The 72089-nt window shown below is 37.0% G+C and overlaps 5 protein-coding genes across 5 annotated transcripts; 2 read left to right on the plus strand and 3 right to left on the minus strand.

Annotated features, from left to right (window-relative positions):
• The first annotated feature begins 14320 nt into the window (after positions 1–14320).
• On the plus strand, positions 14321–18474 carry LOC104222951 (protein CURVATURE THYLAKOID 1A, chloroplastic). The gene is made up of 5 exons (XM_009774285.2): positions 14321–14721; positions 16768–16865; positions 17158–17265; positions 17437–17508; positions 18200–18474. Exons 1-5 carry the CDS (start codon positions 14559–14561, stop codon positions 18263–18265), a joined length of 507 nt encoding a protein of 168 aa, XP_009772587.1. The 5' UTR covers positions 14321–14558; the 3' UTR covers positions 18266–18474.
• Positions 18475–21094: 2620 nt separating this feature from the next.
• LOC104222950 (uncharacterized) lies at positions 21095–24142 on the plus strand. Its single transcript, XM_009774283.2, has 2 exons — positions 21095–21969; positions 23837–24142. Exon 1 carries the CDS (start codon positions 21229–21231, stop codon positions 21958–21960), a length of 732 nt encoding a protein of 243 aa, XP_009772585.1. The 5' UTR covers positions 21095–21228; the 3' UTR covers positions 21961–21969; positions 23837–24142.
• Positions 24143–24958: 816 nt separating this feature from the next.
• Positions 24959–26717, minus strand: LOC104222948 (eukaryotic translation initiation factor 1A-like). The gene is made up of 2 exons (XM_009774282.2): positions 26273–26717; positions 24959–25343 (listed from the first exon to the last, which is right to left on the minus strand). Exons 1-2 carry the CDS (start codon positions 26525–26527, stop codon positions 25167–25169), a joined length of 432 nt encoding a protein of 143 aa, XP_009772584.1. The 5' UTR covers positions 26528–26717; the 3' UTR covers positions 24959–25166.
• Positions 26718–28354: 1637 nt separating this feature from the next.
• Positions 28355–36617, minus strand: LOC104222947 (BTB/POZ domain-containing protein POB1-like). Its single transcript, XM_009774281.2, has 6 exons — positions 36256–36617; positions 34614–34736; positions 32914–33035; positions 32761–32824; positions 32218–32497; positions 28355–29406 (listed from the first exon to the last, which is right to left on the minus strand). The coding sequence occupies exons 1-6, from the start codon at positions 36488–36490 to the stop codon at positions 28593–28595; spliced, it is 1638 nt and encodes a 545-aa protein (XP_009772583.1). The 5' UTR covers positions 36491–36617; the 3' UTR covers positions 28355–28592.
• A 23823-nt stretch (positions 36618–60440) lies between these two features.
• Positions 60441–64264, minus strand: LOC104240306 (uncharacterized protein At5g41620-like). Its single transcript, XM_009795130.2, has 3 exons — positions 63590–64264; positions 62820–62948; positions 60441–62166 (listed from the first exon to the last, which is right to left on the minus strand). The coding sequence occupies exons 1-3, from the start codon at positions 63947–63949 to the stop codon at positions 60694–60696; spliced, it is 1962 nt and encodes a 653-aa protein (XP_009793432.1). The 5' UTR covers positions 63950–64264; the 3' UTR covers positions 60441–60693.
• Between the last annotated feature and the right edge of the window lie 7825 nt (positions 64265–72089).

Raw genomic sequence — 72089 nt, forward strand, 5'->3', positions numbered from 1 at the left:
CGCAATTTTGTATTTTTATTCGACGAGGCTCATCTCATTCTTACTTTTAAAATGAATTTGCAACGTTGTGGACATGCATCTCGGACCACGTCACAATCAATGTACCCGTGATTAGAGCCACATTTCGCCTCCGTTGAGATTTGGATTTGGGTCACATAAATGTGCACCCGAGTTTAAGAAGGTAAGATTTATTAAAATGCGCGCCTAAAACGATTAGCGTATTATTATTTTGGGTAAGGTCGTGGAGTTCGCTAAGCGGCCTATCCCGAGTTCTAAGTAATTAACACGTACATTTTGTGAGGGCCCCGCAATCTGTGCATTTTATTTGGCGAGACTCATCTCATTTTTATTTTAAAGGATAAACCTACAGTGACTACATTTCTTCTATTAAGTTTGTCTCTAAAATAAAAGAAAATCTCTCAATTAATTACATACTGAAAAACGTAACTTATTAGTTATTAGTTTACGGCTAATGCGAATGGAAAATTGCGATCGAGTTTGTACAAAGAAAGACTGCTTTCATTCTATATTCTATTATTTAATAATACTAGAACATGAGATTGCCATACTATAATATCAAAACAAATTAACTAGTCTTTGATTAATTTAAACTAACATTATTAGATGAAGAAGTTATACATATGCAACCCCATTACTCATTAATCAGTCAACTACATTTTTATACAAAGAAGGGAAAATTCTATTCAAACACAAATCTAAACAGGAGGAATTCAACAGGAACAAAACCTGATTAATATTTCATTTCGCTTCAGGCCGAGAGTGTACAAATGTGTACCTGGAAATGGCAGTACAAGAAGAAAAGAAGGAGGAGTCAGCAACAGTAATAACACAGCAACAGCAGGTTCAACAACACCGCAAAACCAGTAACGACCAGTAGAATAACCCAGTAACAGATTGAAAAATCAGCAATACCAAAGTGCAATCGCAGTCAAAGCAGAAGAGAGACGGATACAAGATGCAGTAGTTTACTGATTTTGAATAACACTCGAGGAAAGGCAAACGGAAATTGTTCAATTGAAAGTTCAAATCGTCTTTCTCTTTTACTCTCAAATTCTGATTTCAAAATTCAGCCAACTCTCTCAACTTTTTTCTTCTTCTAAAAGTCTCTTCCTTTCTCTTTCTCTAAGTCAAAGTCTTTCTCCTCTAAGTCTTTTTAGCTCTCAAGTCTTTTTTAAAAAAAACCCCTTAAGAATGTGTCAAATAACTCTATTTATAACAAGACTCTTGTCTTGAATCCCCAACCCAAAATATTCCCCCAATGGCATGCTATGTCCCCACTAATTAATGTTTTCTTTATTTTAAACCTTGTCCCCCATGCTTAACATAAATAATTACATTATTACCACCCCACTACATTATGTCTTGTCCCCCACTATATTAAACAATTATACCAACCCCACTCCATTACATCTTGTCCCCCATGCTTACCATAAAGAATTATTCAAAATGTTCAATTCCCAAACTACCCCTCTTACCTTATTGCAATTACCATTTTAACCATGAACGTACTGCAATTTACCAAACTACCCCATCAGTTATAACCAATTCACCTAATCAATCTCAACCAAAATATAGCCAATATGACCAATTTCTAAACAAACTCAACAACAAATCATATGAACACAGATGAATCATACGACTTCAAATTAAGGGAAATAAATTAACCATATTGGGAACCAATCCTGGTTAACTTAGACCAAAAATGGATGAGCAAGGAAACAACAATATTAACAACACAATACATGATTCAAACTAAATCAACAAATCAAAAACCAAAACATAAACTCACATTAAATCACTGGATTAAAAACGAACTTCAAACAAAGATGAACATGAATTAAATCTATTTTAAACAACAAAACATGACAGATTCAAACGATTTAACCAACGTTAACAATTTCTGAAAAAAATACATAACACATGAAACAAACTGAAGAAATAATTAATTAAACTTCAATTTGCATCTAACAAACATTAAACTAACAATTTCACATGAACAAACTGAAAAATTAACAAAACAATGAACACGAACAAAACAAATATTTACCGATTTTAGATTTGAGAATATCAAAACAAAATACGGACAAAAGTAAAACTCAAAACCCACTAACCGGATCGAAATGACGAAGAACGTGAATGAAAAACAAATCTGTCCGGAAACGATTATCGCACCAAAATAACTTGACGACGAAAACGACGACGAGCCTGACTGTTGTTGCGTCGTTGAGCCGGAGCTTGACGGACTGAGCTTGAACTTGGATTGTCGCTGATTGCTCGCTCATGGCTGGAGCTCAAAGCAATGGCAGCAAATGCTGCTCAACTGGACGGGCAGTAGCCATGGTTGTCGAGGAGGTGAAGCGGAGTGGTCGTTTGGGTTGTCCGTGGGTTCAAGGGAGATGGTGGTGGAGGGCAGTCTATGGACGAGCCTGAGCTCGCCATGGAGAAGACAAAGCAGCAAGGGGCAGCGGTGGAAGCACTAGTCATGGCAGCCATGGATGGTGGTTGACGAGCGACGGGGAGCAGCCATGGACGACGAACGCAGCAGTGATGGTTGACGCAGCAACGATGGTTGCTCGTCAATGGCGGACGTGAGGAGGAGGTTGGTTTTTTTCGGTGATTGGAGGGGTCATTTGGAGGTGAGGAAGAAGATGAAGACGTGAGGGGTCTGTTTGGAGGGTGGTTGTCGGGCAGCCATGAGAGCTAGTCTTGCAGAGGTGAAGGAGAAGAAGAAGAAGAGAGGGGGGGGGCTTTAGTGTTAGGGTTTTTGAAAAAAAATGAAAATGAAGATTAGGAAGGGTTAGGTCATTTTGGGGTTAATGGGGCGAACCGGGTCGACCCGTGTGGAGATGGACCAGGTCATGGGGAAGGTTGAATATTTTTTGGGCCTGTGGCTTGAATTTGAAGAAGAGCCCAATTCCGATTTTTTTGTATTTTTGCTCTCTTTTCTTCTTTTATTTTTCTAAAACTAAATTCTAAAAATCCTTAAATTATCATAGAGAACTAAATTATATTATGAAAGCGCAAATTAACTCCCAATAACAATTAACACACAATTAAGTAATAATTAAGCATAAAATTGTATATTTGGACATTAAATGCTAAAAATGCAAAAGATGCCTATTTTTGTAATTTTTAATTTTTGTAAAACAAACTTAATTACTAGCAATTGTAGAATTAAATCCTACATGCAAAAATGCGACATATTTTTGTATTTTTATTAATTTAACAAATAAACATGCACAAACAAATACAAATAATTATCCAAAAATGTCGCAAAAACTCTCAAAATTGCACACCAAGGAAAATCATTTTATTTTGAATTGGGAGTAATTCTTTCATATAGGGCAAAAATCACGTGCTTACAGTCTCTCCTAACTGCCTCAAGATGTTCCTCTCCTATTGATGAGATGAACCTCGATGCATGCTCCCAATGGCCCTAAACATTGAGAGGTATCTCTAACGTAAAGTCCCTCCTTGAGACAAAACATCTCGAGGTTAGCTCATCGGACGCCGGCGATGTACCACCGACCGAGCGGGAAGCAGAGGCGGAACTCTCCTCTTCTTGGTGAATGGATTTGGGCGTAGCAACCATAACTATGGTGAAACAAGAGAAGGGAAATGAAAATTTAGGTGAAAGCTTTGAATTAAAATGGTGAAAACGTGAGGGAGGAGAGCTCTATAAAATGATAGTTGCTTAAAAGTAGCGGAATCCTCAAATAAGAAGAAAGAAAATACATATATAGAGCAAGCGGCGACTGTTCGCCTATTCTGAAGACCATTTAATTATGTCCATGCCAATGCCATTTTTTGGAAGTGTACCGGTGAGACCACACCGGTCACTTCGCGGTCATGTCATGTGAATGACACTGTCATACAACGCTCGAGAGCTATCGAGATCCCCACATCGATCTAGATTCGAGATAGATCCTCGAGATGGTGCCCGATCTCGAGGATCTCTATTATTACAAGTATGGACTCTAAAAGAGCTATCAATCTAGCCTCGATATGGTGCCTGATCTCGAGGATCTCGGTTACTCCAAGTATGGGTTCCAAAGAGCCGACATCAAAATTCAAAGATTAACTTTGCATAAGCACTGAAAAATAAAATTTGAAGACTTGAAGCAAAGGAATCTTTTTGCATTCCCAAAAATACATTTACAAAGGTGTCTTTACAAATCCCCCCTCCCCCCCAGGAATCCAATACGAAAAGAAAGAAAGGAGAAGCATAGATGACAATGCGAGTCTATTCTTTACCCTCACTACTGTCTGAATCACTTCCGGAACCCTCATCCGAAGTAGTTGAAGGTGCTAATTCTTCCTCCAAGGCTCTGGCTTTCTCAATATCAGCAGAGAGATCGACATCTTTGGTGTTTGCTTCCTCGAAGGCCTGCCTCCTAGCTTGCAAACGAGCATGAGCAACGGCCCGAGCCAGCTTCTGCTCGTCTTTCTCGGATATCTCTCTAGCTCGATCGTTTACGGTAGTGACATCTCTCTTGTATGAGGACGCATGTTCATCAGCCTCAGACTTGGCCACAGATAATGCAGTGGCCTCCTTCTGAGCATTTCAAAGAAGATCCTGGGTCGAGGCCAACTCTCCCCGCAAAAGGTCATTCTCCGAGGTCACGGCCTCATTCGGCCTCTTCAGCTTGTGAATCTCTGTATCTTTGGCTACAAACTCTTCCTGAAGTTGCCCCACCAGGGCAACCTTTTGCCCAATCTGCAAAGGCGAATCAAAATAGTGAGCATCAAGTTATAAGAATAAAAAGATGAACTCATAGATGTCGTGTTACCTGCTCAGCAAAGCTAGTCCATTCCTGGTGCATTCCCTCTAGACTTGCCCGAAGCTCACTCAACTCCTCTTCCTTTCGGGCAAAGGAAGCCTTCAACTCATTTAGCTCTGAGGTGAGCTTCTCGAACTCCTCCCTACGGCATGAAAGCTCATCTTGAAGCTTACAAAAGGCGTGGTCATACAATTTCTTGACATACAACAAAGTAGAGAAGTTAGAAAGGCAAGGGTAAAAATTTGAAGCGCAAATGGTATGTCAAGAATATCACCTATTTTTGAAGCCTCCTACAGAGCGACGGGGGAGTCGAGATCTGCGTCCTCGTTGACACCAACGAAGTAGTCCTTGAATATATCATCCTCTCCTTGAAAGGTCCCCACATCGACAACGCCCCTATTCTGGTCATCCCTTATTTCCCCCGGAGAAAATGAAGGTCCCGATTCAAAACTGCCCACGGTATTAATTCCTATAGGGATTTCTTCTCGACCCAAAAAATTTCGGATTCAGGCCCTCCGAAATCGCCAACCGAGGATTTGCCGGCACAGACTGTACCATATCCAACTCGAAGCTTGCGGACTACACCCAAACCCTCTTTGAGGGTCTCCTCAGCACGAATTTGGTCCACATCGGCCACCCCCGGCTCAGCGGCCTTCCGCCCAACAGCTTGTGGAGAATCAGCGCTCCGTCTTACCCCTTGTACCAAAGGGTGATCGCCATAATCATCATCTTCATCTTCGGTACGAAGACTTGCTGCAGCAGTCAAGGTCAAGACCGTGGCGTCGGTCTGAGGCATGCGGACCTTGGGTTTCTTTGATTTTGGATACTCGATCGATGTCGCCTTCTTCCTCTTTTTACCCTTTTCGGGTTTCGAGGCTTCTTCTTCAAAAGGAGGAGGCGGTCTCATCGACACGCTTTCCCGAGGCCTGCACATGCATGATGTATTAAACTTACCGCCACAAAGAATACTCATAAGAAACTTGGTAATGACAACAACGAAAGCATACTGTGGTTCTTGGCCTGCCACCGTGTTTTGGCCAAATCACCCCAAGCACGCTCGCTATATGAAAAAGCAGAGTCTAATAGTTTGATCCATCCCGGAAGGTTCTAAACCACGCCGGGGAACTAAACGGTGGATACATAATCAAAAGAAGATCATTTCAGAAGAAGAAGAATGGGTAATAAAATGTGCTCGATCAAGGGACACTTACGCTTCATGTTCCATTCCTCCGGGAATGGCATCCTATCAGCAGGGATGATGTTTGAAGTTCTTACTCTAATAAACCAGCTCATCCATCCCCGGTCTTTGTCCTCGTCGATGCTCGCAAAGAATGTCTTGGCAGATCGTGGTGAAGCTTGATTAAACCCCCTCGGAAGAGGGGGGCTGTACAATCTGATCAAGTGGTCGAGGGTGAAGGTCATTCCCTCGATCCGGTTGGAGAAATATCTGAGCATGTAAACAATCCTACAGAAAGAAGGATAGATCTGACCGAGTGTCACTCGGTATTGATGACAAAAGTCAAGAATCACCGGATCTATCGGTGGGGAAGAAGAATCTACAAGGCCTAGAGTGAAGAGGTATGTGTATACGCTGAGGAAGCTAGCTTTGTGTGCTACTATGCTTAACTCAGATTTGGGGATCTCTACTTGCACTGCCTCCCCCCATCAGCAGTCTATCTTTACTCTTTTTGTGTCGGTCACCACACTGATGTACCGAGACATGGGCTCGCATCGGCCCGGTGTAGAAGGTGGGTTTTCAATGGTAAAATTGGAGACCGTATTGAAGTGGCCAGGGATACATTGCTCAATACTTGGAGGTATTTTTGATTTGCCCTTGGACGGGTGTGATGAAGAAGTGGTGCCCTCTTTCTGGGGTACCGTTTTGGAGGTTTTAGCCATAACTATAACAAAGTTTCTAAGAAAGAAAATGAAGAGGCAAGCACGGAGAGGAGATGAATGCAGAAGATGGTAAACTTAGCTCTGAAAACTTGAAGATATTGCAAAAGTATGAATGAAAAATAATTGAGGTATTTATAGAAGCCGTTTGGGCAACGTTTGAGAAGCGGAAGAGTCGAACCAATAACGATTCGTGGGCTTCTGGATAATCGTGATGACAGCGACCTCTGAGCGGCCTTTGAGTCATGTCATTTAATGCTCTGACGGGCTGACGTCATGATGGAAGTATCGAAGAGGCAAGAATTCAAGACCGTTTCTTATCATTTTTACTCTAAGAAACGCGGGGACTATCTATATACGGCTAAAATCGTAGAGTCTAATTTTATGATCATTATGACACTCCATAGCCCGTTTCCAGAAGGCTCGAAGCACAGCTCGAGCGTTCCCTATGTTCGACCTCGGGGCAGTGCAAATAGGTGGCTATGATGGACAAGCGGAAAATTCCCAAGGCACGCGATTAAAGCTGATCAGATCTACAAGAATAGTACAAGTCCGTACATTGGCATTAAATGATTGTACCAGCCGCATATCTTTGTAATAAATGCCCCATGTACTATATTGAGATTCCACCTTCTATATAAAGGGACCTTTATCATTTTGTAACACACATTATATTTAATACAAGAACAAGAGCATTCAACTAAAACATATTCTACTGTCGCTCCTTTGATCTTATTACTTACATTCATTGTGTTTTATTGATTGTTCTTCATTTATTACTCATCATTGATCATAAAGAACAATCATCACAGTCCTTAGAACTGTTAGTTCTTCAGCAACCATCCCCAGTCTGATACTTCAGCCCGACTTCGAGGCCCAGCATAGGCCAGCTCGAGACCCTGATTCACGGCCATTCGATCTGCATAACATACTGTCCTCAAGCTCTTATCTCATTTTCCTAACTCACACTTAGCATCTATCGCTTAACAACTAGCATTAAAATAAATTACGTATTTTTAGAACCACAAAATTAAATTTAATTATAATTACTATTTTCAAGGTAAACAAATAACGTAAATATAAATTGTTTAGAATTAGAACTCCTAGTCCTAGATTCCTCATCATTGAAATCTCCTAACATGATAACAAGCTTCAAAGAGAACATGAACTTGTCATCTTGTTGTACATAAAAGTACTACAAAATCAAATTTTTGCAATTGAAACTATTATTTTGATCACAACTAAAATGAAAAATAGTACGAATTAGAGGTAGTAGTTCATTTTTTCAAAAAAGGTGTTTTTTTAAAATTAGAAATTCATTAAATTTACACTTATATGTGCCCTAGTGTATATTCCCTCTGTTAAAAAAAATAAACTTATTACTTTTTGGGGGAGCCAAACAAGATTTTCTCTGGCCATATTTTTTTGCAAATAGTTTTGAAATATTATAAATTATTAACTATCGTGGCTTATAATACTTTTTATATAATTTTTAAATATATAAATTTTATTTAAAAAATTTAACAAGAATTTATGTCTAAATTCACAATGAAAATTAGTCAATTTGGCCCTCGTACTCTGAAAAGATTCAAACAAATTGAAATGAAGGGAGTATATTTCTAAACCGGCGGAAAAGATTCTTATAAACAACAAATCTAATATGTCGAAAATGAAGCTAAGATGACAAACTAACCTCTATTTTTGTCTGACTTTGAGCTTGTATAGATAGAAGAAGGTAAGATTCTAGAGAGATGATGTAAAATGGGGGAAACTTCTGTATCGTTTTCCATTAGCTAAGCTGAGGGCTTATACACGTATAAGGAAAAGAAAAATAAGAAAGTGTGACAGATGTATGGCAACTAATTACCGTATTATCCTTGTAACTAATTCAACTCCTTACTCCTAACCACCTAAGCTAACCAACTGACTAACTAACTCAATTACAACACAAACAAATAAATACAATACAATAGTATACTGCAACTCTATAAGCTCAATACTCCCCCCCTCCCCCAAGTTGGAGGTGAGGAACTCACTACCAACTTTCTAAGGAGATTTGAATGTTTGATCCCCATGAGAGCCTTTGTTAAAATGCCAGCTAGCTGATCATAAGTAGAAATATGATGAAGTGTAATCAGACCATCATGCAACTTGTCTCTCACAAAGTGTCAATCTACTTCTGTATGCTTTGTCCTCTCATGGAATACATGATTCCTAGCAATGTGTACAACTGCTTGGCTATCACAAAAAATTGAAATAGGATCAGTACATAGAACTATTAGTTCTTTTAACAATCTCTGAACCCATACAAATTCTCTAACCACCTTTCTCAATGATATGTACTCTGCTTCTACAGAAGACAATGAGACAGTAGTCTGCTTCTTTGATTTCAAGCTAATGGGACTGCCTCCAAGGAGTACAAGATACCTACTTATAGATCTCATTGAATCAGGGTATGCTGCCTAATCTGAGTCATAATAAGCTGTGACTTTGTAAGAAGGATTATTAAACAGAAAGATGCCTAGAGTAGGATCATTCTTCAGGTGCCTAAGTACATGTACAACAAACTTAAGGTGGGGCTCATTCTTCAGGTACCTAAGTACATGTATAACAACCTTAAGGTGGGGCTCTCTTGGTGCTTGCATAATTAGCTTAAGTATTGTACACTGTATGCAATATCCAACCTTGTGTTTGTAAGGAAGTTGAGCTTCCCAACTAGTTTTCTATATTAAGATGGATCAGAAAGCAACGTACCTTCTTTAGCTTTTAGTTTAGTTGATGAATCTAGAGAAGATGAAACAACAGAATACCCCAGACAATCATACTCTTTTAATAGGTCAGTGGTAAACTTCCTTTGGGAGATCAACACTACATCATCCTTATAGAGCATCTCTGGCCCAAAGAAGTAGTGTAACTTGTCTAAGTCTTTTATTCTGAACTGATTATGCAAGTAAGTCTTCAATGCTTTAATTTTCTCAAGGTCAGTTCCAGTGAGTATCACATCATCAACATATAGAGCTACAAAGACTGATGAATCACCCTACTTTTTATAAAATAAGGAGTAATCATTGGTTGATTATCTGAAACCTCTAGAATACAATGACTCTGTCAGCTTATCATACTACTGTCTACTGGCTCGTTTGAGGCCACACAAAGACTTCCTTAATCTTCACACAAGTTGTGTGTTCTCTACCATTATGCCCTGTAGGATTTTCATGTACACTTCTTCATGTAGGTCCCCATAGAGGAATGTATTGTTCACATCTAGCTGATAAAGATCCCATACTCTCTTTAGTGTAGTGATGATCAGGGCCCTAACAGTGGTCATCTTCACCACTGGAGAAATTTTTTTTGTATAGTCAATCCCAGCTTCTTGTGTATATCCTTTTACCACAAGTCTTGCTTTGTACCTTTCCACACTTCTATCTGCTTTGTGCTTTATTTTGTATATCCACTTGCACCCTATGACTTTCTTTCCTACAGGCAACTTAACTATATCCCAAGTATAGTTAGCATATAAAGCTTCAAATTCTTGTGTTATTGCTACTTGCCAGGAAGGATTCAAAGTTGCTTCCTCGTAAGAGTATGTTTCACACTCATGTGAAATGTTCTTAAGTTGCTGGCTGTCATGGCTTAGTGTATTGAAGGGCACAGAATAGTTATTAAAGAAAACATAGTAAGTGAAGTAGAGGCTTATTGTTGTTCAAGGTTTATATTGTTGCTTAAGTGATTGTCTGGTTGTAGATTAGGTAGTGTATAGACATAGTCCTTGAGGTGTGAAAGGGTGCTGAGTGTCCTGCCTGATCTTCTATATTGTGCGATATTTGGTCGATTAACATTAAGTTCTATGTTGTGTGGTACTTGGTTGAAGGATGTTGTGTGGAACTCTGAATGGCATTTAGGTAAAACATTTGGATTTGAATCTGGGTTGATATGTGAAATATGGTTTGGTGTGCTTGTAGGGATTGGCAATGAACTTGTGTCTGGTGAGTGTGTGCCTTCAAATATAGGACTATCAGTGACAGAAGTTGATGCATCTCTATTATGATTACAATGATTATCAGGTGTGATCACTGCAGGATTGTGATATGGAGAATTCTGGCTTATCATATGTAATACAGAAGGAAATGAAAAATGTTCGGGTGAAATGGAAAAAGAGAAAACATCTTCATGAAACACAACATCTCTAGACACATGTAACCTCTTTGTGGCTAAATCAAGGACCTTATATCTTTTTGTCCCAAAAGGGTATCCTACAAATACATGAGGAGTGGCTCTAGGATCAAATTTGTCTTTGTGAGTTTTGAGTGTGGTGGTGTAGCACAAGCAACCATGAATTCTAAGGTGTGAATAAGTTGGTTTTCTGTTGTAAAGGAGCTCAAAGGGGCATTTATTGTTGAGAATTGAATAGGGCAGTCTATTTATCAAGTATGTAGCAGTTCGTATACACTCTCCCCAGTATCTCATTGGCAATTTGGACTGATAAAGTAAGGTTCTAGCTGTTTCTAGTAGGTATGTGTTTTATTTCAACCACACTATTTTGTTGTGGTGTGTATGGACAACTTTTCTGGTGGATTATGCCTTTTTCTTGAAAGAACATCATAGCTTCATTATTTATAAACTCCAACCCATTATCTGGCCTAACAGTCTTGACTGAGGTACTAAAATGATTTTCAATCATAGAAACAAGAGCCTTGATGGCTTGAAAAGTGCTACTTTTGCTACTTAAAAGGTGTGTCCAGGTTGATCTACTAAATTCATCAACCATGGTGAGAAAATATTTGTAATTGTCATGTGTGGCTATGTGATAGGAACCCCATAAATCTAGGTATAAAAGTTCAAATATTTTGGTGGCGGATGAAGTTCTTTGGGCAAAAGGCAACCTTGTCTGCCCTGCCATAGGGCAGACAGGGCAAGTGAATGGCTGTTTGAGGGAAAAGTTAATAGTTATAGTGGAAAGGCTTCTCATTTTCACAAAGGGTACATGGCCTAGCCTGTTATGCAATAGATGCTCAACACTCTCTTTATGAGATGCAGAAAACAACAGAAGAGAATTCACATTAAAGGAAGAGTCAATTTTATTGCTTGCGTGAAGAATATTTACATTGTTATGTGAATGTGATGACCTATTTACATTTAACAAGGATTGTAAAGGTAGATTGTGACTATTTCCTGTATTTACAATATCAGTCAATGTAGGAAAACAAGAATGAGAACAAAGATTAATAGGAACAGAAATTGAACCAGACTCTGAACAACTAGGACATTTATGGCAAAGGAAGCACAAGCCACTCCTTGCCTTACTCTTCAATGAAGGGGCCTGCATCATACAAGGTACTTACTGAAGTTAACTATGCAGTTGAAGTAATCTGTCAAGGAATGAACATATATGAGGGTGTATTTGAAAGTAGGCACATACAACACTTTGACTAAGGTTAACATTGGATAAAGAAATGCATCTCCAATTTCTGTCACTTTCACCCTATATCTGTTAGGTAAAGTAACTAGGAAAGGGTAGGATAGAGTTCTAATATTCTTTAAAAATCATTTTCTATATGTTATATGATTTGAAGCTCTACTATCTAATATTCACAAGTCAACAACTAATTTAGAACATCTATACACATTTGTTTCAGCAATCTCTTTATAAGTAGAACAAGTTAGAATATTTGCCAAGTTTGCAGCTCCATAAGTCATGTTGCTTTCTCCTGTGTTTCTTCCTAGGAATTTCTCCAATAAGCTGAGTAATTGGTTGTACTACTCCTTTGTGAGGCTCTGAAGTCCTTTATTTTGATTTCCATCTTCCATCTCCTCACAATCTGCATGAACATTTGCAGCAGATGCTACATTTCTCCCTTTTGTGAACTTGTAGTATTGTGGAAAACCATGAATTCTATAACAGTTGTCCCTGGTGTGTCCTGGGTTTTTGGAATAGTCACAAAACATTCTAGACTTGTCAGGTGGATAGTTTGACTTATTTGAATTGTATGAGTTAGGTCCAATACAACTTCCCCTCTGATTGTAGTTGGTTCTGAATTTGGTATTGCCATGTCCATTTGCACTCAATGAAGTGGATTCCATGACCAATCTGTTGTTTGGTCAGACTTTTCTCTTTTTTTCTTTTTGGATAAGGATAGAAAAATCCTGTGCTATGCTGGGCAACAGATTCATCATCAATAACTCTCACAACTGTATAAACCTCATTTAAGCCCATTAAGAACTGAATTAGTCTTCGATCCTGCTCAGCTTTATGCATGTTTACCTTTGCACCACAAGTATATTTGCAATTGCACTGTGCATATGCAATCAAGGTGTTCAATTCCTCCCAAAGTCGTTTCATTTTCGTGTAATACCCTGTGATGTCCAAAGCCCCTTTAAGATCACTAATCTCTTTTTGCAGGTGATAAAGCTTCGCTCCATTAGTCTGATCATATCTGTCTTCCAACTCATGCTATAATTTCTTAGCGTCATTGATATATTGTAGACTATCCGCTAGATCCTTTGAGAGTGAATTCAGAATTCACGATGTGACCATATCATCGCAATGAGCCCACTGATCATAAGTTGCTTCATCAGTGTTAGGTTTATTACACTTTCTCGTAATAAAACCGACTTTGTTCTTCACTAAAAAGTTATAAGAACTCCTCTCCTCCGGGATTTGTAGCTGGTTCCGTAAAAAACAACAGGAACTAGCGTCGTTCCGGCACTCTTCGACGGGTGCATGTATACTGGGTTAGTCGAATCCAAATTACTAGTTGTACCTTGAGTTTCCTTATTTACAGCCATCGATTGAAGTAGGTTCTTAGAAGATTAGAGTAATTGATCTCTCAATTTGAATAAAGCAGATGAAAATTTCAGAAATCTTTACGTCAAAGTGTGAACTTGTAATTTTCGATTTTGTGATATGAAAAGAGAAATTGATGAAATTGAAGAAAGTTTATGTTTAGAAATTAGAGCTGGGCTCTGATACCATGTCGAAAATGAAGCTAAGATATTGTTGTCTGACCTTGAGCTCATATAGAGATAAGAAAGGAAGATTCTAGAGAGATGATGTAAAATGGGGGAAATTTATGTATCTCTTTCCATTAGCTAAGCTAAGTACTTATACACGTATAAGGAAAAGAAAAATGAGAAAGTGTGACAACTAATTACCAGACTACCCTTGTAACTAATTCAACTCCTTACTTCTAACCACCTAAGCTAACCAACTGACTACAAGCAAACAATAATAACATATCGAGTACTATCCCACACCGTGGAGTTTGGGGAAGGTAGTGTGTACGCAAACCTTACTCCTACCTTGTGAGGATAGAGAGATTGTTTCCAATAGACCCTCGGCTCAGGAAAGAACCAACTGACTAACTAACTCAATTACAACACAAACAAATAAATACAATACAATAATATACCACGACTCTATAATCTCAATATAATATAAATGTGATAATAACAACTAAATTAATCTTAATTAATTTGTATATTTGTCCCACACTAACATAACATTGAATTTTACCAACAAATGAAAAGTGCAGTCCCAATTTAAAATGAATAGAAAAAACTCTAAGAAAATAAACCTATGGAAGAAATGTTTAAGACTATACAAAAAGTAGATATTGAAGATAGGGAATGGTCCAATGAGAAAGCAGTGAGGTTCCACGTATCACACACTACAATCAAATTCTATTGCCTGAGAAAATATAGTGGATAACCAGAGGTAGGAGAAGCACATAAAATTCCCAGAAGAAAATATACTACTTTTTGGGGATATCAAGAAACCAAAAAGGAGATTTGAGATAGACAAGAAAGAGAGGCCCAAGTTAAGCATACACAGCCAGCCCCAAGAATCTAAGCATCGGCCAAATGGCAGCAGCAGCTTCTACTTCAATGGCAGCTACTGCCGTCTTTGCTTCTCGTTTCCCACTTTCCTCCACCACCAAAGCCGCCCCTGCTCGCTGCTCCGCCTTGCCTTACCTTCCATCCCGCCTTTCTGCTACTGCCTTCTCATCTTCTCTCAAGTTTGTTGGTACCCGCTCTTTCTCCTCTTCTTCTTCTTCTTATTAGCTTTTGTGTTTCCTCGTTATAATGTCTCTTAGTTGTAATTTCACTTCCAAGAATTGATTAGAGCATTAATGAAGACAACCCATTGAGATTGAGGTCACACTTAGAAGGCAATTCCTTAAACTCCATTGTCTGAGAGTAAATTCAAGTTAATGTACAACATGTAATTAGGAAAAAAGGAATCCAATTCAATAAAATTAAACATATGGTGCTTCGTGTTAATATTTTTCTAAAAAGATCCTTTCTTTTCATTGTGTAAATCTTCAAGTTGCTATGCTGATAAAGTTTTGTTGAGTTCAGATTCCTTTGATTTAAAAAGTGCTAAATTGTTAACCAATTTTAGTCTTCTGTATGTTTGTCGAGCAATTTGAAGCGAGCTCACACATGATACTTAAACACTGATTTGAAGGCAATTCTTTAACTCTATTTCCCAGACCCAACCATATTCAATGAAATCAATAAAATTTGTATATGGAGTCCTTTGTTTGTACATAGAGTGCTTTGTTTGGACATGGAGTGCTTTGTTTTATTAGTATCCTAGAAATGTCTGTTTCTTTTCCCTTCTCTCTAACTAGGATTGATCATTTGTACTGTAGTCCTTCCAGTTGCTATACTAAGAAAATTGTGCTGGCGAACGACTCCTATATTTAAAATGGTGCTATCTTGTCACTAAACTTCACTCTTGTGTGTTTAAAAAACAATGTAAAGTGATTGTCTAGACGGTTGTATGACAAAATTGCTTCTATACTGGTGATGAATTGAGTAGAAGCTTACTTCAATTGTTCTTTAGAAGCAATTTCTGCCAAGATGTCTTAACCTTTGCTAGGATGTTAATGTTTTGCTCTTTCCATTTGTGATGAGCTCATCTACCTACACAATCATGACATAGGAGCCTCCTTGTGTACCCCCGTGCTACTTGAGTTAGGTCTTGGCTCCTTTGGTTAACTGAATTATTTTCAACCAGCCCAATTTCAACAAGTTATAGTGTTGATTCTTCTGTCATAAGAAAGCATTTGGCGCCACCTTAAAGGTCCTTACAGTAAGGGAACGCGAAATTATCCCAAAGGAATGACATTTCTTGAGGCAGGCGTAGGAGTAACAAATCGGAGATCTGAGGTCTTAATAACAGCTACATTACTCAGTGTCGGTTCATCTTCTCAAATATTGGTGGGCAAGTTGACCGGATACGTGTGCTTGTGGCCTGTACTAGACTGCATTGTGGATTAGTGATTAGTCTTGGTGCAACAAGCTAGTCCAGACACAACCATCACTTATGTTTTAAAGAAAAGGAAAAATGATATCTTCAATTTGCAATCAACTTGAATTTAGCTAAGTATTTTAGATTTTGTTCCACATTCAGTGGAATCATGAATATTACTTTTTGATAACTTCTGTGGGACCTATATCTACTATCTTTTACCTGTTTTTTTTTTTTTTTTTTTGGTTGGTGTAGTAGACTAATTTAACCTACTTTCGATTAAATTTATGTGTATTGTTACTTTCCATTGGTTTCAGAGGTTCAAATTTTTGTCATCCTTCTTTGCAACAGACGAGGGACTCTGTGATTTATCTACAAGAATTGTCACACTCTGATGTGGAAGTTAACCCTATATGCTCTGTAGAATGACTTCTCAATTGGATGTCTTAAAAAAGAGCGAAATGGAAAAGCATCATCTTTACTTTAACACAATATTTTCACATTTCCTAATGAGTAATGATAAAGTATCTCATGGGCATTATCATGCTATCTCCAAGAACAAGGAAGTCCCTGCCCAAAAGCTGGAACTCTATTCTTCCATGCAGTCACAAGAATTTGGTGCAGAAAAGGTCTAGATCTCAGATGAAAGTGATATGTTTTTTGCTGATTTTGGATATAGTTGCTTAAGTTAAACCTGACATAAAGTAATAAGCAATTAAGCATCGCCTATTAAGTGTGCTGTTTGCTATATACTGAAGTTCAATACTTATTTCTGTTGCTGTGCTCATCATCTTATGTTGATATTCTTACCAGAGCCCAAGAGGGCTTTGCTACTCCAGGTCAAAGCCTCTTCATCAGAGGAATCCGGTGCTGTTGATACCAGTGAATTGTTGACAGATCTAAAAGAAAAGGTAAACTGGAAATTTGCTAGCTGTGATTTTCTCTATTGCTCTCACTTTAGTCATTAGCTATACACACTCTCTCTTGGCTGCAATATTAGCTTTAAGGTTATTCAGAATACATAACATTGTTATGTACATAGTCCAATCTCTGAGACTGTAAGTTGCTTATTCCTGTAAAAATATTGTAGAGCAAAACCTGTCATATTGGTATGTTTGCTTTTATTATATCGTTTTTTTCTGTGTTATAAATGTGATTTATTTAGGTGCTAACACTGAGATTTTTTTGGTAAATGGCTTACAGTGGGATGCTGTTGAAAACAAGTCTACAGTTATAGTTTATGGAGGTGGGGCAATTGTTGCTGTTTGGCTGTCTTCAATTGTTGTTGGTGCTATCAACTCAGTTCCTTTGGTAGGTTGATTAATGTGATAAGATAATCATCTTGCTCTCTGAACTGCTTTAAGCTTTGTTATGGGTCTTCTTCCCACTATGTTTAATTTCTGTCCGACAAAGTGAGATTTACAGATTTTCTGGTTTCAATCAACTATCCAAATCAGTTAATCTTTCTTCCTCTTTCTGCAGCTCCCGAAAATAATGGAGCTGGTGGGCCTTGGATACACTGGGTGGTTTGTCTACCGCTATCTTCTATTCAAGGTAAGATTTTCAGACTGTGTAGCTACTCACATCATCTTTTAAGCGGTGAACGCAGCCACCAAACAAGCAGTAGAGAGCCTACTCTCTCTCTCTCTCTCTCTCTCTCTCTCTACATGCCATTAACCTTCCTCCAAGGGGGTGGGTGTTATTATCCATTCGTCCTGTGACCTTAGAGGTTGTCTGTCAATTAACTTCAACAAATTTATAGCCTGAGTTTTCAAGGTGGTCTGTTGTTTACCTTGTTTTCTTTTGCATACTTAGATTATGCTGAACTGACAAAACAAAGGTTTTGATTTGAGTCAGTTTCTATGTCTTTCCTACATTATATCCCCCACAGTAACACTTCCTTCTACACCATCAAACAGAGATACTTCCTTTAAAGTTGTCATGCGCTGTCTGGCTCAATATTATCCATGTTCAGTTCAATTGTCTGAGAAATCTGCTTTTAGCATCAATTTTCCAACTGTCATTTACGGATTTTACCTTTGGGTCCGTAATGCATCTTTTACCACGACCTGAAGCATCTTCTTGTTGTTGTTGTTGTTGTCCGTAATGCATCTTTTACCACGACCTGAAGCATAGTGTAGCAAGTCCTGTGCGAATAAGTCTACATATAAAATATACTCAACTAATATAGGTGCTCTCTTGAGTATATTTACTAGTGATTTGAATTTGTTTTTCTTGCTGACAGTCAAGTAGAAAAGAATTGGCAGAAGACATTGAGCAATTGAAGAAGAAGATTGCAGGAACTGAATAAATGCACACAAATGGCAATGCCAGTTCAGACTGTTAATTTTCTGTATGAGAGGCATCTGCTTGTGTGAAGTAGAGTAGATTTTGATGTAATTTTCTTCTATGCTGAGCAAATCTTCAAATAAAATTATGTATTTACCTTACAGTTCATTGTGCTTATAAATTATATAGTATCCACTTTGTTTCTATGAATGCATTTTTTGCTGCACCAAATTGTTTTGTTGGTCAAGTTCTATCCCTTTTTGTGCTCTTACTAGTGATCAACGGGGCAATGCAACTAGGACAATATCCCAGTCAAATAAGATAAAAAACCAGCTTTTTATCCTATTTAATTATAATTCGCTATGCTATTATTAGCTAAAGTAAACCAGTGGAAAGAGATGAAGTATAATTAGTTGTATGTATTTGTCTTTGTAGCGTGCAATTAGATCTCTAGCAAGCATTGAAGACAGCAACACAAAAATTCCATTTATCTTATACGGTTAACAACAACAACAACTATCCAGTAAAATCCTACCAAGTAAGGTCTGGGGAGGGTAATGTGTATGCAGACCTTACCCCTACTCCGACAGGGCAGAGAGGCTGTTTCCGATATACTCTCGGCTCAAAAAAACGGAAATAAAAAACAAGAAAAAACAATTCATTAGTAACTCCAGTAGAAAACGTAATAGTAACAGAAGCATAACAACCAAAAGATGAATGACATGCAATAACAGTAACTAGTATCTAAGGCCCAGGGCTAAGATAAACAGCAAGGATACTGTGGATTCAACATAAACTGCAAGCCATCTAAGATCAACCCTAATCCAATCCCGCCTCACCCCGGTATGAAGTAAGGAAAGTTCTACTACCTCTAACCTACAACCCTAATGCTTGACCTCCAGACCTTCCTATCAAGGGCCATGTCCTCGGAAATCTGCAGTCGTACCATGTCCTGCCTGATCACCTCTCCCCAATACTTCTTAGGTCTCCCTCTACCTCTTCTCGTACCCACCACGGCCAACCGCTCACACCTCCTCACCGGCGCATCAAGGCTTCTCCTCTGCACGTGAACTATCTGAGCCTCGCTTCCCGCATCTTGTCATCCACAGGGGCCATGCCCACCTTCTTCCGAATATCTTCATTCCTAATCTTGTCTATCCTAGTGTGCCCGCACATCCACCTCAGCATCCTCATCTCTGCTACCTTCATCCTCTGGATATGGGAGTTCTTATCCGGCCAACACTCTGCCCCATACAACATGGCCGGTCTAACCACAACTCTATAAAACTTACATTTGAGTGTCAGTGGCACTTTCTTGTCACACAAAACTCCAGATGCAAGCCTCCATTTCATCCAACCCGCCCCTATACGGTGAGTGACGTCCTCGTCGATCTATCCGTCCCCCTGAATCATCGACCCAAGGTACTTGAAGCTATCTCTATTCGGGATGACCTGTGATCCAAGCCTCACGTCCCTGCCTACTTCCCTCGATTCAGCGCTAAACTTGCATTCCACGTACTCTGTCTTAGACTTGCTCAATTTGAAACCCTTAGACTCGAGGGTCTGTCTCCAAATCTCCAATCTCTCGTTAAAAAAATAAAAAAACATCAAATTGTTATCTCCAAACAATCCTGTTTTTATCTTAATAATCCACTGAGCCGTTCTTGGAACTTCTATAGTTCTATTGACTTAGCATAGCTAATTTTTTTTTTCTTTAAGTTTCCCATTCGAGGTGTGGTACACGCTTTAGGGCCTGTTTTTGTGCCAAGAAGTCTTACTTTGTAAGTAAAACACTTCACTCATACCTGAGCTCTCTTAGGTACGATGCAGCAGTAACTTACCACCGCCCTTACAACTTTGATGTATAGCTCATAAAGTTAAAAGGTATTTCAAAATGTGATATAACGTGGTGAAATTCAAAAATAGCAAGATTTACAACTGGTCGTTCAAAAATAGCTCAGTTTTAAAAGTAATCAAAATTTAACCATTTTTCATGTAAAGATAAATCTGAGCGAAAATACTGTTCAAAACCCGGAAAATATGCCAGTATATTATGCTGGAGTTCCATCATAAGTATACTTGAACTCTAGCATAAATATGCTGGAGTTCCAACAACATAATATGATGAAGTTCCAGCATAAGTACACTAGAACTCAAGCATAATATACTGGAGTTACAGCAAGTATACCGGTCCAGAATAATATACTGGAGTTTGGAGCACCGGTGCTCCAGTCTCCAGTATATTATATGTAGCCACCAAAGTATACCGGTCCAGCATAATATGCTGGAGTTCATACACAGGTGCACCGAACTCCAGTATATTATGCTGGACCGGTCTCTGTTGCAGCAAAATAATGGCTATTTTTCATTGACTTGGTAAACGCTGAATATTTTTGAATGACTAATCCGAAAACTGGCTATACTGTGCTATTTTTACAACTAATTCCCACCTATTTTTTAGATACTAACCTAATATTTCCAATTCTAGCAAAAGAAGCTAACTATTCATCTATTCTTGTAAAAAGGTTTAGAAAAAATAAATTCGTATGTCCCTTATCATAGAAACTAATAGTATTTGGAGAATGAAACATTTTTTTTCTTCCACTACAATTTCTTAAACAAATTTTAAATAAATTTATTATAGAAACATCTTCGGCTTGTGATAATTTATACTATATAGTTTCATAAATGATGAAGTAATATTTTCACACTAAAAGTTAAATGCTAATCCTCGTACTCCAAATTCAAGACGGGGAAAAAAATACCACTAGCAAATTATGAGCCAAAAAAAAGAAGATAAATTCTGTCGCAAATTAAAAAAAGAAAAGGGGACATTTCTGAGAAAGCCCTTGTAGTTTCTTAATTTCTATATTTGCCCCGACCCAAGAAGGGTTTTTGAGGGGTTTCCAATTACATCGTCACTTTCACTTTTCATTGCAGAGCCAGATTCATCCTAGGTTTTGAGCACTACGCAGTGAAATCAAGATGATGCGAATAACTGAAATCGCAAAATCCAAACCCTTGACCTCATCAATCGAAACCCTAGGTCACAATTTCATACAAAAATGCTTCGTCAGTCGAACAGCAAAAGGAAAAGGCAAACTAAAAGCTGGGCAGCCACTGAAAAGATCAAAAGTCACAACGAAGAAAGGCGCAGAAATCGCAAAGAAAGAACCACCGCGAAGAAAAAACGAATTCGACGAAATGGTTGAAGAATGCTTATCGTCTACTGCTCCAGTGAGATCATTGAAGCCCAAAGAACAAGCCCGAGAAGCTGAAAGAGAGAGAATGGGATTAATTAGCAAAGCTCGAGATGAAGAGCTAAAAAAGATGAACAAGATGAAGAAGGAGTTTGCAAATCCATGGCCGATTGGGCCACCGGGTTTGGATTTGATTTCACTTGGGCTTGTTGATGTAGAGAAGCTTCCCAAGTACGAAATGACAGTTGAAGATGGAAGGAGGCTGGCAAAGGAGTACAGTAGGGTTTTAATGCGTAAGCATAGGCAGAGGCAAGCTGCTGAGACGACATTGTTGACGTTGAAGAAAGAGGCGATTGAGGCGTTACCCGAGAATTTGAAAGCTGCTGCTTTGGTCCCTGATTTGACACCATTCCCTGTGAATCGGTTTATGGCTACTTTAACGCCGCCTATTGAAGGTTATATTGAGAAGGTTAACGAGGCAGCTAAGAAGAGTTCTGCAAAGGAGAAGCTTAGATGATTGTGAAAGGTAAGGTGATATTTTATTGCTACATTCTCGAGAACCCCTAATTTGCGATAAAGACTATTTTTATGAGCATTGGAGTACATTAGGTTCGACGGGAAGAAATAGGACCAATAATAATGGATATAGAAGATTTCATATAGCTGATCCGAACTAGTTTGAGATTGAGTCGTAGTTGTGTTTGATTTTGATCTTATTTTGCCTCTCTTTGAGTTTGTACCCTGGTGTCTGATTTATTTGTGTGATGGTATTATACACTGATACAACGATGCTTTATGAACTAAGAATTACAGGAAAATGCCAACTATGGTAGTAAGAATTATGTACTTTTTAACTTAAAAAAAAAGAAATATGTACTATTTGATGGTTGTTCTTTACCTTAAGAATTTATTATGACATTGTATCTATGATCATCTTGGCTCTAGTTCCTTAAACGCAAAGGTGTTATATCTCCGTAGATATTGTCAATTGAGAGACCTCTTAGTGTCTTACAGAGTATTCGAAGAAATGCATACTATCTGTTCAAGGACACAACACACCTGGGATTATCCGTTCCTCTTTATTTTTCTTTTTATCCTCAAACACTTCTTTTTATTTTGGTGGGATGGGGGGGGTTGGGGAGGGGGGGGGTTGGTGAGATTTAGTAAGCTGAAATGCGAGCTTGTTTAATGTTCCATCATTTCTTAAAAAAGATGACTTCGTTAAGTATTTCAGTGTTTGGTTGAGTATGGAGTTACATCGCATATGACAGTAGTGGAAGATGGATTGGGTTTGGGGAAAGTACTTTGTGTAGCAAAAAGTGACAATGATTTCTACATGTGCTGAGAGCAAGCCATATCTGAGAAGAGCTGAGATACTTGTAACTGAGAATGAGTAACTTAAGCAATGTAAGTTTGTGTTCCCGCCTTTATGGTAACTCGGTTTCATCGAGGCCTATCAGGAAAATGATTCTATGAAGAAAAAATATTTAGTTATTTTTATGGCATCCCAAACACACCTGTAACCAGCATTACTATTGGGTTGGTTACTGTAATAACTATCTTTGTAGCCCCTGAATGTTTCAGATTATGCTCCTACCTATTATCTCGATATACCAAGAAAGATGTACGGTCTAATAAGGCTACTATGAAATATTTATTCATGGGTGGGGCAACCTCTTCTATTCTGATTCATGGTTTAATGACTGATCTGGCAGTGTACTGGACTCGGGAAAAATCTATTTCTTGATTGTTAAGGTGTTTACCATATTAATGTTACCATTTTCAGAAAAGGTGTTTACCGTATTAGTAATAATCCTCAAGTATTGAACTTGGTACTAGTCTTTACCATGGTTTTGTGAAGTTGGAACTCAACCTAAATGGTACAGTTCTTGATAAAATTGAAATTCAGCTCGTAGTAATGACATTGAAGCTACTGCAGAAACTAGTATACAATTAATATCATAGAGACAATGAATTTTCTATTGGTATTTAACCTTTATCTAACTAGATTCCTGTACTGACTGTAATATTCTATGATAAGCATGATAACTACTGTATGAGAGCATTGATGCAAGGATTAAAATCCTCCTTTCTTTGAACAACCTTTTTGTGGGGAACTAATTATCTCTTTCTTATTTTCTTGTCATGGAATAGATTGCGCTTCATGCTATTTCCATTAAGTAAACCCTCAAAGTAATAGATGTTAGGCTTTCTTATCATTGAGGTTATGCGTTGATGAGCTTAACAGCTTCTTCCCCTCCTTTTGACTTTCTTTCATCTTACTGTGATTATTTTTCTTGTCCTGATATGAAACTAGTGACTGCTATATGAGTCGAGCAAAATAACTAGAGATTGATATATGCATTGACTTGGTAATTTGATTCCAAATGCAGTTGGAAGCATTTTTTTATGGAGATTGCAATGTTTTCTGGTGGCCTTGTAGCAGTATGCATCCATTATTTAGCAGCAAGAGGGCGCTGGAAAACAAGAAGTTGAATAAGCCTTGTAAACGCATAGACAAAAGCCTGGCAAGGATTCACTTTGTTTTGGTTAAACTGGCGTCTTTTGCTTTTTTGATATGCCATATCTTGCTACGCCACAATATATACTTGGTCCATTGCACTAGGTTTGTATTAGTTATAAATCTCTTAATCAGGTTGCTTTACTTATTGGTTGTTAATACCACTTTCTGGGATCTATATTTTGCTAAGAAAGCCTAGTGCAATGGACCAAGTATATTCAACCAATTGTGAGGACACTAGTATCTTAATCAGGTTATAAACCTTAAGCTAAGTAAACTAGTATATTCAATCTCTCAATTGTGAGGACACTATCGCATGGGAGATTTGTCTGTAAACGTCAGACTAATTATCCCAGTGGAGACTAATTTTCAGCATTGAAACTACGACAAAACAAAAAAACTAGGAACCATAGAAACTCAAGACATGCAGACCGTATTTGTACCATCTAAGCATTTTTGTATGCTCATCGACAAATTGAAGGCAGTAAGAGATACAGAAACACCACACTGCAAAGAACTGATTCCAACTCTTGGTCGTAGCTACTAAGCATGTTCCTTAAAAAGCACACTCTAAAAGATACCAATGAACCATAAAGTACATTTGAGCAATGGTTCAATGTTCACCAGTGTAGAAGTAGATATAGAGGTCCGAGATACCAGTTCCCCCTCCCCTCGGCCTGCAGAAGATACAAACTCAAAACGATATTAACCTACTAAATGCACTTAAAGGAGCTAGTCCATACTAAATGCACTTCACGGAGCTGGTCCAAATTGACTAGCAAAGCCTAGATGTCCTTTTGGCCAAGCTTGTTCTTCAAAGTAACATAGAAACAGCACTGTTTTACTAAGAAACACTCTAACACGTCTTCAACAATGATATTAGGCCTGTCTAACGAGTTGCAGCAAGTAATTCAGAAGGCCCTTTACTGAAAAAGAGTGTCAACACAAGTTATTATTGCATCTATTAAATCAACAGACAGTTGCATCAGTAAAATAGAGAACAGGCGGCTTTTATTGCATCTGTTAATCAAAGCATAAATCTTCATACAGAAATACTGAAATATTAATGCATAAAGCTTAATCAAATTACTTCGAACGGTACATATAAGAGTTCTCTCTTTTTTGTATTAAATTCAAACTCCACAGAAATATTTGTGAAGCCAGCAGGAGCCCCAGTGACAGCACTATATAAATCAGGAAATTTAGATTTTATCAATGTCCTCGTCTTCAAACTCAATGTAGTCATCACCATCACCATCATCTTCTTCATCTAATCCATTGACCTCATTGAGCCTAGTGTTCTCAGGCAACTCTCCGTACGCCTTCAACAACCTTGCCTCATCTGGCATAAACTTCAGAATCACATCAGCTTTGTCATCCTGCCAAAATGCAAACAGGAGATTTAAAAAAATTATTAAAAAGACTGGCCAAATCGACATTCCATAAGAGAAACCTAATGATGTGATTAATCGCCCAAACAACATTCTAAAGAGAAGATTCTCACAAACGGAAGAGGCACATTTAGAAACTCAAAAATGTCCCCTGCAATCTTAACATGCAATTGTAAATATCAAGACTTCATACTTATACTTTCTGTTGACCGAGAAATTCTTCTGCGGCCAACTCAACTCAGGACCAACCGCATCGTTCAAAACGGGGTAGTTGGCCCTCCCCTCTATTCTTATCCACTTAAATACCAAGCTCAGTTCGCATGAGCGCAGGGCTCAAACCTGTGACCCTAAAAACACAAGTCACTCAACCTTTGCAACTTGAACTAAGCCCTGGGAAAATACTCATGACACTCAAATGACCAAACGTAAGCAAATACGTAAAAAATAAAATTGTATACTATCAAATACACAAACTGTAATAGTTAGAGCTGTTTATTTTGCTTAATTATCAAACACACAAACTGCAATAGTGCACATCATGCGTTATTATTACGGTTATCAAAATCTCACAATCACTGAACGAACAAGAAATATGAACCATCTACTCATTCTTTTTCCTTTCCTTTTCTTTTTGGAAGAAAAGTCACAACCTTTAGAAACTGAAAATTCCATAGACAAATACATAAAACACAGACAGCAAGGGAAAAGAAAAATCACAGCTTTTCAATTAATCAATCATTAACTTTAGCTCAATCCTGAACTAGCCGACCCTCTATATTTTTTTGGCTCTGTTCTGGTCCATCAAAAATCTCAATTTTAATCGGACAAAAAAGGGATGTGAGAAATAAAGGGAAAAAATCTCAGTTAATTAATAGAGTCAATGAAGCTTGAATAAAAGAGAAAAATTAGGATGTTGCCTGATAATCACGGAGGCCGACAAGGATGATATCACCGGCGGCGATCCAAACCTTCTTGTGCATCTTACCACGTATGTGACAAAGACGTTTCGTACCATCAATACACATAGCTTCACAACGCCCATTACCCAGCATACGAAGAACCTGAGCGTATTCCTGTCCGTCTTCCTTAAAAACAAGCTCTCTCTTTTCGTCATCAGCTTCGTTCTTTCCTCTCTTCCTGTTCTTTCCTCCCTTTCCCTTGTTCTTCGGCATGATTGGTTTTTGCTTTGATGGTGGATGCCCTTAACCCTAGATTGAACGATATATGAATGAAACCCTAGAAATGACTGAAGAAAGCTTCAATTTTTTCTTATCTGAAAAAAGAGAACTGATTTAATTCATTGTGGTTTTCTTTTCCACTTTATATATCAGTTTCGTTTGGCTTTTTCCACCGAGCTAGCGTGGAAGCTACGACAGTGCTGTTTTAACTATTTTAACCTTGCTCTTTCTTTGGCGGTGGATGATGGGCCTTGATATGTGAGGGCAAAAGTGTAAACCATGCACATACCATTTTACATTTTTAATTTCAATTTGTGAAAAAGTAATAAAAAAAAAACATTTTTGCTGCTAATTTTTTCGTTTTCAATAAAGTTTTGCATATTTCTTTTTAATGAAATTTAATAAACTTAATAATAATATTTGTCAAAAATATTTTTAGTTCTCTCTTAATATATTTTTTTTTTCAAAACGTTAAATACTGTAAAAGGACAAATCGGTAAAATTTCAAAACTTTAAACATGTCAGAGTCAACTCAAGTCATTTTTATTAGATTGCGGTACACTCAATTATCTTTATTCTATTGTGATTGGGAAGACTTTCCCCGTAATAAGGACCAATGCTGTCGTTGCATCTCCGATTGAAAATTAAACAAGAAATTCTTTTCTCTCCCTGTTATTTTCACCTAGCAGCATAACGTTAGATAATAAAAGTATTCGATGTGTGATTCAACCCAAACAGAACAAGTCATGTTCCACAATTATTCAAAAGCGTGACTTACATCAATAGATTTTCTAATATTTCATTTTATCACATTAATATTGTTTCGTTCTTATTTTAGCTGTTAGTTTTCAGTTATAGATGATCACTTATCAAATTTTGGAGTTAAATTAGCTAAGATTTAACTAGAAGTGTTTAGAGATGATGCCAAATGATTTCTTAAAGGAATAGGTAAACAGCTTTGGATGAGCATCTCATAATTTTCTTTAAAGATTCTCTGGTAGTTCAACTAGATCAGGCTCTTGACACCAATAAAGTTCTTTTTTTTTCTTTTTCTTTTGCCAATAAAATCTATCGAAACCCCACTTGAGAAGCATAATGTGCCATTCGTGGGGCTAATAAATTAAAGATCCCAAGTTAAATAATTAGGGACACGCAATTTGAGGTTCAATCAGCAGCAAGCATCAAAGAATTAGGGAATCACTGAAAGAACACGAAACCACTCTATTTCATTGTTGGGGGCAATGAACGAAATAGTTGAAGTGGTTAGATTTTAAGAGCTGTTCTAACTACTGCTGAATGTGACTCAAGAGTCGCACAAAAAGCAGCTGATAAGCATAAATCTTGTTCACTGCGGGAAAAAAATGTTGCTGCTTGCTACCATGCTGATAGAGACGTATTGTTACCTCTCCATAGAAATGTTAAAAGAACCAATTCACAATCACAATATTCAGGACAACCTTATGCTTCGTTGGCAAGCTGAGGTTCAACTGGCAGCAAGCAGTAATGAAGCAAGCCAATCCATTGCAAAAAGAGATCTCGTCAATGCTATTGAAGCCCAATGGCCAGAGCTTGCATGGGAACCCCAAATTTCAGTAAACATATACTCTGTAATCAACTACTCCTATATAATACAACACCTAGTATGTTTTACTTACCAACTTCCGTTCGGTATCCTCGGTTCTGCAGGAATGCTGTTTATTTAGAAAGGAAAAAAAAAAAAGTGTTTGCTAGCATGTTCATACAAACTCGGCTACATATGTTGTACACTGTCAACTGCAGCATGACATTTTCAGGGCAATCTGTGTATCACATTTGAACATGTCACAGTAACCAACATTCTTTCACTCATCAAATCCATTTACATCCTTTTCTATCTTTGCAGAGCATGTGGATGTGGGGAAAGTGATTTAGTACAAAATATTTCAATGCCTAGCATACCACAGTTAGCACTTACCCTAAACCTTGCCTTCTTTTTTTATCAAACCAAGAAACATTGGGTGTTGAACTTATCCGAGAAGCAAAAACAACAATATTAATTGTACATTGTGGGAGCAAGGAATCAATTCCTGATAGTAAGTTCAGCCCTGAGATGGAGCATACCGTTAATAAAATATGGACTGTCCTCAGCGATGAAAGAAGGCCATGGTATGGCAAATAGATTGCGATAGCCAACTGCCTTGCCCCCCGTAAAAGTGTAGTTACCTTTGTATTTGCTGACGTACTCCTCCACTGGTTTTGTTCTTGCTGCAAATTCGTAATCAACAGCAAAAGTCACAGAACCCTTTTCCTGCATACCCAGAAAGAGACCAAAACAATGGAAAGAGCTTTGCTGATCCATGTTGCAATGTGCAGACAGGAAAAACCCTTGTCCCCCTAAATGAAATGCTTGAGAATACACTCTTCCTGAAGGGAAGAGGTTTGCACATTCCTCCTGCTTAAGATCCAAGTAGACTACACATTGTTGCCGTGGAAATTCAAAATCAACCACCTTGACAGGTCGATACTTGTAAGCACGCTCCACAAAACGACGACTAGGTGATGACGATTCTTCCGCAGCTTGGCTTCGCTGACGATGAGGGGCCTCAGCTTTATAAAAGAGGGCTTCAAGAACAAGCTTGGATACAAATTCCTGATCAAAGTCATTACATGCCAGAACCTTCCGAAGCTTTCGACAGCTCATGAAAGGAAAACGGATGCAACGACCAAGTCGTGAACCAAGGATTTCTCGCCGTTCCTCAAACTGCGGATAATGAGCCCTTGTCCACTTCAACACAAAGTCGTACACTGCATCCTCTGATGCTACCTGGAGGTCATCACTGGATAAAATAGCCTCCACTCCAGCAAGAGGCAACTTCATAACCTCATCCTGAAACCTGTCCAAGGACAATGAGCTCATTATCAAGCACAGAGAAGTGTGACAGCTAATCAAAACTCACCAAAAGCAGCAATAGATGGAGACCAACTTTTCACTTGTTCCCAATCCGTCAAAACAAATACTTAGGGGCTATGGAAAAGAAACTTTTTCATTCTTTAAAAATTCATAATAACGAAGATGCAATTTTGAGTGACGTACAGTGGGGCAGAATTCCAGTAGGGATGGCAATTGGGGCTGGGCGGGGCAAACTCTAAATGGGGCAGCACAGGACAATCTCTAAATGGGGCAGAGCAGGGCAGGGCAATCTCTAAATGGGGCAGGGCAGGGGAAGATTTAAATGGGGCGTGGCGGGGAAGGGCAGGGCTAATTTTCTTTTTTTAAAGAATTAGTGGGTTAGGGCAGGGAAAGCTTTATTTTGGAATATGAGGAAGTTGCACTATTAATTGTTAGATAGTTATGTGTAAATAGTCCTAGTCTCATATATCATCTCAAAAAGAATATGTCCTAGTCCCATATGTACTGGGAGTAGAATATGTCCAAGTCTCATGTAGTAGGAGTAGAATATGTATTATATATAGGGCTCATTGTATCATTGTTAAAAACAGATTTTTCTCCCGCTGATTCGTCGAGAATCTACATCCAGGACTGGTAGACAAGAAGCTAGCAACTCGATCTAGAGATCGAAGAATGGGAGAATGACCCGAACAGGTAAGAGATACTGGCAATAGGCCTCAGAGATACAATCGATGAATCACCGGAAGGAAATACTGGTGATACGCCGAGAGATACTGGGAATTCATTGTTTCGGTACTTCTGTCAGCCTTGCACCTCTATTGAGTAATGCTTGAGTCGCAGCATCAAGGTATGAGCCAAATTGAGCAAGGGCGGCCACTTCGCGATATTGTGCGCATTCTCGCATGGTATCAGAGCTTCAGTAAGAAAAGCATCATTGTGTGTCATTCCAGCGATATCCGGGAAGAAAGAACTCATCGCCGGGTAATTTTCCAGCAACTTCGTCTTGTTCCCAGGGTTCATCACTGCTACAACGATACTGTGCATATACCAGTACCACCTTCAGATCTAAAACCCTTGTGCGACCAAACCGCAGAAATTCCAGTCCCATCGGAAACGAAAAGTCAGTCACTGTGCATCTTTCCAGTTGACGACTCAAGATTGATTTGCGTTATCTCCTCATTGGTAAGTGTTATGCGAAAACCAACACTACCATCTTGTTCGGAAAAGTCCAGCGACAAAACCCCTCCGGCAAAAAGTCATCCAAGCTCCGCCAGAACTAGGGTTCCGGCAAGCTACAATAACTTTTTCGGCGCGTGTAAGTCATTCCGACCACTTTTTGACAATTTCATCAGGACAACTTACTCGTATAGTGATTCCGAGCCTACCCATATAAATTACATCAAATTCTGACAACTTTTATTTTTTCTGGCGTGAACAGTGATTTTACGGCGTGAATAGTGATTTCCAGAAAAGTTTCTGTTTTCTGATGGTGTTTTAGAACCTATTTTGTAGTGTGGAATTCCGCCTAGTCTCACTATTTTCAAAATTTTCCGGCTACTTTTCGACCAACTTCTATTTATCGGCAACCACCTGGTTTTGTTGCTCAGGGGGAGTCTAGTGGCCTTGTATGTCGAATGAACAGCTTGCACTTATTTTCACCAAGTCTCTCACTAGTCCTCGCATTAGTTACGTATGTAACAAGCTCGGTACATATGATTTGTGTGCACCGGCTTGAGGGGGAGTGTTAGATAGTTATGTGTAAATAGTCTCAGTCCCATATGTAGTAGGAGTAGAATATGTCCTAGTCCCGTATGTAGTAGGAGTAGAATATGTCTTAGTCTCATGTGTAGAAGGAATAGAATATGTATTATATATACGGCTCATTGTATCATTGTTAAAAAATAGATTTTTCTCCCGTGCATTCTCACATAATCTATTTGACATTTTAATTTAATGATTCAGTATCACGTCTCTCCCTACTTTCTATTGTCATTCTTGTTTGTGTTTTGCCGATTTGCTTTAAATACATTAACTACAACAGTATGGTTCAGTTGGATTGCTTATTAAATTCTTCATATTTCTACTAGTGAATGATGAATTGAATGATATAATTTGTTTGTTTAGAAAAATCTCAATCTTAATGGTCTAGTAAGTTATGATAGATTGTGTTTATTCATTTTGTTGCCATTGATTTCGTATTTTAACCTTAACTGATTACTCCATTAAAGTAGCTATGCTGCTGGAAGCATAATATGTAATGAAAATAACTATTTCATTAAATAATTTATAAGAATGAAAGAAATCTTGAATCAACTATTGAACATGGATAAACAACTTAGTCAAGTTCAAATTGGTTCTTTTAATAGGAGGTTCAAATAAAAATTTGAAAAAGTTAAAATTTAATTTAGAATACTGCAAAAGAAAAAATAAAGATAAATGATGAAAAAACATAAACGAGGCAGGGCAGGGCTTAGCGGGGCGGGGCAAAAATCTGAGAAAATACGAAATGGGGCAGGGTAGGGCGGCTCAAAATGTTAGCAGGCCAAGGCATGCCCAGCCCAGCCCCGGCCGCCCTATTGTCATCCCTAAATTCCAGGAAAAATTTTCTGGCACTAGATAGAAAAGGTCTCCTAGCAAATACAAATTTATCACCACTGCATTGACTAAAGGTCAAAGGATGCTGTGGAGACTGAAATATCATTATTTGGAAAACATACAGCAGCATTAGAGACAAACTTAATAGAACTTAAGAAGAAATAGAGTGAAATAGAGTTTGGTCAGAAATGGAACTGACTTGGTAATATCTTTGTATCTTGCAGCTAGGAATTGTTCTGCGGCATCAGTCAAGGGCTGAACTGCTTCAGCCATCAGGACGCTAGAAGGAAGCTCCAAATATAGCAAAGCGGACTCTGGATTCATTGGTAAATTACGCAGTTGCCGGCTGCAATACCGCATGCAAGAAGCAACTTCAAACTTGTCGGCAGCCATGAGTACATCCAACAAAGCAGGCGCTGTATCAGTGGTCAATGTATTGCTATACATAAAATTCAGGAGCTCCATCAGTGCAGCTTCCTCTGCTCCATGTGAATGGAAAAGACTATTCATTCCACATGAAATGGATAGGAATTCCTACAACTTCTCTAAGGTAACAATATTTTACCCACAATTATCAAATCACTAGCACTACATGCTAAAAGAAAAGAAAATTCTCCGTCCTTTGCAATTTCTCATTAAAATGGCAAGGAAAAACTTATGCTTAAACAGCAAAGCCCAGTCCAAAATAACTACCAATAAGAGTTTATTGAATGATATACTGTTAGTCTTAAATTCCTCATACCTGAAGCATTAATTCTTAGAGTTACTTGTCTTTGCTCAGACTCCCTCATCCCGTTGGAGAAGAGCTATATAAATTACAAGAGAACACTGTTGATTCTTCACGTATAAACTCTAGACAGTGCTTAGCAGCTTACATTTGAAAAAGGATGTTTACCTTGTAGAAGAATGGGCTTCTTGCTGCTAAAATGGGGGAGCTTATATGTAAGGTTTTAACTTTAACAACTCTTGGAGAATCAAAGTTCCAAGAACAATCATCAGTGTTAGCAGCTTCATCTCCTGCACATAAAACATAGCATGGCTATCTTTTTCATGGTATTTTGGAGTAGCAGTGAGAATCAAACAAAATACAAGTTTGAATCCGATAATAAAAATAAATACAATTTATGAACACCATGAATAGGGAAACATGTCTTATGATACTGCAAAAAGATAAGCATCAAAACTAGACAGTGGAAAGTAAGTACAAAAAGATAAGCATCAAAACTAGAAAGCGAAAGGAAGTGGAGGAAAATGCAACAGTATGTTATAGCATACACAGACAAGAAATACTGCTGACTCCATTCTGCGACATATAGCAGCAGTAACAAGGTCAGTAATGACGTATGCTCTTTAGATATGGTCTTCTTCCTTTCCTTTTTTCACTCTGTTCCCACCAGTCATCACTCCTTGCAAGGAAATGTTTCCATGTATAACGAAAGATTCGGTTAGCATTTGTTTACAGTATGCCTAGAGATCACCTTACTTGAAAACAAGGTATCCGCATTCAAAAAAGAAAATTATAAGTTCCACAATCAAGTTTGAAATATAAAGAACAAAAAAAAGCAGCCTAATGTAGCAAACCTGCTAGTGGCTTCTATATGAATTCATCTTGTCATAGATAAACAGACAGCAAAGAAGAAAATTTTCAGGCTCTCTCTTTAAATCCCTTGAATTGCACTCAGAACACTCAATTATTCAATATTAATAAATACCTTTCAGCAAATACGTCTTCTGCAACTTGACAATAGGTCTTTAACAAGATAACTGGGATGGATAAATATACACATACATATACAAGCACAAGTACACACACACACAAACAGACTCAGTTACATTTTTGTAATGTTTACTGATGTACATGCCAAATCTCTGAACAATGGCTTATGACCAAATCCTTATGCAGGCAACAATAAGTTACTTTTAGCGGGCGTTTGGACATAAGAAATGTAAAATTCCAAAAAAAAGTGAATTTTTTTTTCAAATGAAAATGGTATTTGAAAATTAGAGTTGTGTTTGGACATGAATATAATTTTGAGTTGTTTTTGAAGTTTTGTGAGTGATCTGAGTGAAAATTTTGAAAAATAACTTTTTGGAGTTTTTCAAATTTTCGAAAAATTCCAAAATTTGCCTTCAAGTGAAAATTAGAAATTTTATGGCCAAACACTGATTTCGGAAAAAAAAAGTGAAATATTTCGAAAAAAGGTAAAAAAAATTCTTATTTCGAAACGATTCAACATCTCTCTGCATAAAGAACTGACTTCAAAATGACAGTTGTCCTAGAATCTTACAGAAAAAATATGAATGTCAAAGGAAAAGACCCCATCGAAACAAAACCTGAAGAGTCAAATAAATCTACATTTTAGGTCTATGGTTCCTACGAGGTCACTCATTGGCTCATCGCCGAGCCCTTCATATCTCTGACTTAAATGTGTTCCTGTAAAATTTCATTTCTTTATCTTGAAGTTTAATTCAGTAGAGTAGCAGTTGAAGTCACCTATTTCGAGAACATACATGGAAATTTCAAAAATTTCATTTTTTATCGAAAAAGCATAAGCCGACGAAAACGAAATGCAGGATTAGATTTGATTACCATACCTGAGTGTGGTTCTTCGATCATTGCAACAACTGATTCATCTTGATTTTCATTCTCAGCATCTTCAGTATCAATTTGGTTACAGCTTATAATCTGCTCTTCAGGGCATGCAGTGATATCCAAAGCTGCAAGCAAGTGGCACATGTCTGGTTATCATCAGAGAAAAAGATAAACCTATACGAGAATAATAAATAGCAAAATTCTACCCAATATGCATCACATTCATATTTTTAGGGAAGCAACGGTGTTTTCATGACCCCCTCATCACTCCCTCTTTTCCCTCCAAACATCAAAAGTAATACATTTAATAAAACTTTAACAACACCAATTTCAAATAGAAAATGGAGAATTTGTTAAAACAATATTTACATCACGTTCTATAACAACCACTGTTTTAAAGGGCTTTTCTGGGACTCGCCTCGGGGCTCGCCCTGGGGCGGGGCACTATCAAAACGCCTTGAGATTGGGCTTAGTTCTCTGAGGCTTACGCCCTCAAGCGCCCGGCGACACGCCCTAAACACGCCTAACGCTCAATGCTCGGGACTCGCCCAACAGTTCCTATGCAAATCATGTGTTGAATTCACTAATTTGCACTATTAACTCTCAAAATTCTTTAATAAATGAATGATTAAAGTTTTTTTTATCTATAGAAATATGAAAATTGTGAATAACTCAAATAACAAACATATTATTGCATATTTACTAATTGAGAACATCGTGAGGGTGAATATTATTTGAATATTTCTTCTAAAAATAGATAACCAAAATTTATATCTTTACTTGATAGATCTTCATGTCTTAGTTCTATGTCTCTCCAAATTATCATATATTTTTTTATTTTACTATTTAATTTTTTTTATATTTACTCATGAAGGAGTAATATTTTAAATTACAGTATTGAAAATTTATTGTGTATTTACTTTTAAAGAGGTAAAATATGCAATTTGATAATATTTTTTAAGAAAATATAATTTTTAATTGTTTGAAAGTTAAGAGGTTGGAGTTAATTTATATTTCATAGTAACTTTAACAGTATTGTCTTATTTATACTTGTAAAATATGCTAAATATTTTATTTTATATGAGTTTCTTTGATTCTTTTTAGGTTTCTTGAACTTTTAATGCATCTTTTATATTTTATTGTGTTATAATGTTATATTATTAATTTATAAATTTAAAAAATTAAAGATCTATGGGGGCTTACGCCCCATGTCTCGAGGCTTTCGCCTCGCCCCGTATTAAGTAAAACGCCTCGCCTCACGCCCTAGCCTTTTAAAACACTACTAACAACAACAACTATGATATGTTAACTAGACAATTTGAATATAAGAACAAGAGCAGTAGACAGTATATGATGTTGTCTAGAAGAATCAAAGATCATTTAAAAAAGAAAGAAAAAAAATCTGCCTCAATCCCCCAAATTAGTAAGGGTCAGAAATATGAATCTTCTATCATTTTCATTCTACTAAGCTCCAGTTCATTCAAAAAATTAAAGCAACACAAATACACAGTTCAAAAATTAGCTAGAAACTCGAGCAACTGAAGCTTAATTCAAAAATTAGCTAGAAACTCGAGCAACTGAGCTTAAAGGACCAATTGCATAGCTAATATAATTAAGAGAAAAAAGAAGGAGCAAAGGACAAACTCATATCCTTGTTAATATCATCTCTCCGTCGTTTGCGATTGCGGGCCCAATCAGCTAGACTCTGACAATGAAAGCCCTCGGGGTCGGCCATAATCTCAATCCGGAGGAGACGGTCGGAGAAGTTGCTGTCGTTGAATGCAAACCCGAAATCGGGGTCCCGGGCACGGCTAGGAGAGCTTTCCGGGTCCATAACAGCCATTCTCGGGTCGAAAAGATCCAAATTCTGATCCTTCATCACTGTAAACTCTCTCCAAAACCCTATTGGGATTTGCTTTTTTCTCTGTTGCGTGGGGGTGGGGGTGGGGGTGGGGGGTAGTTCAGTTTGGGTCAGCCATAGAGCAATGACTTATAGATAGACAAGTGGGTTTTATTCATTGCAGAATCAAATTTGAACTGTCTCAGAGAAAACAAGAAGACACGTAAGAGAACCTCAACACCAAACTATGTTAATTAAATTAAACTAAGATTTGTTATAATTAAATACACACTATAGGTAAAGCAATTTCTATGTCATCAACGAAAAATCTTCTATCTTTATCTTTTACTTTTATACTACTAGGTTAATTTGCCAAGTATATTCATTGATGCTATCCTGCTCTAAAAATTGCTATTTTAAGTAGTAGAAGTAATTTATTAATCAGTTTGATTAACTTTTAAGCTAATGTCTAGTATTTAGACATTTTAAATTTTATATGAAAATCTTGTACAAGGATCATATTTATAATGTAAGTCATTTCATAAAGTAAGAAGTAGATTCTCTCGCTTGACCAAAAAAAGGGTAAAAAATTAATTAAAAAAGTTGTGGATCATGCAGGAAAATAACTACTCCCTTGACAAATGAAATTGGATTTTTTGATGCATTTCGATTTATTTGGGATTTTCCTAATAATGGTTAGTTATGCACACCCTAATATAAGATTACTAGTCCATTTCTATATCTATCCTAAAACATGTGACAGCTAGTTCCTCGTATTTTAGTTTCCCTTTTTCATTGAGTTGTTAATTCATTTAAAGAGATTTAAAGAAAAGAAAAGAAATGCCAATGATCAAATGAGACGATTAATCGGAATATAAAATAAAATATGAAAGAGATTCACTATTTTATTAGCTATGACTTATGATTAAGTTTTCGAAAATGTGCAAAACTAAATAAAAAGAGAAGAATAGTCACAATAGAATTGAATGGTCAAATACGCTGAAGCTTGCCCCCTTTTTCCTTTTGGTTGAAACTTGAAAATTAGCTTCGGAAAGAAAAGTATGATAGCTGTTGTGCCTTTTCTATTGAACTTATATCAATACAAAAGAAGAAAAACAGGATTGGGATTGGTAATAAGAGAACTAGTCAACTAGAGAAGTTCATACATCATAGGAATACATACTGGCTGCGATCCAACTAACTCCCCTTCAATAATGATAACTTTGCCCGATGTTTGTTAGGAGACCCCTCGTCGTTTGACACCCTAATGAACGGACAAAAATATTTTTCTATTTTTTCATGTTTGGTTGGCTTAAATGTTTTGAAAAATATTTTTTTCTTATGAACTCATTTTCCTCCAATTGGAGAAAAATATTTTCCTTATCAAAAGAAGGGAAAATATTTTCCAAAACTCCTTCTCAACCTTCCCTACCCTCACCAACTCACCCCCACACTCACCCACCCTACGCCTACCCACCCAACCTCCTCTCTCCAAAAAGGCTTTTTTCCGTCACCACCCACCTTGCTACCCCTCCCCGCGCAAAAGAAAATTTACTTCTTCTTTTTTTTTGTAATTTTAAATTTCTGTTTTTTCATTTTTCTTTACACCTGCCCCCCCCCCCCCCCCGGGGATTTTTTTTATATATGTTTTCAGTTTTAATTTTTTCAGCTTTCGGTTTACAGGTTCGAAATTTTACAAATTCCAAAGTTATGAGTTCGAAGATTTATGTGTTTGGAAGTTTACGGGTTTAGAATTATAAAGTTTAAGAGTTCGAAAGTTTAGCAGTTCTGAAGTTTATGAAATTTATGGGTTCGGAAGGTTGTTGGTTCAAAAGTTTATGGCTTCATGTTTATTGTATCTAAATTATTTATGAACTAGATGATGTACTCGTGCGATGCACAAGCCCAATCGTTGCTCTTTTTCTTGTTTTTTCCTTTTAATATTTGTTGATTTGATCTATAGCTAATTACACACTTTGTTCGACTTTAGAGAAAGAAGAAATACAATAGGCTTTTTGCATAATAATATATAGAACCACAATTACCAGTGTTGTAATTTATCTTCTTCTTTTTTATGTACATTTTATTTTTTCTAAAATCGTATTATAACTATGCCAATCACTTTGTAATACTTGTCGACACTTTATTGTACAAAGATTATACAATACTTCAAATACAATTTAGAGTATTTCTACATAGATTCTGTACTTTTTTATTTAAAAAATATTCTGCACCACCAAACTTTAATGATTATTCAAATATGATTAAAAAGTCAGTTGAAACATAAGTCGCTATGTATTTTCTCATTGTTTAAATTGAATAATATATTTTTTTACTCTTTTAGTATTTTCAATCGTATTAACGTATTAATTTTTCTTTTCATATCAATCAAAATTTGAATAATAAAATAAATTATTTTTATTCCCAAATAATTGATGATAAGGTGTGTTGTTTTTGGGTTCTTTGAAATGATAAACCTGAGTTTTTGTTATTTAGAAATTTTTAACAAGAAAATTTGTATTTCTTTCTAGTTTAATGACATGTCTTAATAATTTAATAAAATAAATTAATTTTTGTATTGCGCTAAATACTAATCAAATTGACCTCAAATTGAACCATTACAGTTTTTTCCTAGTTTCATTTGATATGATTGAGATATTATTTAGGGTGTAATACAACTTTATTCACCATAATTATTTGTTGAGCCTTTTTAAAATAGTTAATTCTATATTTATGTATTTTGAATCTATATAATATTGGATTTTTTATTGAACACAGAGGAAGTACCCAACTAACTTTGATCATAGAGAGAGAAGTATAATCCTGCATAATAATACTTCTTATGCTGCCTAATATGTAATGGTTTTTAAAGGAAATTTTTTTCCCAAATTAATTTGCGTAATTTTTGGTTTAGGTTATTCTCAAGTCATGTTTTAGACAGGGAAATTCTTTTTATGCAATTTGAATAAATACTAAATTTCTCTATTCAAAAGGGGACTTGAAAATATATTTTATTCTTAAATATTTTTCCTAATTTTATAAAGTGTTCCAATTGAAATTTAATTTAACGAGAACTAAATGATATGAATTGATAATAGTATAAGAACATCCGAACATAAATCTTGATAAATTATCTCCACTTCTTTTTCTTTTTAAAAAAATCTTCCTTACTAAAACAGTTGATGAATAAAACAAATGAAAAAATATTTCTTAAGGAGATAATAAAATTGTTGTATATAACTTTATGTTGCCATGGTATATTTTTAATCAAATGAATGTTTTAATTATAAAATTACCAAACAGATAATTTTTCTAGTTAAAAATACTTATTGAAAAAATAATTTTTTAAACAGTGAAGGTGAGAAGTAATTTGCTTTCACCAAAAAAAAGTAGTGAATTTAAAGAAGATACTGAATATTGAATGGAAAGTGGGGTCCACTTGAAGAATTCAATAGCTTATGCTCCAGTTAGTTTTGATTTTTTCCGTTAGTAAAAACTCACAATCTTTTATAAAATAAAGACTATAAAGTAAAGACAAGTATAGAGAGAAACTGATATATTATTCTGATTCAAACTGATGTACATAATGAACTGAAATCTCTTATATTTATAGAAGAAAGGAAGCTGCTGTGTAAGCTGCTACTATACCAGATATGGATAATCTTCTACTGAGAGCAATGTTTATCCATAACGGAGTACTGAAAGGATAAGCTTATTATACCCGATATGGATAATCTTCTATCGGGGGTAATATTTATCCATAATTGGGTACTGAAAGAATAAGCTTCGTGTTTCCAGTCAAAGAGGGGCAGCTGTAAGCACGTGATTTTTGACCCTCCCCGGGAATTTTTACGCTCTTAGCTTAAAATATCTAATTTAGGACTAATAGAGCTATTTTAACTATTTTTTACTTTATTTCGTTGCAAAAAGAAAATTTCAAAAAATATATATATAAATTTTAGTTTATGTATTTCTCATAAACTTGAAAAAATACAAAAATTGCACTTTATTTTTATACCTTATATAATTTCGAAAAATACAAAAATAATAATTCTATTAAAGTTTTATAGGCATTTTTTTTAACTTTGAAAAAATACAAAAATATTACCTCATATTTTATCTTAATATTTTAAAACGAAAATTACAAAAAAATATAGTTTTATTAATATTTTGTAGCTATTTTAAACCTTGAAAAATATTTAAAAAAGATATAGTTTTGTTTAAATACTAGTCTTATCTTTTGGTAGTTATTTTGCTTACATAGGACTAGTTAAGCAACGTGTTCCTATTTCTCGGGTCCGGGCAAAAGAATAATATTCGGGTTTAAACTACCCGGTTTTAGGCCTAATTTTCGGACCTAGCCCATAATAAACCGTGTCCAGGACACGTGGGGAACCCCACCACGCGTGGGGGACATATGCCTTGAACCCCACCACGCGTGGGCTCATTTTTCTGGGCAAAACCCATGCTAAATACACGGGTAAAACAAAAGGAACGGGAGGGACTTTTAAGAAATTGAAAAAAGGACTACTGTTGGTCTTTCTTCTTCATAAAGAAGAAAGAAAGGAAACCTGAAGGGGGAACGAACAGAAACACTTTGGAGATTTTGGAAATTAAAAAGAAAGAAAAACGGACAGGAGGAGACTGGGAAAAAATTGGAAAGAAAATACTGTGCATCTTCTTCTTTCTCTTTGAAAGAAGAAGAAAAGAACCCTACTGTCTGAAAAAAAAACAAGACTATTGTTCATCGTCTTCTTCTTAAACAAGAAGAAGAAGCAGAAGCCTCAACTCCGTCCTCGTCACCTTCCCCGAGCTCCCTCTCCGCCATAACCACCGGACCCCTAGCCATCGTCTTCTTCAAAAAACCAGTCCAAAAAAAACCTACCCCGTCTCCTCCCAACTCCGTCGACCTTGCTACCCGTCCCAACGACCAAAACCAGCACCACCACCTTCTCAAACACCACCTTCAACAACAACAACCCACCTGCTCCAACAGACCACCCTCCTGCTCTCACCTTCCCCACATCCAAAACCCCCAGGCAACTCCCTCTCCGCCATAACCGCCCAACCAACTCCTCCAGCTCCAGTCCGCTACCTTCCCATCACCAAACAACCCAGCTCAGCACCACCACCAAACGCCACTGCCCAAACGACCCCTAGCAGCCCCGGCGACCAACCTGTAATACCACGCCAAGGCGACCATCCAGTCGCACCCCCCACGTTCAAACGGTTGCCTACAACGTCCAGCCATGAGTAACCTTTCCTCCTTGCCATGACTGACCAAGAAAACACACATACGCACAAGCTGAAACCAAACGAAAACGTTCAACAAAACAGCCCAGTAGTTCTGTCCGGATGAGTTCCGTCGAGGTCGACTTCGGTTCGTCGAGGTCCGGTACGCCGAGGTTGTTGCTGTCCATTTTGGCGAGGTCGAGATGTTGAAACTCGACGTTGCTGTTAAACGTGAGTATTCATGTTATTTTTGTCTCGGTGTGTTCTTTGCTTCCATGTCTTGTTTCGATGAATTTGAGTTAGTAGTAGTACATTTGCCGTATTGTGAAGTTTATCTCGGCATGTTAGTTTATCGTTGTTTGTTACTGTTATGTTCTGCTGTTAGTTTTATATTTTTGTTTATCACTAATTGTTAGATGCTTGCCATTTATTGTTAGATTAGTAGCTTATATTTCATTAAACTAGATTTAGAGAAAAAAAATGATAGTTTATAAATAGCGTCAAATTAGTAATTTGTGGCAATATTGTTGGTTTGCATGTAATTAGATTAAAGGAACCGGGGGTGCATCTCATGTGACCCGGCTCCAATTCGGAACATAGTTAAATGGAACTTGTCGTGAACCACTAGTGCGTTGCGTACAGCATGGCTTGCAATATATTTTTAACTTTGAATTAACTCTTTAAATAGATAAAGTAAAAATGTAGTAACCTTAAGTTTACCTCTTCTTTTAAAGAAAAAATATATATAAAAATAAATAATAAAGAATAAAATGAGACGAGCCTCGCCGAATAAAAGGGAAAAATTGCGGGGCCCTCACAAAATATATGTATTAAATACTTAGATTCCGGGATGGACCGTTTAACAAATTTCACGGCCCTCCCCAAAAATAATAATGCGCTAGTTGCTTTAGGCGCGCCTTTAATAATGTTATCTCCCTAAACTCGGGTGCACATTTATGTGACCCAAATCCAAATCTCAACGGAGTCGAAATATGTCTTTAGTCACGGGCGCATTGATTGTGGCGTGGCCCGAGATGCATTTCCATGACGTTGCAAATTCTTAAAAAAATAAGAATGAGATGAGCCTCGCCGAATAAAAATACAAATTGCGGGGCCCTCAGTAAATACTTGTTTAAAATTACTTAGAATTCAGGAGGGTCGATTAGCGAATTTCACGGCCTCCGCAAAATAATAACGCGATAGTCGCTTTAGGCGCGTCTTTAATAATTTAATTTTCTTAAACTCGGGTGTGCATTTCATGCGACCCAAATCCAAATCCTAAAACATCAAATAAAATATGTTTCGGATTGTGGGTGCATTTCATGTGACACAGTCCAAAGATATATTTTAAGCGATGTTCACATTCTTGTAAAAACAATAATAATAAAGCGGTTAAAAGTTAGAATTTGCATATAAGGTCATACTTGTATAAAATCAGATAATCAAGCCGAATATAACAGTTGAGCGACCGTGCTAGAACCACGGAACTCGGGAATGCCTAACACCTTCTCCCGGGTTAACAGAATTCCTTATCTAGATTTCTGGTACGCAGACTGTAATATAGAGTCATTCATTTCCTCGATTCGGGATTAAAATTGGTGACTTGGGACACCCTAAATCTCCCAAGTGGCGACTCTGAAATAAATAAACCAATCCCGTTTCGATTGTCCTTTAATTGGAAAAAACTCCCTTGCGCCCCTCGGGTGCGGAAAAAGGAGGTGTGACAGCTCTGGCGACTCTGCTGGGGACGAAACACCCAGAACCACTGGTTCAGGGTTAAGAATTCGAGCTTAGAATAATTGTTATTATTTGGCTTTATTTATTATCTGATTATTACATGTTTTGAGCCTAATGTGCTAAATGCTGCTTTTACCGCTTTGATATTATTTGAACTGTATATAAACTGTGCCGAAACCTTTCTCTTCTTACCTCCGGGGATGTGCTTACTGGTTGAGACTCCCTATTCTGTTAGTGTCATACCCTAAATAAAAGAGGCTCGGAAAGTTTCTAAGCCGGCTGGCCTTTTGGTTCCCGGAAAGGAGCTCCTTCCTCAGCTCGAGTTGTCCGCTCGGGTACACTGTCTAGAACACCGACCCAGGTTTTTGAACCTAGTATAACAAAGCCACATGCCGGATCCCTAGTAGGAACGTTTATTTGCATCATGTGCATTTGACTTAGGGGACTCAACATAGGGGTTGGGTCCGTCTAGGACAAGCAACCTGAAAATAATAGACAATCTTTCGGCATCCTATGTGCTACATGTTGTATTTAGTCAAGGGCGTATGGGTCATTTGGTCATTTCCAGCATGATGTTATTTTAATCAAAGCATGGGGAACATTTGTGGAATCCAAGAAGCCTTGGAATTCCCTATGTCCCCCACGCTTGCTTTTGGGAAAGCACATGGGGAACATTTGTGGAATCCAAGAAGTCTTGGAATTCCCATATGTCCCCCACGCTTCATATGTTGGGAAAAGCGCATGGGGAGCATTTGCGGAATCCAAGAAGTCTTGGAAATCATTATGTCTCCCATGCCACATTTTTGAAAGAAATAATAAATATAAAAAATAAAATTACAAATAAAACAAAGCATGAAAATTCAAAAAGATTTTGTATATTGTCATCATTTTCCACATATAAGAAAATTGTGAAAAAGAGGAGAAAAATGACAGTGTAGAGATATAACTACTTATTTTTAGAGAAAAATCAATGTCCGAGTAGTATCGAAACTCTGCTGAAATTTTGAGAAAATGAAAAATGTCTTGTTAGTTTGTTATATTAAAAGCAAAGGAAAAATAAAAATCATCATTGTTCTGTCTGTTTTTTTTTAAAAAAAATATTAAAGAAAATAGTTTGTTTTGCCATTAAATGAAAATGAAAAAGAGTTTGTTTTAAAATGTTTTATTTTATTTTATTTTGTTTGTCTATGAAAATGCCAGAAATAAAAATAAAAAGAGTCCGGCGTTGAATGTGATTTTATTATTTGTTCCAAAAATAAGTATATATATAATCCAAAAAAAAAAAATTCAAAAGAAAGTTCAAAATTCAAAAAGATAAAATAGAAAAACAAATCCGAAAGTATTTTGATTCTTTTTTCGAAATTGAAAAGAAAATTCAAAATTAAAAAAAAAACATTTTGAGAAGCATTTCTTTTATTAAAAGCAAAATTCCGAAAAATATTTTCTTCTTCTTCTCTAGAATAAAGAAAAAAAAAGAGCAAATGAAAATTCAAAAAATATATCTTAGAAGTGTTTCTTTTAAAAAGAAAATCAATCAAAAAAAAAGCTTCCTTTCTTCTTTTAAAATAGTCTATTTGACCGAACTACGCGGGTTTGATTCTCACCGGATGTGAGATACGTAGGCAACCCTCATCGGGTCCAACCCCACCTTCTCAAAAAGAAGGAATGTTTTATGTTTTTCGTTAATTCGTTTGTTTGTTATAAATGAAAATAATAGAATAATAGTCTATTTGATTGTTGTGAAAATAATAATAAAAAAAATATAGAAAATGGAAAAGGGTCCTCTCAAAAACAGTTTATTTGACCGAACTACGCGGGTTTGATTCTCACCGGATGTGAGATACGTAGGCAACCCTCATCGGGTCCAACCCCACCTTTTGCTAAAAAAAAAAGCCAAAAACAAATAAATAATAATAAAAAAAACAAATAACAAATAATATGTCAAATTTTAATTTTGTTATAAATAAGTCAGGTGATGCTGTTTTGTCATAAATAGCCGAATGTTCCCGAAAGGGACGCCGGAAGGCTGACTTTGCATAAACAGCCACCTTTTGGGTCATTTTTTAAGACTTGGTCCAATTGACCCACACAGCCTTAAAAATCTTCGTCCCCGAGACGTCAAAAGGCCGTGTTTGCAATATTGACTTTTCTAAATTCAAAAAACGATAAAAAGAGTCATAAATAAGTCAGGTGATTCTGCTTTGTCATAAATAGTCGAATGTTCCCGAAAGGGACGCCGGAAGGCTGACTTTGCATAAATAGCCACCTTTGGGTCATGTTCAGGATTGTTGGTTTAGTTGACCCACACAGCCTTATAAATCTTCGTCCCCGAGGCGCTAAAGGGCCGTGTTTGCAACACCAGGTTTTTATTGCAATTTGAAAAAAAACAAAGAGTCAGCGGTTAGGTGAATACCGTTTGAATTTTTAGTCAAAAATAAGTCGAGCCAGCTTCGGCCGCGTCTTAAACCGTTCTTGCCGAAATAGCCTTAGAGTATCTTTCAGTTGTCGAAAGGTTATTTTCGTAAAAGAATGGACAAGTTTGTAAAGTGTCGAAATAATCCTCCCCGGCCTCAAAATTCATGTGAAATTCGGAAGGGGCCACATTCGCAAAAATAACCATTTGGTTAAAATTAGCAAATGGAAGAAGGAAGTTGGTCATTTGCTTTGGAGTTTATAAATCTTTTTATTAGAATATGTGGGTTGTTTGATTTTCGAGTTCGTAGGTCATCTTCAAACCTTTGAAACCCAATTTGTTTTAATATGGAAATTATAAAAAAAAAAAAAAAATATATATAATAATAAATAAATAAAAGAGAGTGTGGAAGATTTTCAGGGGGCACAATTGCCTAACTGCTTGGGTACATTTTTGATATATGATTGTCTGTCCAATGCCCTAACACTAACGTGATGACTTCCCTTTGATGTGTCCATATATAGAGAGTGGTTGGTTGTGGTAACTCCTCCCTGCAAAGCAAAATCAAAGGACAATGGCTCAGAACCGCAGAACCGAGTGGGTCGGTACTGATGACCGACAACAATTGGTCGAACGGAACAACGGGTTGGTAGAAGAAGTGAAAATGCTGAGACAGCATGTGGCAGACATGTATCAGGCATGGATAACAGGAAAAGCACCACCCCTCCACCGCCAAGTCTCTTGAGCTCGGTCATTTCCCAAGCACCCAACACCATAATGGAAGATCCCCCATACTCTCCATCCCAACCCACTTATGGCAGCCTTCCCAGCTACCCGAGTAGCTCCATCACTCCTCAATGCTTCTCCGCTCCCCAACACCACTTCTTTCCCCTCCATACTTCACTTTCCAGGCACCCGGCTCCACAAAATGCCTACCCACATACACAAGCCTACCAAAAGCCACTTGGGTCAGGTTTCCGGCCCTGTCAACATGCAAGAATGAAGAGGTTGCTGAAACGAGGAAATGCTCTCACCCCCATCGGGGTATCTTATGCCAGTCTGTTTGAAAGGCTAAGGCATGCTGGTTCGATTGAGCCACTCCCCGCATGTACTATAAATCCGCTTGCAAGGAGCTTTGATCCGGCAGCACGATGCGCCTACCACTCCAATGTCATAGGGCACAACATTGAGAGCTGTCATAGCTGGAGAAGGGAAGTAGAGAAAATGATCCGAGAAGGGCGGGTTGCGATTAATAACAGTGACATGGAGCACTCGAACCTCCTCGAGAATTTGCCGACGGAGGTTGATGAGGTTGAAGCACGTTTTGTTCCTTGGTCAGCAAGAGAGAAGCTTGTGGTGGCTTATTTTGTTGTCATTTCTGTTGTCCGGATTATTAAGGTTGTAATTTGGATTTTGTCCTGTGTCAAACCTTCTTATCTTTCCATTTTGTCATAGCAATTTGTTTAAATTTTGTCCAGTTTGTGTTAGGATTTTATTCTGGTTGTTTTGTTTGTTTTTTTATTCAAACCATTTCGCCGGTAGTCTAATGCAAAATCCGGTCTTTGATTATTCCCAGTCATCTTTTTGTTTAGTCGTGTTATCATTTCATTCAATGCCGATTCTAGGGACATGACATGCGCACTCACTATTGGGCCTAGTCTTTAAAGTTAATCATAAAACCCTGGAAAGGCGATCAGACCATTTAAAGAAAATAAGGACGGTTTGAGATTATTCAGAGCTCGAGTCATGTGGAACTGGGGCAAGTTAAGCACAAAGAAAACCGTTAAAAGCAAGATTCGCCAAATTGGCATGAGGGTCGGTCATGATAATGAGAGTGTCGCCCAACGGTGCTTAGAAATGACAAAGGAAAAATAAAATGTTTAACATAATTGTCAAGTCCAGCACCATCAGAAGAGACTACAAATTTAAAGTGTGTTGTTTGCACTTGGCATGTTTTGAAGACTGGAATGACGAAGGCATTTTGTTCTGCTACCCAAACACTTTTATCCTTCGTTACCCCCTTTGAGCCTTATTTATTTTTCTTTCATACCCCTCGTTCGGAATCAGTAGCAACGAAGAAAAAAAGAGAAAGAAAGAAAACAACAAAACGAAAAAAAAAGAAAAGAAAAATGATAACAAAAACACAAAAAGAAAGTCAAATGAAAAAGAGGAATTGGGAACTACGTTTGACCTGATTCCTCAAAGAGGATACGTAGGCGCTTCACGGCTCGGTCATAGTTTTGAAAAAGAAAAAAAATCAATTAAAATATCCCCAAGAGAGAAACTGGGGCAAATGTTGCGTTTGTTGTAAATAAATCTAATTCTGAAGGTTGTAACTAATAACCCAAATTAATGTATTTTTTGAGCCTTTTATACCCTTTCTTTCCAGCCCTATCCAAAACCCACATTACGGTCCAAAGAAAGACCTTCTGACCAGTCTTCAAAAGATGCCAAGTCAGACAAATGAAGAGTCTTACCGGCGAACATAACATTCTGTTCCACAGCAGAAAGGACTCTAATCTCCAGCAGAAAGAGTCATACCGGCGACACTCCAAATCCCCAGCTGGAAAGTGATACAAATGAGAGAGTCTTATCGGTGAAAACCTTCACAGGCACCATAAGGCGATGAAAGCTGAGAGAAAACCAAAATGAGAGAGACTTGATAGTGAAAACCCTTCGGGCACTACAAGTCGAATAAGATTGAGAATCAGAGGGGGAATCGCCAATGGAAGATCTTAAAAGATGATTGACGACAGAGGATAGGCCACATACGCATGTCATGGCCATTAGAGTCGGTATCTGCGTTTGATAGGTTTTTATTTATAGTTTCTTTTGTAAAAAAAAGTCATTGTTTCCTTTGTCTTTTATTTTGTTTCTGTTATCTTTCTCTTTTCATAAAATTTTTTTCCCCAATAGAGTCTGTCCGGTCAGAACAAGTATGAAATGACTTCAAAATAGGCCATCAGCTTTCCAAAATGAGATCTGACTAGTACATCCAAGTGGTATAGTCAGCAGGGAACAAACGCGAGGCCAGTGTCAAAAAGATATCCCCAGCAAAAGGGAATTGACAGAAGGATTGACAAGCGTCAAGAGGGATACCGTTGCCTTTATCAAAAGTTATAAACCTCAAGGCCAAGGCCCATGAACAAAGCAAGGAAAGCAGTGAGCATGATTTGGTGAAATCCATACTAGACTAAAAGGTCGGGGAAAATGCCAGTTTCCAAGCTATGCCACAAAAGAAGAGGGATATCCCCCAACAGGAAGGGATTATCCCCAGCACATAATATCATCCCCAACAAGTTGTGCAACGCAAAGCAAGGAAGGAAAAAGGAAAAGCCATCCCGTTGGGAGTATCACAACCAACCACCATGTTTTAAACTAACAATTTTGTTTGATTTGAAACAGGTAAGGGAAATGACATTGAGGCAGAAACGCATGCCACGAGGGATATTATCAAACTGGGGCAGAAAATTTTCCTTCCATTTAGAAATTTTTTGGAAGTCAGGTACCCCCAGCTGATAACATTTTACCCCCAACAGGTAAGTAAATCAAGGGAGGTAGTCTTTGAAGGAAGAAGCTATGCAAAAACAAAACAAAAAAGGAATAATAAAAAAAAAGAATAATAATAAAAATTTGGGGAAGGTAGAAAAGGAAAATTCATCCCAATCCCCAGCAAGTATTCGAGGTAAGACATTTTCAAGTCTTAAAGATATTTTGGGTTCATCCGCCCTCAAATAGGATATGTTGGGTTCATCCGCCCTCAAATAGGATATGTTGGGTTCATCCGCCCTCAAACAGGATATGTTGGGTTCATCCGCCCTCAAATAGGATATGTCGGGTTCATCCGCCCTCAAATAGGATCTGCTGGGTTCATCCGCCCTCAAATAGGATATGTTGGGTTCATCCGCCCTCAAATATGTTGAAGACAGGCGCCCACCTGAATAACGAGAGGAATACATTTTTGTCTTTTCATTTCTGTTCTAGGTCACCCACCAGTATAATGCGGGCATATCATTTTTCATATCTTTACAACCAGGCGCCCACCTGTATAACGAGAGGAATACATTTCAATCTTTTTTTTACTTTCAAGTGTTGAAATTGGGAGCTCGCCCAGATAACAGAGGCATAAATTCAGTCTTTTTATTTTTAAGTGTCGAAGTTGGGAGCCCGCCCAGATAATAGAGGCATACTTTCAGTCTTTTATTTTAAGTGTTGAAATTGGGAGCCCGCCCAGATAATAGAGGCATACATTCAGTCTTTTATTTTAAGTGTTGAAATTGGGAGCCCGCCCAGATAACAGAGGCATACATTCAGTCTTTTTATTTTTTAAGTGTTGAAATTGGGAGCCCGCCCAGATAACAGAGGCATACATTCAGTTTTTACTTTCAAGTGTTGAAATTGGGAGCCCGCCCATAATAACAGAGGAATACATTCAGTCTTTTATTTTAAGTGTTGAAATTGGGAGCCCGCCCAGATAACAGAGGCATACATTCCACGTCTTTACCCATAGGAGACGCACTTCCTAAGTTCAGTTTTACCATAGGAGACGCACTTCCTAAGTTCAGTTTCACCGATAGGAGACGCACTTCCTAAGTTCAGTTTCACCGATAGGAGACGCACTTCCTAAGTTCAGTTTTACCATAGGAGACGCACTTCCTAAGTTCAGTTTCACCAATAGGAGACGCACTTCCTAAGTTCAGTTTTACCAATAGGAGACGCACTTCCTAAGCTAAGTTTTACCAATAGGAGACGCACTTCCTAAATCCATTGTACCAGTAGGAGACGCACTTCCTAAGCAAGTTTTATCAGTAGGAGACGCACTTCCTAAGTTTAGTTCTACCAATAGGAGACGCACTTCCTAAGTTCAGTTTTACCAATAGGAGACGCACTTCCTAAGCTAAGTTTTACCAATAGGAGACGCACTTCCTAAATCCATTGTACCAGTAGGAGACGCACTTCCTAAGCAAGTTTTATCAGTAGGAGACGCACTTCCTAAGATAAGTTTCATCAATAGGAGACGCACTTCCTAAGTTAGTTTCATCAATAGGAGACGCACTTCCTAAGTCAGTTTCACCATAGGAGACGCACTTCCTAAAGCAAGTTCCACCAATAGGAGACGCACTTCCTAAGCAAGTTTCATCAATAGGAGACGCACTTCCTAAGTCAGTTTCACCATAGGAGACGCACTTCCTAAAGCAAGTTCCACCAATAGGAGACGCACTTCCTAAGCAAGTTTTACCATAGGAGACGCACTTCCTAAGTTCAGTTTCACCAATAGGAGACGCACTTCCTAAAAATATTTCACCAATAGGAGACGCACTTCCTAAGCAAGTTTCATCAATAGGAGACGCACTTCCTAAGTCAGTTTCACCATAGGAGACGCACTTCCTAAGCAAGTTTCATCAATAGGAGACGCACTTCCTAAGTCAGTTTCACCATAGGAGACGCACTTCCTAAGTTCAGTTTCACCAATAGGAGACGCACTTCCTAAAAATATTTCACCGATAGGAGACGCACTTCCTAAGTTCAGTTTTACCAAAGGAGACGCACTTCCTGAGTCAGTTTCACCAATAGGAGACGCACTTCCTAAGAAAAGTTTTACCATAGGAGACGCACTTCCTAAGTTCAGTTTTACCATTAGGAGACGCACTTCCTAAGAATAGGTTCACCAATAGGAGACGCACTTCCTAAGTTCAGTTTCACCAATAGGAGACGCACTTCCTAAGTCCATTGTACCAATAGGAGACGCACTTCCTAACCTAAGTTTCACAAGTAGGAGACGCACTTCTTAAAAAGTTTCACAAGTAGGAGACGCACTTCCTAAAAAGTTTCACCAGTAGGAGACGCACTTCCTAAAGTTTAGTTTTACCCCTAGGAGACGCACTTCCTAAGTTTAATTCCATGCACAGGAAACGCACTTCCTGAATTAAGTTTTCATTATTAGGAGACACACTTCCTAGTCTGGTTCACTCAGGTTATACTTTTGCTTTAGGGGGCACACTCTCGAGTTTGGCTTTTTAGATTATATTTTATTTCAGGAGACGCACTTCCGGAATTGAGATTTCACCCTAGGAGATGCACTTCCTAATTTGAATCATTTTAAGTTCGACCATGGGAGACACAATTCCTAGTCCAGTTTTTGAAGTTTACCCGTAGGAGACGCACTTCCTAATCGAGATTTTATTCATAGGAGACGCACTTCCTAGTTCCAGTCACTGAAGTTTTCACCCTTAGGAGATGCACTTCCTAGTTTTAGCTCATTCCGATTCAACCATAGAAGAAGCACTTTCTAGTTTGAGTCATTGAGGTTTTAGCAGACACATTTGCTAGCAAGAGTTTTGGTTTTACTCATAGGAGATGCACATCCTAGCCTTTAGTTTACTCTCATCATTGCATCAGTAGTGTAAGTGAGTTACAATTTTGCTAACGACTCACAAACCTTCCCAGTACAAACTGGGTTAGGAAATTTTGTTTGTTTTGTTTGTTTTGATTGTCAGGGACCCGCCTGTAGAACGGAGAAACATTTTTCAAAATCAAGCAGTGACCCACTGGAGAGCAGAAGGATTACAACAGAAATCCCCAGCATTCAATCCAAGTTAGAAGCTCGCCTCAAGAGCGCGAATCAATAGTCTGGGATGATCAACAGAAGCTGGTCACAAAAAAAAAAAAAAACCAAAACAAGAAAAAGAAAAAAAAAGAAGAAGAAAGAGAAGAGCCCAAAATGCGGAAGTGGAGAACAAATGTGGTCTGCTCAAGAACTAGCGCCTACAACTAGCAAGTATCAAGGTTCAAATCCAAAGTCTGTATGAAGCACCATTCAAGACTCAAGACCAAGTTTCAGAAGACTTAAGAGATAGGGATCCTTGTAACTAGTAGCTGATAGGCTTAGTTAGTCTTTTTCAGTTTTCATTTTTGATGACAGGACCGCGGACCGGAACCTCAACGGAACGGCACCTCGATCGGCTCTTCACCTCGGTACAACTTCACTATCTCTCTCATTCCCGAACTACACGTGGCCTGATTCCTGTATAACCAAGGATATGTAGGCAGCTCAGATACCAGGGCTCGGTCACATTCCCTCCCTTTCCTTAAGTGTAGTCCGTCCAAGTAATGGTCGGGTCAAAAACACGTCTAGTCGTTCTTTGTCGGAAAACTCTTCGTGTTTCCAGTCAAAGAGGGGCAGCTGTAAGCACGTGATTTTTGACCCTCCCCGGGAATTTTTACGCTCTTAGCTTAAAATATCTAATTTAGGACTAATAGAGCTATTTTAACTATTTTTTACTTTATTTCGTTGCAAAAAGAAAATTTCAAAGTATATATATATAAATTTTAATTTATGTATTTCTCATAAACTTGAAAAAATACAAAAATTGAACTTTATTTTTATACCTTATATAATTTCGAAAAATACAAAAATAATAATTCTATTAAAGTATTATAGGCATTTTTTTTAACTTTGAAAAAATACAAAAATATTACCTCATATTTTATCTTAATATTTTAAAACGAAAATTAAAAAAAAATATAGTTTTATTAATATTTTGTAGCTATTTTAAACCTTGAAAAATATTTAAAAAAGATATAGTTTTGTTTAAATACTAGTCTTATCTTTTGGTAGTTATTTTGCTTACATAGGACTAGTTAAGCAACGTGTTCCTATTTCTCGGGTCCGGGCAAAAGAATAATATTCGGGTTTAAACTACCCGGTTTTAGGCCTAATTTTCGGACCTAGCCCATAATAAACCGTGTCCAGGACACGTGGGGAACCCCACCACGCATGGGGGACATATGCCTTGAACCCCACCACGCGTGGGCTCATTTTTCTGGGCAAAACCCATGCTAAATACACGGGTAAAACAAAAGGAACGGGAGGGACTTTTAAAAAATTGAAAAAAGGACTACTGTTGGTCTTTCTTCTTCATAAAGAAGAAAGAAAGGAAACCTGAAGGGGGAACGAACAAAAACACTTTGGAGATTTTGGAAATTAAAAAGAAAGAAAAACGGACAGGAGGAGACTGGGAAAAAATTGGAAAGAAAATACTGTGCATCTTCTTCTTTCTCTTTGAAAGAAGAAGAAAAGAACCCTACTGTCTGGAAAAAAACAAGACTACTGTTCATCGTCTTCTTCTTAAACAAGAAGAAGAAGCAGAAGCCTCAACTCCGTCCTCGTCACCTTCCCCGAGCTCCCTCTCCGCCATAACCACCGGACCCCTAGCCATCGTCTTCTTCAAAAAACCAGTCCAAAAAAAACCTACCCCGTCTCCTCCCAACTCCGTCGACCTTGCTACCCGTCCCAACGACCAAAACCAGCAACACCACCTTCTCAAACACCACCTTCAACAACAACAACCCACCTGCTCCAACAGACCACCCTCCTCCTCTCACCTTCCCCACGTCCAAAACCCCCAAGCAACTCCCTCTCCGCCATAACCGCCCAACCAACTCCTCCAGCTCCAGTCCGCTACCTTCCTATCGCCAAACAACCTAGCTCAGCACCACCACCAAACGCCACTGCCCAGACGACCCCTAGCAGCCCCGGCGACCAACCTGTAATACCACGCCAAGGCGACCATCCAGTCGCACCCCCCACGTTCAAACGGTTGCCTACAACGTCCAGCCATGAACAACCTTTCCTCCTTGCCATGACTGACCAAGAAAACACATATACGCACAAGCTGAAACCAAACGAAAACGTTCAACAAAACAGCCCAGTAGTTCTGTCCGGATGAGTTCCGTCGAGGTCGACTTCGGTTCGTCGAGGTCCGGTACGCCGAGGTTGTTGCTGTCCATTTTGGCGAGGTCGAGATGTTGAAACTCGACGTTGCTGTTAAACGTGAGTATTCATGTTATTTTTGTCTCGGTGTGTTCTTTGCTTCCATGTCTTGTTTCGATGAATTTGAGTTAGTAGTAGTACATTTGCCGTATTGTGAAGTTTATCTCGGCATGTTAGTTTATCGTTGTTTGTTACTGTTATGTTCTGCTGTTAGTTTTATATTTTTGTTTATCACTAATTGTTAGATGCTTGCCATTTATTGTTAGATTAGTAGCTTATATTTCATTAAACTAGATTTAGAGAAAAAAAATGATAGTTTATAAATAGCGTCAAATTAGTAATTTGTGGCAATATTGTTGGTTTGCATGTAATTAGATTAAAGGAACCGGGGGTGCATCTCATGTGACCCGGCTCCAATTCGGAACATAGTTAAATGGAACTTGTCGTGAACCACTAGTGCGTTGCGTACAGCATGGCTTGCAATATATTTTTAACTTTGAATTAACTCTTTAAATAGATAAAGTAAAAATGTAGTAACCTTAAGTTTACCTCTTCTTTTAAAGAAAAAATATATATAAAAATAAATAATAAAGAATAAAATGAGACGAGCCTCGCCGAATAAAAGGGAAAAATTGCGGGGCCCTCACAAAATATATGTATTAAATACTTAGATTCCGGGATGGACCGTTTAACAAATTTCACGGCCCTCCCCAAAAATAATAATGCGCTAGTTGCTTTAGGCGCACCTTTAATAATGTTATCTCTCTAAACTCGGGTGCACATTTATGTGACCCAAATCCAAATCTCAACGGAGTCGAAATATGTCTTTAGTCACGGGCGCATTGATTGTGGCGTGGCCCGAGATGCATTTCCATGACGTTGCAAATTCTTAAAAAAAATAAGAATGAGATGAGCCTCGTCGAATAAAAATACAAATTGCGGGGCCCTCAGTAAATACTTGTTTAAAATTACTTAGAATTCAGGAGGGTCGATTAGCGAATTTCACGGCCTCCGCAAAATAATAACGCGATAGTCGCTTTAGGCGCGTCTTTAATAATTTAATTTTCTTAAACTCGGGTGTGCATTTCATGCGACCCAAATCCAAATCCTAAAACATCAAATAAAATATGTTTCGGATTGTGGGTGCATTTCATGTGACACAGTCCAAAGATATATTTTAAGCGATGTTCACATTCTTGTAAAAACAATAATAATAAAGCGGTTAAAAGTTAGAATTTGCATATAAGGTCATACTTGTATAAAATCAGATAATCAAGCCGAATATAACAGTTGAGCGACCGTGCTAGAACCACGGAACTCGGGAATGCCTAACACCTTCTCCCGGGTTAACAGAATTCCTTATCTAGATTTCTGGTACGCAGACTGTAATATAGAGTCATTCATTTCCTCGATTCGGGATTAAAATTGGTGACTTGGGACACCCTAAATCTCCCAAGTGGCGACTCTGAAATAAATAAACCAATCCCGTTTCGATTGTCCTTTAATTGGAAAAAACTCCCTTGCGCCCCTCGGGTGCGGAAAAAGGAGGTGTGACACCGGGGATAATGTTTATCCATAATTGGGTACTGAAAGGATAAGCTTATTATACCTGGTATGGATAATCTTCTACCGGGGGTAATATTTATCCATAACTGGGTACTGAAAGGATAAGCTTATTATAGATGATATGGATAATCTTCTACCGGGGGTAATATTTATCCATAACCGGGTACTGAAGTGATAAACTTCTTCAGGAAGCTTATTTTCAATAGAGTACTAAATAGATAAACATATTTACGGTGGAGTCTCATATGGATAAGCTTCTTCAGAAGCTTATTTACAACGGAGTACTAAATGAACATCCATAATATAATATATTTATTACACTCCCCCTTGGATGTTCATTAAAAGATAATGTGTCTCATTAAAACCTCACTAGGAAAAACCACGTGGGAAAAAAAATTCTAGTGAAGGAAAAAGAGTACACATATTTAGTAATACGCATTGTTAGGTGCCTCATTAAAAACCTTATAAGGAAAACCCCATGGGAAAAAACCTTAGTAAGGGAAAAAGAGTGCATCGCGTATTTTACTCCCCCTGATGAAAACCTTGTTTCAAATATTTGAGTCTCCGCATTCCAATCTTGTATACCATCTTCTCAAAAGTTGAAGTTGGCAAAGATTTAGTGAATAAATCTGCTGGATTATCACTTGAACGGATTTGTTGCACATCAATGTCACCACTTTTCTGAAGATCGTGTGTGTAGAATAATTTTGGTGAAATGTGCTTCGTTCTATCTCCTTTTATAAATCCTCCCTTCAATTGGGCTATGCATGCAGCATTGTCTTCGTATAAAATTGTGGGTCTTTTCTCACATTCCAAACCACATTTTTCTCGAATAAAATGAATTATTGATCTCAACCATACGCATTCCCTACTTGCTTCATGAATAGCTATTATCTCAGCGTGATTTGAAGAAGTAGCAACAATAGATTGCTTTGTGGAGCGCCATGATATGATAGTACCTCCATATGTAAATACGTAGCCGGTTTGAGATCGAGCTTTATGGGGATCAGATAAATAACCTGCATCTGCATAACCAACAAGGTCTGCACTATCTTTGTTAGCATAAAACAAACCCATATCAAGAGTTCCCTTTAAATATCGCAATATATGCTTAATCCCGTTCCAATGTCTCCGTGTAGGAGAAGAACTATATCTTGCTAGTAAATTAACAGAAAATGCTATGTCAGGCCTTGTAGCATTAGCAAGATACATTAGTGCACCAATTGCACTGAGATAGGGTACTTCGGGACCAAGGAGTTCCTCGTCCTCTTCTGGAGGTCGGAACAAATCCTTATTCACTTCAAGTGATCGAACAACCATTGGTGTACTCAATGGGTGCGCTTTGTCCATGTAAAAGCGTTTTAAGACCCTTTCTGTATAGGCAGATTGATGGATAAAGATCCCGTCTGCTAAATGTTCAATTTGCAGACCAAGACAAAGTTTTGTCTTTCCAAGATCTTTCATCTCAAATTCTTTCTTAAGATATTCAATTGCCTTTTGGAGCTCTTCTGGAGTTCCAACAAGATTTATGTCATCAACATAAACAACAAGTATAACAAATTCTGATGCCATTTTCTTTATAAAAATACATGGACAAATAACATCATTTATGTAACCTTCTTTCAGCAAATATTCACTAAGGCGATTATACCACATGCGCCCAGATTGCTTTAAACCGTACAAAGATCTTTGTAATCTGATTGAATACATTTCCTGAGATTTTGCTTCAGGCATTTTAAATCCTTCAGGGATTTTCATATAAATTTCATTATCAAGTGAACCGTAAAATTTATTGCTTCTACCCATGAGCTTCTTTTCGCAATATTTCTTTGTCTATACTTAGAATTATTTATAAGCTACAATATATACATAATATACAATATATATACTACAAGAAAATATATAAGAGAATATATATACATAAGATACAATATAATATACTACAAGAAAATATATTATGCGAAAATATATACATAATATAACAAGACAATATATTATGCTACAATATATACATAATATACAATATATATACTACAAGAAAATATATAAGAGAATATATATACATAAGATACAATATAATATACTACAAGAAAATATATTATGCGAAAATATATACATAATATACAATATATATACTACAAGACAATATATTATGCTACAATATATATACTACAAGAAAATATATAAGAGAATATATATACATAAGATACAATATAATATACTACAAGAAAATATATTATGCGAAAATATATACATAATATACAATATATATACTACAAGAAAATATATTATGCGAATATATATACATAAGATACAATATATATACTACAAGAAAATATATAAGAGAATATATATACATAAGATACAATATAATATACTACAAGAAAATATATTATGCTACAATATATACATAATATACAATATATATACTACAAGAAAATATATTATGCGAACATATATACATAAGATACAATATATATACTACAAGAAAATATATTATGCGAATATATATACATAAGATACAATACATATACTAAAAGAAAATATATAAGAGAATATATATACATAAGATACAATATAATATACTACAAGAAAATATATTATGCATGACAATTTAGTGTTTTACTATTGTTTTGTTATTTTCTTTTTCGTCAAGCACTTTAATAATTAGATATACATATATACTACATATATATTTTTAATATAGCCATGATACTACAAGAAATTGTCTTAAAAAAAAAAAACCCCGCTAGGCCCGCGAAGCCCACGAGCCCGACACGTTAAGCACAGGACCATGTGGGCTTAGGCCCGTCACGGGCCGGTTCCACCCATTGAGCCCACGAAGACCGGGACCGCCAGAGCCCAGGACCACGAAGCCCGGGACCGCGAGGCCCGGCCCGTTAGGCCCACTAAGGCCCGGGCCCGGGACAAAATATAACATTATATCCAGGGCTACAAATTCAAGTTTAGAAAGATTTATTTAGGAAAAGAAAGTTCTTACCTCTAATACTTACAAAGTATTTGCTCGAGATGTCAGTCTTGTGCTGATAACGTGTTATAAAATAAAGACTATAAAGTAAAGACAAGTATAGAGAGAAACTGATATATTATTCTGATTCAAACTGATGTACATAATGGACTGAAATCTCTTCTATTTATAGAAGAAATGAAGTTGTTGTGTAAGCTGCTACTATACCAGATATGGATAATCTTCTACTAAGAGCAATGTTTATCCATAACGGAGTACTGAAAAGATAAGCTTATTATACCCGATATGGATAATCTTCTATCGGGGGTAATGTTTATCCATAACTGAGTACTGAAAGGATAAGCTTATTATACCCGGTATGGATAATCTTCTACCGGGGGTAATGTTTATCCATAACTGGGTACTAAAATGATAAACTTATTATACCAGGTATGGATAATCTTCTACCGGGGGTAATATTTATCCATAACCGGGTACTGAAGTGATAAGCTTCTTCAGGAAGCTTATTTCCAATAGAGTACTAAATAGATAAACATATTTACGATGGAGTCCCATATGGATAAGCTTCTTCAAGAAACTTATTTACAACGGAGTACTAAATGAACATCCATAATATAATATATTTATAACACAATCAAATTTTTGAGCCTATTATACAAGCAACCAATACAGTTATATTTTTGAAATGACAATAATGCCCTTGGTCGACCTCCTCTTCTCTCTTCTATATAATAGAAATAATCTTGAGAAGTTATTTTCCTTAATTTGCGTTCCAAACATCGAAAAATGAATAAGATTACTACTTGTTTTCCAAGAAAACATTTTATTGAAAAATATTTTTCGCGGAAAACATTTTCTGTTACGCCAAACACACCCTTGTTACGCCAAACACACCCTGAAGCTTAGTTGTTCTGTCGTCGCCTTCAATATATTTTTAATGTTTTTTTTTTCTTCAATTTATGTATACACATTTATAAAACGAATTAAAAGGAACAACTACACTCGGGGATTATGTCCTCCATTGGACGAATGTGGTTTAATAGAAGCAAAGAGTAAGTTTAACCTTTGGCATGACTAAAAAACTATTACTATAAGGATTTAATTGTAACTTTCTAATATTTACATTGTTTAAGGCTTAACTTTGACCAAAATTATACTGAGCCTGAGAATGTTTTAGATGTTTATCTCTGAATTAATATTCCTCAAAATTCTGGCAAGTGAACTATCAAGCTCACAACGCATATTAGATGCCTAAATTTCCGAGTGAAATGCGAAACTATGTCAATAACCAGTACACATCTCTCATTTACAGATATAGTTCAGAAACTACAAAAAGGTTGATAGCTAAATCATGTTTACAACAGCATATATTTCTCATTTACAGATTGGTATTCGCCAACTACAAAGAAATTGAAGCACCATCTGTACCAAAATTTTCGAGTTACAAACCAGCATTAGCAACTAACACTTGCAAAATATTAACACTTTTTGATATATTCCATCTTATGGTTCATACCTGGCCCTTTTACTGTTCAAGAAACCTCAGACAAACCTTTTGTAGCTCTTGGCCGCAACTGCTGTCTTTCCAGTCTGGCTTCTAGCAGCTTTGCCTTCAGTGTATTCTCTTTTACACCTAGTGGTAATTTTGAAGAAGATTCAACCACTTCAAGATCCGGGGCTGTTAATTTTGATGTCCACTTCTGCACTGGACTTGTAGGGCCAGTAAACGTCGTTGGATCAAAAGAATGTTCCATATGCTTATCATCATTTTTAAGTGTCTTAGCTTCTGAAGGCAATGAATGATCCCTAAACAAGTTGTTCAGCAACGAACTTCCAGTTTTCATTCTGTCATTCTTTCTTTTCTGGGATTTTCTTTGTTTCGTTACACTTTTCTCAAGCACACATGAATCATTACCTTCAACAGGAGTCTCTTTAACCACCGTTGACTCAAAGATTTTCTCTTCAGGTTGGATTCTTGAGCTAGTCGCGTCAGGGTCCTTTGAAACTGGAGTTTCAATCTTTTTCTGTGGTGGATTGGATTCAGTTATGTTTTTCTCATGTTGGTTGATGCAGCTGCTGTCATTATGCTTTCCACTTAAACCTCTATTTGATTTAGTAGCACGTATAGTATTAGCAAATGAATCGCCGTCTTCATTCTCTATTCTGGGTGCACTTGCAATATTGTTCAAGTGAAAGGATTCCAAAGAATGCCTGTGTAAGCAGCTTTCCTTTGCTCCTTTTAGGTTTGAGACATTATTCTTGTGATCACTAGAATGTCTAGCTTTAAGAAAGGTTTGTATTTCGGACCTCAACTTGTCCACAGTTGTTTTCTTTTCTGCAAGACCATGATGACTTTGCGCTTGCTTCATTTGCATCCTCTCATCTAACCAGGCTTCACAAATATGGATGATCAATCCATCCTTCTCTTCTGTCAATGTGTGATCCTTTGTCAGTTTGCTTTTCAAGAACCGCACTTCTTGTTCATACTCCTTAGTTCCATTGGCAAACTCATCACATAATTCTTCTAGCATAATCCGTGCCTCCCGTTCTCTTTCAAGTTCTTTTAAAGCATTAGAGAATGAAGATTTCACTTCAGCAATCTCTCGAGCAAGCTTACGGTGAAGATTTTCTGAGTGTTTTCTCAACTTCCTTTCATTGTGTAACTCAACAGTCAGTGTCTTGACTGCATCTTCGGTTCTGTTATGCTTGTTGTTTTTTCTTCCAATTCTGTACTCAGCAACTAGCATCATCAAGTCATCTATTTCTTCTCTGTCTCTTTTCTTTTCTTCTTGTAGTTCCTTAACACGTCTTTGAGAGTGATCGAGATCTTTTCTCAATGCTTTCACCAAAGACATGTTTGATGCATGTTGTTGTTCAAGGCTCCAAATCCTATTAAGTATCTTAAGTAACTCTGTTGATGTTTTAAGACTGTAGCTAGACTTTCCACTTCTACCTTTAAAGTCCTTTGAGCTGGTCGGAGTCTCTACAGGTTTATAAGGAGCCATCTGTCAGGGGAAGGAATGTAAACACTATTATACCACTGAAAGTGGTTACCATGAAATTTTCTAAATAATTGAATAAAGCACGTGCAAGACGAATTCCAGTACGCGGTTAAACAAGGTAACACATGCTTGCAGTAATCTTCTCATTACCATACGGGGAACTTCTCATGTAGTAAAAGCAGGTTCTTAATAGACAGAATCAAGCAACATTCAGGTAACACAGCCTGGATTTTGGAAATTACACATACAATATCCAGACTATATTCACCAGAAAATTTGTCGAATTTAGTTTACAGAAGCACATCAATCTTCTAAAATGAACACTGATATTTAGTCACTTCTGAATCAAAAGCCAAATAGTTTGCAGAAGTCATATGGAAGCCATCATGTTTTACAGAAGGCATCGTAGTTCAATTTGCTTAAACATTTGTATATCCATGAATCTTCCTGATTTTAACATTAACCCGTGGAAGTGAGAAAGGGTGAAGGGGTAAAATAGGACAATTGAACCAGGAAACAAGCATACATTGTTGCAGCGGACTATACTGATTTATTCTTTGCAGTGGTCTTTCAAATTGATATAAAGAGCTGATTCATTTTAGAGTTAGGCTCTCAGGTTAAAGATTCTAGCAGGGGAAGGTGCAAGGAAAAGTTACCTCCATCGAGCTACAGTAACTTGCTGGAGATTCAAGCGAATGAGCGCCTCCATTCTTCCCAATTAAATGATGATGATGCTGTCTAAGCGACGCTGCGATGTCCCGCCCTAAACTACTGGTGCTTGTTGGCTGCCATAAAAGTAAAAGAACCATCAATAATCAGGTTATAGCCTCCGGAAGTAAGTTAGAGAAAAGTTTTGAAGCACTTTATAATTCAGCAGAGAAGAACCAAATAGACATCCTTTTGACTCTTCAATCAAGCTATCGGACTAGGAAACTTTGTTGGGATGAATTTCATTTTCACTTGTGTAGAAAGTTCCCTTAGGAACTAAGCATTCTCGAGATCAACACAAAAAATTGACTTGGAGAAACAAGACTTCCGCAAAGCAATTCTATGTGCCAACAAACTATTCTAGTAAAGACAAAAAAAGGGCAGCCCGATTCACAAAGCATCCCGCGTTCATGCAGGGTTCAAGTAAGGGCCACAATGTAGGCAGCCTCAGTGGCTGAGTACAAAGACAACTTAACCGGTGCTCCAACACTCCGCTAAGGCATTCCTAAATGTGCCTTAGGAATAGCAGATTGTCTTTCTACCTATGTAGCATGATATGAACTTGAGGCACCAAAGACATGCTTAAGCGTTGAACATAGTTCGAACTAAAAGCAACAGGTTAAGTTGAACCACAGAACTCGTCTTAAATCCGCCTCTGTTTAGTAATTAAAATATGCAGTTTGGAGTAAAAATTAAAAAAAAGTTCCTAGTACTTGACCTGCTGCTGTGGGCTATCAGGTGGGTCAGCTGGTTGGCTGGGAAGCTTGGAACGTTTGTCTTTGTGATTTTGGGGAAGAGGGCCAATCTTGCTCATCTTATTAACTTGGGGTTGAAATTCCCAGAGATTGGCACCAAGTTTTCTAACAGAGAGTGAAGTAGAATTGGAAGAAAAAGGCGAATCTTCAAGTAGAGAACCATCAGCTTGAGCCAACCCAATTTTCCATGTAGGTGAAGGAGTAGTACAATTACCCCCTCTTTTCCCCACCAAAATACCTTGTTTCAACTTTACTACCAACAATTCTTCTTCTTGCTTTTTCTTATTCCTTCTCTCTTTTTCTACCTTTTCCTCTCTCTCCATCTTTTTCTCACTCTTGTTTCAAAATTTCAAAATTATTGGTGCTTGTCTTACTCAAAGATCCTCTTTTTTCAACCAAATTTTCAAACTGTTTGATATTGTCCACCACCCCATGTCTCTTACTTTACTCTCATCTTTACCACCCCCTCTCTCTCCCACGCGGACAAAGGTAAATTCTTGAACTCCTCTTAATCACCCATTTCTGTTCTTTTCACAAACTTACAATATTGTCCCAATTGAAAAATTTGTCTGCTTTATGTCATTCTATCTCTCTCCATATCTATCCATCAGTCTGTGTAGTTCTTTCACAGCAGTTGTTTCTCTGATTTTTCTCGTTAACTTTCATGTTATACAGTCAAGTTGATGCTCTATCTATCTAGGATAAAATTTGATTCCACTAATGATAGCTACTGTATACTTAGACATATTAAAAAATGGTACTTAAATCTTTAGATTTGGCTTTTAATCATGCGATTTATTGGTGAGTGTGACACGTACTAAGTTACACTCACCAAAGGACCAAGAATCAGACACAAACACATGCAAAGCGGCAGCTACTCTACTATAGGCAAAATATAGGCAAGAATTTTCCATCCAATGAGGGATTTAAGCAAACTGGCAATACAAAGAAAAGCCAAAATTTTTGGTAGAAAGAGTCCAAATTTGAGGACTAAACGAAAAGGGTTAGTTTTGTCATATAAATGTGGTCCATAGGCTATTTTTGGTAGCTATGGTGTGATCAACATCATTCTTGCCACCCTAATATGCAACCTCTCCTTTCTTTCTTCTTCATAGCATTTAGTAGACATAAAGAACGAATCTTTAGGCAAAAATCGACCTCAAAAGATCCTAAGATTGCAAGAATTTATCCTCTCGAATCATCTACCACTCCTGTTTCCTATGTTTAAAGCTGTTAATCTTTTAATAATAAGTGTTCAACACTTTCTTTGTCAGGTAATGATTGATACATGCGCATGTTGCTTCATTAAAAGGTTGTTAGACTTTGGACCATTTTTAAGTACTTCATTCGTTCAACCGTATGTGATTAGTGATGGCAAACGGTGGGGTTGCGGGGCGCATAAACCCGTCAAGATTTCAACCCGTCCTGCTTCGTCCCTCATAATATAGCATTTGTACCCGCATCCATCCGTGCAACCCACCCCGCCCTGCATAAGTAATTTTTTTCTCATTTGCTAGTGGTTTTTGTGTAACAAACCGTCATTAGTTGATTTTTAAGTGACAAATCATCATACTATATTATAAGCGGGAATACCTCAAGTGAAAAGCTGAAATACTAAAATGCCCTTATAAAGCTAAACGACACTATTAACCCTATACTAAAGGCTATTGTAAGTAATATTTTTGGAGAAATTTGTAAATACTCATGAAATAAATACTATATCCGATATAAATGCAATAGAGTGAATGTGATGCACATTCACTATCATACTAAATTACTAGCATACCTCCTAATTAAGATTGGCTCTTCGTATTCTGTATTCTGGCATTGTGTCATTAGATTAATCTTGTTATTTTATTGTTATCGATTGTTTCATGTTATTCCTTTCAAGTTTGAAGATATTCACGAGCTTTGTTTATTCACCTAGGTAGTTTTTAATAATGTTACAACTAATCTTTTTAGGAATATAGTTGCAGAGCAATTGGAAGGCTCAAACTAGAAATTAAAAGATCTAAAGCCCGTTTGAGCTATATTTTTAACTTTTAAAGATACTTTACCATCTTAAGATTGATGTATGAAGATATAAAATTACTTAATAACATAGAAATTACAGGGGCTAAATCAACTTTGTATGCTTTAGTTATCAAATTTGGTGTAAGGAAGAGTCCTGCCTCATGTATCAATGATTCAATATCAAGCATATTCCATTTGACATTTTCTACTAATTTAAAAAAACTTTATTCAAAGATAAAATAATGAATGTTGTATGTACTTTCAAAATTCATTTCCTTGGTATACAATATCTTCGTGGCTTCTTTCCTTGTTGTGTTAACTAAATAAGATCCCATATAAATCATTTTTAAAGAATTTATATTTTTTATTAATTTTTATTTAATAATTCACTCAAATATCCTTTGAAAATTAAATGACCAAATTATCCTCTAAGTTTACCCCCTAAAATATCACCCTTTTGTAATTTGTATGTACTAAATATTTAATGGGTCGATGATTTAAAAAAAAAAGGGTAGTGATTATGAAGTTAGGCTGATTAATTATTCATCCTATTGAATGATAAATAATGACTACAAAATGTGGGTTGTTGTTTTCTTATTGATTCAGCTTCTCTATATAAATGCACAATGAATTTGGATAATTAATTCGGATAGATTAAATGGTAAATGATAGCTACAAGCATGGGAATTGGAATTAGGACGCTAAACCTTTATATTTATGATTACCATTTCATCTTCTCCCGTCCTCCTTTATGCTTTCTTGAACATGAATTTTGAATTTTTTATTAATTTGTAAACATTCTTCTTTGTTTATAGGTACAATTGCTTCACAAAAGTTTCCTGTGAATGCAATCTTTAGAAATTGTAGATGACGATGTTCAAATAACAAGATTTTTTTTTTCTTTTGTTTATTTCTGTTTCTTCTATTTGCTTGATCTGTTTTCCCTCCCCAATGTTCTCTTGATTTCCTTTTTTCTACTCCATTTGTGATTTATCATACCTATTCGCCATTTGCCATGCACGGAATCAATCTTGGCTTGTCAAACAGGCAAACTATTACTTTTTTGTTAATGCACTTTTATGAGTGTCTTGGTTAGTCCATTAAATATATTTTCATAGCTATACTCTGTCAAGCAAATTTTGGCTAGGAAATAATCCTTAATGTCTTCGGTAGGAAGCAGTGTTCTCATTGTTACTTTATTTTCATGTTATTGCAACCATAAAGTATTTCAGCAATAGGAGGCAAAGTCAAAAAATTACAAGAAAGTGAATTTTCTAACTCTCTATCTTCTACCACTCTTAGTCTTCTTGCTTAAGCAATGACTTAAAAGAGAAGCAAAATGAATTAAGATTAATTGTTTCTTTGGTCGAGAGTTTGACCACATATTCATAATATATGGTTTTTTCAATATTGTTGTAAATTATATATCTTTCAAAATTTATTGAATTTCATGATTTCTGAGTTCTACTACGATCTGGAATTTTTATCATCCATTATGAATTCAAGAAGCTTGAATTTTTGTTAGAACTAATAATTTATCGTCTAGGTTGAGTTATGTCGCGTACTCGCAACACGTATAACAACAATGGTATTTGTTCTTTGTGTAGCTATGACCAGGGACTTACTCACTTTGACAAAAAGAAGCTTGCCATTTATTTCAATGGCTTATCGATCTAACAGTGAGGGCAGAAGCATTACTGGTTTCCTCAAAATATAATGCATCATTGACAAGAAAATATAATTGTATCCTATTTTATTCTTTTAAGAAAATACATAACCTATATATAGGATATTACATTAAGGCATTGAGGACCTATATGTTGAGCATGATTTCTTTTTTTATTTTATTATTGAGCTAACGAAATAAGATTATCATTCATAAATTTTAAAACTTAATTCTTTTTAATTTCTATTTTATAGCTCAAACACATTGTTCAATAATATTCTTAATATTTTTAAAAATTATTTACTCATTAATAGGGGTATACGCGCATCGCGCGTGCCCAGAGACTAGTATTAATAATTTTACATAAAATTATTTTTCTAAACAACATTTTATATTCCCTTAGATGTCTAACTTTTTTCTTCTTTTTTTTTTCTTCAAAATTTCTAAATTAGTTAACATTTTGCTACAAAATGTATTTGAAAAAACATTATAAATGATTTATTTTTGTTTTTATGAAGTATCAAATATTAGAACAGATATTGGTCTTTAAAGTTTGTCGCTCAAGTCATATTGGATAATTTGTAGAATATACAATAGGCTAAACCTAGAAAACTTGTGCAAACCTGCGTAAACCCGCATAGACCCACAATTCGTCCCACATCAGTGTTTAAAAAATAATCTCAATTCGCCCCGCCCCGTACCACATAGTAGCTTTAAACCTGTTCCGCCCCATTTGCCATCCCTATATGTGACACAACCGAGAGAGTACAAGGGTTAAATTAACTAATCTTCAGTGCGGATTCAAATATAAAATTTTTCATTTATATATTTAGAAATATAAAGAGTATTAAAAATCATATTAATTAAACAATTTATATTCAACTAATATTTGCAAAAGTCGTATTAAAAATATCTTCTTTTAACTCCCCAATAGTAATTATTTTATAGATAAAATATCAGTATCTCTTGTCCAATCAAGTGGAACCCTTGGCAAGACTTATTGTGAAACTGTCAAATAACTTATATATATCTAGTTCTAGATTATAATATGTTGTTCTTGAAAGAAATTAGTGATAGACGAAATTTGTGAGATCGTTGGACCATTGAATTATCTTTTTCCACACAACAATACACATCTTTTCTTCCTCTAAATCATAAGTATAGTGTTCCTCTGAGTCAAGAGAATAACATTATTCTCAGCTGTATCCTAATTACTGTTGTCCAGTCAGGTTTTCTCTGCCATACTTTATTCTTCTTAAACTGATTGGAAGAAGAATGTCGGGAAAAAAGAAAAAGGAAGATAGACAAAGTTGATGGGGGATCAAGATTGGAGAAGTGGGCCACGTAAAGTATTCAACTTCCATATAACAGCATTTACATTGGTGGGCCCTATTAATGGGCTCATTAGTTGCTAGTCCAACTATAACTGGCCCCCCCCGTATTAATGTAAGACAAGGCAGAGGAAGAGGAAAAAATATAATTGTGCAATATTTTAAAAACTTCTACAAAGTCACAGCAGTAGCACTTAATTAACATTTCTAGCAGTTACATATTTATATTCATAATAAAAATCCGTAACAGCTCCTACCCATGTTCTTAAATTTTAGGAAATTGCTATATATTTACAATGCTCAACTGATTTCACGTTTTACTCATAAATGACTTTTCCTTATCTTTTATCTCTATTTCGAAGAATGATTATGAATGTGCTTATAGTTTCTCTCTCTTCTAATTATGCTTGGATAAAGATGTATGCTTGGATAAATAATTGGAATATTGACATTATAACTATCACATACTGTATGTGTAAGTGTTATATTTCTTATTAAACAATTATTTTATGAAGTATATATTAAAATATTATTGGTATAAATTATAATATTTGAATATATTATACTAGAAATTATATGGTATATAAAGTTACATTGTTTGTTTTGCTTTGTGTCTTTCATATTCAAAACTCTATGAGGTGCTAATTATATCCTATATATACATTACATATATTTGAATATATATATCATATAAATCACATGTTATATATCCAAATCACATGTTATATAAATTTAAAATACTGAATCCTGCTATGTAATACAATCACTTTATAACTCGTATAAAATATATATAAATTTAAAAAACTTACACTGGTAAAACCTTCTAATTCTGAAAAATACAAACAAATTAATATTCGAATAATATATTTTGAATATAACATGTATGGTAAAATAAGTTACCACCAAATGGTATTCAGGGATACAAAAATATACCAACAATATATTGTATATATAACATATATGGTATAATTCATAATTTATACAAGTGCCTTATTTTCTCGCCAAAAGCTTTGCAAGAAAGCTTCTGCCATCTCTCACTTATAATTTGATTTAGGTGAACCAAACTACCGTCATGAAAAAAGGATGGTGGTGTCTAGACGGAGTGGGGAGAGACTTGGAGAGAATTTGATAGAATATTAAAAGCAAGAGATGTGGATGAATAATAAATAAAAAACAGAAATTGCTAGTGGTGATGGGAGAGAAATATAAATTGATCGCTTAATTTGTGGATGAGTGATTTTTAAATTTTTTTAGTCATTTAATGTCTAAATCTTTAATGTGTTAGACTTGTAAATGAATTTGCTATTATTATAATAAATCAAAAGTGATGTTATTTTAACAAATAATTTTAAATAAGTGACTTATTGTATAAAAATCTCTGCACGGGGGAGGGCATGGACGGACGGGGACGGGCTTATGCTCAACAAAGTTACTCTAATTGCGACGGAGGGAGTTGTATTTTTTCCGACAAAAGAATGATTATAAAATTACGCATTATTTATCTTTCATAGTGTTGGTTTGTACTTGAGGGTGACAATGAAGTAGGATGGAACGACTCTTAAAGGGCAAAAAATTAAAATTTCTAAGAAGATTATTTTTTTTTTTCCTTCACTTCATACCCTCTTGAGCTGAGGGTCTATCGGAAACAACATATCTACCTTCAAGGTAGGGTTAACGTCTGCGTCCACATTACCATGCCCATACCCACTTATGCATCACCGCGTTTATCAAAACAAGTCAATTACCGAGGTTTTGTACCCTCAGTTCAGGATTTACAATGGTTACTTACCATAAATCGGTGAAAATACTACTCTGCGACTCCTTTGCCCCTCGAATCGACCTCCACGCGCATCGAATCTATCCAAAATCAGAATGAGGACGTCAAAATATGCCAAGGGAACGAAGCCCAAGCAAAAACAATCAATAAATGGCACAAATCCCGAAATTACCAAAACCCGACCCCTCGGCCCACATCTCAAAATTCAGAAATTTATACATCAATAGATTCCTCGTCTCCCCACGAGTCTATGCATATCAAGAACACTAAAATCGGAGTCAAAATGACCCCTCAAATCCTCAATTTAAGGCCTCTTAAACTCAAGCCCTAATCCTCCATTTTTAGCCCTTTAATTCTTTTAATTTCAGCCTTAATCGATGAAATACTACCATAGAAATGTGTTTTAGGTCCAAAAATCCTTACCTTATGAGGTCTCCTTGATTTCTCTCTTCAAAATCGCCCAAAGCTCCCGAATCCGTGTTTAAAAATGGTGGAACCCTTCAAAAATCGCGAAGGAAGACATATATACATTCTGCCCAGGGATACCCGTATCTGCAGTCAAAAACCCGCTTCTGCGGTACCGCATATGCGGTCAAATCCTCCGCTTCTGCGAAATTCACTTAGCGAACCAATTCCGCATCTGCGATCCAATCTTCGCACATGCGACTCCGCAGGTGCGGTTCAATTACCGCATCTGCGGTTCCTGCCTCTTCCTCTCAAATCCGCTTCTGCGGCTCCCCTTCCGCACGTGCGGCGCCGCACCTGCGGTCCCCAAACCGCAGGTGCGAAAACACCAGAAGCAACAAAGTTCAGCAGCTGCAATACATCTCAACTTCTCCGTTAACCACCCAAAATCATCCCGAGGTCCCCGGGACCTCAACCAAAAGCACAAACATAACCCGATACCTTATTCAAACTTGTTCAAATCATCAAAATGCCTCAAATGACATCAATCTACCAAAAGACATCGGATTCAAGCCAAACTTTCTAAAATCTTCTAAATTACACTTTCGATCAAAAATCCAACCAAACCACGTCCAAATAACCTGAAATTTTACACACACGTCCCAAATGACACAATAGAACTACTGCAACTCTCGGAATTCCATTCCGACCCCTATATCAAAATCTCGCCTACCAACCGAAAATCACCAAAATATCAACTTCGCCAATTCAAGCCTAAATCCACTACGAACCTTCAAAATTTATTCTGATCACGCTCCTAAGTCACAAATCACCTCCCGAAGCTAACCGAACCATCGGAACTCGCATCCGAGTCTTATAACACATAAGTCAACATCCGATTGACTTTTCCAACTTGAACTTACTCTAAAGAGACTAAGTGTCTCAAACCTTACCAAATCCTTCCCGAACTCCATCCGACCAACCCGATATCACATAACACGGATAAACAAAGCATAACGTAGCAGAAATAGAGAAAACGGAGCGGTAACTCATAAGACGACTATCCGGGTCGTCACAAGTTAGTATGATGATTTTTGCATTCTTTAAATCCTGCTGGTTTACCTCCTCACAAATTAACTTTGAAAGAAAATTATCCAATTGTAATACTATGAAATTTGAATCCTTGTGAAGGTTTATGCAATGACACAAGATTGACGTGTTGTGATTTTAAAACACATGTTATAAGCGCAAAAATTGCAAGCGACGACTTT

Source organism: Nicotiana sylvestris, chromosome 1 (assembly GCF_000393655.2).
Source record: "Nicotiana sylvestris chromosome 1, ASM39365v2, whole genome shotgun sequence".
Taxonomy (NCBI): domain Eukaryota; kingdom Viridiplantae; phylum Streptophyta; class Magnoliopsida; order Solanales; family Solanaceae; genus Nicotiana; species Nicotiana sylvestris.

What these genes read in the sequence shown, in the direction of transcription:
- LOC104222951 (XM_009774285.2), top strand. Translation starts at nt 14,559, where the DNA reads ATGGCAGCAGCAGCTTCTACTTCAATGGCAGCTACTGCCGTCTTTGCT. An exon ending in ATCTTCTCTCAAGTTTGTTG is followed by an intron (nt 14,722 to 16,767) that starts GTACCCGCTCTT and finishes TATTCTTACCAG; the next exon opens with AGCCCAAGAGGGCTTTGCTA. An exon ending in CTATCAACTCAGTTCCTTTG is followed by an intron (nt 17,266 to 17,436) that starts GTAGGTTGATTA and finishes CTCTTTCTGCAG; the next exon opens with CTCCCGAAAATAATGGAGCT.
- LOC104222950 (XM_009774283.2), top strand. Translation starts at nt 21,229, where the DNA reads ATGATGCGAATAACTGAAATCGCAAAATCCAAACCCTTGACCTCATCA.
- LOC104222948 (XM_009774282.2), bottom strand. Translation starts at nt 26,527, where the DNA reads ATGCCGAAGAACAAGGGAAAGGGAGGAAAGAACAGGAAGAGAGGAAAG. An exon ending in TCGGCCTCCGTGATTATCAG is followed by an intron (nt 25,344 to 26,272) that starts GCAACATCCTAA and finishes GCATTTTGGCAG; the next exon opens with GATGACAAAGCTGATGTGAT.
- LOC104222947 (XM_009774281.2), bottom strand. Translation starts at nt 36,490, where the DNA reads ATGAAGGATCAGAATTTGGATCTTTTCGACCCGAGAATGGCTGTTATG. An exon ending in GATCGAAGAACCACACTCAG is followed by an intron (nt 33,036 to 34,613) that starts GTATGGTAATCA and finishes TTTTATGTGCAG; the next exon opens with GAGATGAAGCTGCTAACACT. An exon ending in AGATACAAAGATATTACCAA is followed by an intron (nt 29,407 to 32,217) that starts GTCAGTTCCATT and finishes GTCCTTGGACAG; the next exon opens with GTTTCAGGATGAGGTTATGA.
- LOC104240306 (XM_009795130.2), bottom strand. Translation starts at nt 63,949, where the DNA reads ATGGAGAGAGAGGAAAAGGTAGAAAAAGAGAGAAGGAATAAGAAAAAG. An exon ending in CTGATAGCCCACAGCAGCAG is followed by an intron (nt 62,949 to 63,589) that starts GTCAAGTACTAG and finishes CTTTTATGGCAG; the next exon opens with CCAACAAGCACCAGTAGTTT. An exon ending in GTTACTGTAGCTCGATGGAG is followed by an intron (nt 62,167 to 62,819) that starts GTAACTTTTCCT and finishes TTCCCCTGACAG; the next exon opens with ATGGCTCCTTATAAACCTGT.